This window comes from Notamacropus eugenii, chromosome 7, assembly GCF_028372415.1.
Source record: "Notamacropus eugenii isolate mMacEug1 chromosome 7, mMacEug1.pri_v2, whole genome shotgun sequence".
NCBI lineage: Eukaryota > Metazoa > Chordata > Mammalia > Diprotodontia > Macropodidae > Notamacropus > Notamacropus eugenii.
The window spans coordinates 121,787,312-121,858,924 of record NC_092878.1 but is presented as its reverse complement, the minus strand read 5'-3'; the positions used below and the strand labels follow the sequence as shown (position 1 = coordinate 121,858,924).

General features: G+C 40.5%; 2 protein-coding genes and 1 long non-coding RNA gene across 4 annotated transcripts; 2 read left to right on the top strand and 1 right to left on the bottom strand.

Moving 5' to 3' along the window:
• Nucleotides 1-24,536: 24,536 nt before the first annotated feature.
• On the top strand, nucleotides 24,537-29,498 carry RPL34 (ribosomal protein L34). Of its 2 annotated transcripts, none has more exons than XM_072623881.1 (5): nucleotides 24,537-24,608; nucleotides 25,683-25,756; nucleotides 25,842-25,941; nucleotides 26,367-26,470; nucleotides 29,376-29,498. In XM_072623881.1, the coding sequence occupies exons 2-5, from the start codon at nucleotides 25,692-25,694 to the stop codon at nucleotides 29,458-29,460; spliced, it is 354 nt and encodes a 117-aa protein (XP_072479982.1). In that variant the 5' UTR covers nucleotides 24,537-24,608; nucleotides 25,683-25,691; the 3' UTR covers nucleotides 29,461-29,498. The 2 variants fall into 2 exon arrangements, with proteins under 2 accessions (XP_072479982.1, XP_072479983.1); XM_072623882.1 differs by lacking the exon at nucleotides 24,537-24,608 and adding an exon at nucleotides 25,074-25,474.
• Nucleotides 29,499-37,417: 7,919 nt separating this feature from the next.
• Nucleotides 37,418-47,564, bottom strand: LOC140513906 (uncharacterized). The gene is made up of 5 exons (XR_011970412.1): nucleotides 47,487-47,564; nucleotides 42,825-42,927; nucleotides 39,169-39,320; nucleotides 38,753-38,836; nucleotides 37,418-38,632 (listed from the first exon to the last, which is right to left on the bottom strand). It is a non-coding gene; the product is annotated as an uncharacterized lncRNA (long non-coding RNA).
• A 374-nt stretch (nucleotides 47,565-47,938) lies between these two features.
• Nucleotides 47,939-69,732, top strand: OSTC (oligosaccharyltransferase complex non-catalytic subunit). Its single transcript, XM_072623879.1, has 4 exons — nucleotides 47,939-48,228; nucleotides 63,680-63,773; nucleotides 65,437-65,634; nucleotides 69,108-69,732. Exons 1-4 carry the CDS (start codon nucleotides 48,090-48,092, stop codon nucleotides 69,124-69,126), a joined length of 450 nt encoding a protein of 149 aa, XP_072479980.1. The 5' UTR covers nucleotides 47,939-48,089; the 3' UTR covers nucleotides 69,127-69,732.
• The last annotated feature ends 1,881 nt before the right edge of the window (nucleotides 69,733-71,613 follow it).

Here is a 71,613-nt window from a genome sequence, read left to right as displayed (position 1 = left end):
GTTGTGCTTGACCTCACTTATTTGTTGCAAAGGTTTTGGTTTTTTCTTTGTCCAGTTGGAGGGAGGCAGAGAAGGATAGGTAGGAGGGAGGAAAAAATTAATGCCTGAAAATAAATTTTTAAAAATACTTGCTATATTTATTTGAGATTTTTGTGGTTCAGTTGTTTTGATGGGGTACAAGCCCAAGCCAAGACCTTTTCCCTTTGGATCTGGAGGGCTTTTGTCACATTTGTCTGAAGGACCCTGTAAAGTCTGGCCTTGGGTGGGTGGGTGGGGGGTTCCTTGGATTCCCCTTCCATTTCTCCCAGGCCAGATACTCCCTATCTTCTATTTAGCATTCTTTTGATATTTCTCCCTTTGATCCTTTTACCAGCCACTCCCATCAGGATCCTCCCTGGGTTTGATCTATCGAGACCATCCCTAGAACCCCGAGACTACATGGCGACACCTGGATGCTTCACTCAGTCTTTTTCTGTATTTAAGTTCCATCTCACCTCCATGAAGGCGCTCAGATTCAATCCAGCTCAGACTCTGTCTAGTTGGGATTCTACCTGGCCCACTAGTGAATACAAGCATTACAAATGCTTAGGCTCCTTAAGAGTCAATCCAAGGTGGCGAATTGCCAATAAACTTTGTTTTTCTTTGACTTTACGAAGGTTTGTGTCTAATTCATTCGACCCAGTGTGTCAGTATTTTGGGGTTCCCAGCACCCCTAAACCTCATCATTTTGGTTCCCTGAGTGGGAAGAACTGCTAATCTCAAGTTCTTCTGCCAAGACTGGAAGGGATGTAAGCCTCCCCCTCTCCCTACCCCCTTCTCCCTCTCCAAGGACCTTGGAAGGGGTTTTAAATCTGACCTCAGGTCCCAGTATCAGGAAGTGTGTGACCAACTTTCTGAATTCCCTGGGTGCTAGGGAATTAGGGAAACATCAGTGACTTTTTTTTCTCTCAGGGTGTCGCTCCAGTGGCTGTGTTTGAGGCAGTGGACCTGGGCACACCCTCCAAAGCATAGATCAGCAAGTGTGTGCCCAGCTCTCAGAATTCCCTGAGGGCTAGGAAATTAGGGAAAAATCAGTTACGTTTTTTCCTCTTATTTTTTTCAAGGTTTACTCCCATGTCCTCCTTTATGGGGGGGGGACTTCCAACTCCACACCTGTAATGAGTCAATCCTCTTCAGTCCCCAAAAATTCATCTTTGGGTTGTCTCTTACAAAATTGGAAAAAATTTAACTTCTCTAAAGAACTTAAAAAGAAAAAATTGGTGTTCTTTCACAGCACAGTTTGGCCTCAGTATCACCTGGAAGACCAAGAAGTATGGCCCATTTTGGGGACCTTACAATGTAATACTCTTTTACAGTTAGAATTATATTGTCACCAAAAGGAAAAATGGATAGAAATACCTTACATAAGGGCCTTTGTCAAGCTCTCTGAGAATCCCATTCTTAGAAAAGATTGTAAGAAGCTTGAGCTATAGTCGCCCCACAAAAGGGCAATGGGGTGAATTGGATGTTCTGGATGATCCCCTTCCTTGTATATACCCAAATTTGTTTTCCTGTAACTTCCTCCCATTAGTACTAGTCCGTTGAATCACTGGAGTAGAAACCATCTGGTCCACCCAGCTCATTTTACAGATGATGAAACTGAGGTCCAGGAAAGGTAAATGACTTACCTATGGTCACAAAGGTATTAAATAGTAGAAGTGGAATTCAAAACAAGATGTCTGGCTTCAAATCTAAGATTCTTTTCATTGTACCATGCCTCTTCTGCCCCTTGCGGCATAGAATAAATCTAATCTCTCTTTCACATATTTGAAAATTTTACCTATTTGAAAATGTTCATCATGTTTCCCCAGTCTCTCTTTTTAAAAAAAGAATTTATTTATTCATTTTTAGTTTTCAACATTCATTTTTATAAAATTTTGAGTTCTAAAATTTTTTCCCTCTTCCTCCTCTACCCCTCAAGATGGCATGTAATCTGATATAGGCTATACATGTACAATCATGTTTCATAAATATACATAAATCATAAATGTGTATTTACAAACTTATTTCCATGTTAGTCATGTTGTAAAAGAAAAACCAGAACAAAAAGAAAAAAACCACAAGAGAGAAAAAAAGAGAAAGGGAGAAAATAGTATGCTTCAATCTTCATTTAGATTCCATAGTTCTTTCTCTGGATGCAGATCTCATTTTTCATCGTGAGTGTTTTGGAGTTGTCTTAGATCCTTGCCTTGCTAAGAAGAGCTACATCTATCAAAGTTGGTCTTTGCACAATGTTGTTATTATGTACAATCTTGTGTTCTATCTTTCAGAACAATATCACCAGGTTTCCTTTAATAAATCCTCATGGAGCATGGTTTCAATGTCCCACTCTAGCCTTATCATCCCAGCTGCCCTCCTCTGGAGATCTAACAAACATTTTGGAAAGGAGGACCAAAGCAAAGTAGTAACGAACATTCTCAAAATTATGGAAAGAAAATCTTAGTATTGTTGCCCACAGGAGTTTTTAACTACTGCTTCCTAGATGTGTGGGGTTTTTTAAGTTAATTAATTTAGTTTCAGTTTTCAACATTCACTTCCACAAGATTTTGAATTTCAAATTTTCTCCCCAACTCTCCCCTCCACCCACCCCAAGACATTTTGTATTCTGATTACCCCTTCCCCCAATCTGTTCTCCCTTCTATCACACCTCTGCCTTCTCTCATCCCCTTCCCCTCTGTTTTCCTGTAGGGCTAGATAGATTTCTATATCTCATTGCCTCTATGTCATTTCCCAGTTGCATGTTAAAACAATTTTTAACATTCGTTTTTAAAACTTTGAGTTCTATATTCTCTCCTTTCTTCCCTCCCCACCCATCCCCACCAAGAAGGCAAACAGTTTGGTATAGGTTATACATGTATAGTCATCAACTTCCATAGCAGTCATGATGTGAAAGACTAACTATATTTCCCTCCATTCTATCCTGCCCTCCCATTTATTCTATTCTCTCTTTTGCTTCCTAGATATGAAGAGAATGGCTATGCAGTGTTGTATTATTGGCAGAGTTGGTACAAGAGAGTACTATAGGAAAAACATTCTTCCACCTTTCTGCTTCAAGAGAGGAGATAAGATTCCAGACCCTTTAAGAGGAGAAATTCGGAGAGAGAAAAGACTTTGGGAAATGGAAGACATATAGAGAAACCAATGCCTCAGTAGGTAAGGAGTGTCCACATAGGTTATATCTATGTATATGAGTTGTCTAAAACTTCCTTGAAAGGAGGATTTGGTAGCTATCTTGGGAATATTGCCCACCTGTCTCCAAGGGAGAGTTTAATTCCTGCCTAGAGGGGACCAGGAAATTGGGACCATAAGGATGGCTGTTTTCTCCTTAAGTGGATATCAGAACAGAATTATTTTTATCTGTCTCCCTAAATATTTGTAGTCTGGGGAAATCATTTTTCCTCCTTAGGCTCTTGGCTTTGGAGAATAAAGTGAGGTGGGTGACTTTGCATAGCCCTACCTTAAATCCAATTCATTTGCAAGTCATTGCATTTTCTTCCTGATGTCATTGTCCTCTTCAAGAATGAAGGACAAACCACACACACAACCCTTAAAGGGGAAGAGATGCCTTAAACTTATATAGGCAGTCTTCATTCCCTTCTAACAAATGCTAGTAACAAAAAAGACCATTAAAAATAACGGATAGTAAATAAACATTTATCTCAATAGCAAACAAACAGCATCAGAGAAGTTATACAGATTAGACTATACCAGACCATGCATAGAGTGAATAAACTTTCCCACTAGAAGCTATAAATCTTAGCTCAAGTGAGAGAGGTTCCCGTTTCACTTAAGGAGAAATTCCCCAAAGTCTCTAGGGAGGCAAGCTGGAGATCAGGGAAATGATGATGCACTAGCTCACCTACATGTTTTCAGCTTCCCAAAGTCTTTTTTTTCTCTCTTCAGGAAGACTAGAAGAGGATTTGAAACCAAAAGTCAATCCTCTTAAAGCAGGAAGGAAGACCTCTACTCTACCAAGTTCTCAGGCTAATTCCTTCCCTCAGAGGCATGCAGTTGGTAATCATTCTCTATGCTGGTCTGGCATAATGCCTAAGTACAAGTAAGCAAAATAATTCTGGGCATTAGAGGTTACACTCACAATAAGTAAAATACATTTCTGTCTGATTGCATTCATTTGAAGGTCTATGAGGTATCTGGCAATGTCCTAATACAGACTTTATGGAACACAGACAGTTTTCCTCAGGAAAGCAAGAGATATAAGCATGATTCTAGGTCTCTGGAGAGATAGTTGAGTTTTCAGGTAAATGGATGGTATTTACTAGGTATGTTGGACCCTTAAGAAAAGGTTGTCTTTGAGTAGAAATGAGATAACTTGGGAAGAGTGGAGTGGGAAATCACTCCAAAGCACATATACGAAAATATTTATAGTAGCACTTTTTGTTGTAGCAAAGAACTGAAAAGAAAGTTCATGCCCATTAATTAGGGAATGTCTGAATAGATTGTGGTATGCGAATAAAAAGGAATATTGTTCTTTAGCAAAGGATGCATATGGCAGATTTAGAGAAACATTGGAAGACTTGTATGAATTGTTGCAGAATGAAACGAATAAAATGTGGAGAACAATTTACATAATGACCTCAGTAATATAAAAGAAAAGCTTCAGAACTGATCAAAGCAATGACATCAGAGGATTGGTGATGAAGTATGCTACTCACTTCTTGGCAGAAGAGATAAATTAGAGGAGCAGAATGACGCACAGTTGTAGACATAGGTAATGTGTCAATTTGTTTTGCACGACTATATTTATTCCTTATAAGGAAAAACTTTGAGAGTAGTTGATAGAAATGAAAAATACAAAAATACCAATAAAACATTTTAGTGTACATTGAAAAGAAGAAAAGCATAACAGACAAAACAAATTTAAAATTTTGTGCTTTTTCCAATTTAATGCATCTATTTCAAAAAAAAATGTTGTAAATTTCATTCCGTATGTTGTGATTTAGTGTTCATCACATCCAATACCATCAATTCCTTTTTTGAAGAAAGCATTCATGGCATACAAGTGTGAAGTTTTTATATCATGAACAGACAACAAAAACCACTATCAACCTGGGAAAGCAACTAAATGGTGTATGGATCGAGGACAGTTCCCAAGGTCAGGAAAACCTGAGTTCAAATCCAGTCTCCTATACTTCCTAGCTGTGTGACCCTGGGTAAGTCTTTTAACCTTGTTTGGCCCAGTTTCTTCATTTGTAAAATGAGCTGGAGAAGGGCATGGCAAACCACTCTATAATCTTTGCCAAAGAAAACTCCAAATAGGATCATGGTGAGTTAGACACAAGTAAAATCAATGAATAGCATTCAACAAAAAACAGGAAGTTACCAGCTGTCTGCACACAGTCAGACCATCAACTTGTCAGAACTAAGATCAGAATTTACAATAAAGAAGAAGAAAGATTAGTAATGAGAAAATAATATGGCATACAATTAAGAAACTTTAACCCTGAATTATTTAAATGATCTATTGATAATAAAAATGGGAAACAGACAAAGAAAATTGCATTGACTCCAACTATGACAATTTCATCAAAACTTAAACTGATATAACAATGAGACCAAAAGAAGTCTTTCATCAGCATACACTTTAATTACTTGCCAAACAGAGACAGAAAGCTGCCAAAGGCAACACCAGGGCAAAATATAAACTCATATGTAAAATCTTATAAGAAGAATGATAGATAATTATGAGGAAGATCACATCACAAATCAGAAAAAGGCAGTGGATGGTAAAACTAATCTAAAGAAAACTTGGCAAGGCAACCGTCTAAGCAAAGTCATCTGAAAGGCATGAGAGATGAAAATGGAAGGGCAACTACAAACAGAAGAAAAATAGGAAAATATTTACAAAAACATTAAGACAAATGTTTTTCCAACAAGGATAGTGGAAACAATAACCTTGAATGCTAATGCCATAGATCCTAAGTGCTTTACAGAAAAAGTAGGAATGGTACAAAAGGGAACAAAAACAGGAAAAACATCATATTAGATCAGGTATTTACAGAGGAGATCTAGGTTCAAGGAGATAAAATTGTGAGGATATGGAGAGACGGATTTGTAAGGACCCTAAAAGTTTGGGAAAAATCTTGGATCTCATTGATGCAAAAGGAAAACAACACACTGAGAGAATGTGAACAAATACCAACCTGTATGCCTACTATCCTATCTATAGAAAATCTTTATGGGGTCATCTATACATAAATTGAGAATTTCCTTAATGAAGGTATGAGTATGGAACAAGCAGGCTTTCAGAAATAAATATTCAACAATGGGCCAAATCTTTACTATCTCACAAATGACTGAAAGATGTAGAGAACATAGGATGTCACTTTGCTTATTGATTACAAATTTGCTTGTGGATTATAAAAATAACTTGACTTGGGAGAATAAAATTCCACTTCATAGGATTTTTTATAATAAAATATATGTCAAATATGTATATCAAGTAGGTATATATCAAATATATATATATCAATATATATATATCAAAGTAATATATCCAAATCACTCTGGAAGATGTAATAACAAAAATAAACTAACTACTTCCTCCCTCTCTTGATTTCTCCCCCTGATAACCATAGACCAATTCACATGGCTTCAACCATCCTAGTAAATTCCAGGGGAACTCACTGTTTAACTGTCTCATCTCTGATCAAGTTGAGGAAGCCAATCAGCACAGGAAATGGAAAGATGGTAGCCAGAGAATTTCAGATTCAAAGGAGTAGGAAAGCGCTTCCTTTTTAGAAACCACAGGAGATAATTGGTGCCTTCCCCCATGGCTATGGTAATGAGAAGGGAAAGCATCTTTGAGGGGACACATCTAATCCAAACTTGATTCATTTCTACATCACAGTAGAATACCTGTCACATCAAAACCTCTGAAATCTATAATTCTCATAGTATTTCTGGATGCAAGCACCAGAGAGGAAAACAATGGTACCAATGCAGCCCCACATCTCTCTCAATTTGGAGACTGTAGTTAAATAAAGCAGCTAGGTGGGACAGGGGATAGAGCAGAGAGCCTGGATTCAGGAAGACTCATCTTCCTGCATTCAAATCCTGAGTCAGACACTTACTAGGTGCACTACCTTGGGCAAGTCACTTAACCCTGTTTGCCTCTGTTTTCTCATCTACAAAATGAGCTGGAGAAGGAAATGGCAAACCATTCCAGTATCTTTGCCAAGAAAACCCTAGATGGGGTCACAAAAAGTTGGGCATGACTGAAAAGACTGAGTGACAACAACAAAGTTAAATACTTTCTTTGGAAAGAAAAGCCCTCACAGTTGACAGGGACCAGGAAATATTTCATTCAAAAGATGATGTTTGAACTATGTCTAAAAGGAACCAAGGGATTCTGTGAGACAGAGCTAAGAAAGGAATGCAGCCAGTGCAAACACTAAGAAATGGGAAAAGGAGTGCTGTTGTGTATGAAGAACGGATTACAGAGGGAAGGAATGTCAATGAGGCTAGAAAGAAAGATTGGGGCCAAGTTATATTTAGGTCTTTAAAAGCAAAGCGGAAGAGCTCATATTCGATCATCCAAGAAACAGATAGCCAGTGGAGCTGGATGAATAAAGGAGCAGCATGCAGGAGGCATCTGAGTAGGGAGTAATGTGAAGTATTATTGCCACAATCTGGTCAAGGTGTGATGAGGGCCTGAAGTAAATTAATAAATTATGAGTGGAGAGGAGGAATCAGAGAAGAGAAATATTGTGAAAGTAGAAGCAGCAAAATTTGACAACTGATTAGATTGAATATATGAAATGTGTACAGAAGTGAGCATTGCTAAATGAACACAAACCCTGAAAATAAAAGTTAGTTGTGAGGATTTTGGAAGGTGAACTTAACATGGAACTTAATATTAATCACTCCATCAGGCCTGAATAACCTGCAATCAGGGCAGCCGGCTTATGGTCCTTAGGCATGTCAAAGGATTTGGGGCAACCCTTGAGAAATGTAGAGGAAAACACCCTTTGCATGTAGAGGAATTCCTTTAGCGGGCTGCAGGTTGTGCAGGCCTGTGATACATGCTTCTTAATCTCTGGATGAATTTGGTCTTTAACTTCTGGAGTAGAGGTCAAGATGTTAAACATAGATTACAATAAATAATTTAACTGTTTTTTAACCTTTCTACATAAAAATTTGTTTTCAAAAAGATTTTTTTCTCTTAAAAAATTTAATATTTTATTTTTTCCTATTTATATGTGAAAACAATTTTAAAGCTGTTTTTTAAAATTTGGAATTCCAAATTCTCCTCCTTTCTTTCCCTCTCTCATTGAGAAGACAATCCATTTGATATGTTATACACGTACAGTCTTGCACAACATACAGGAAATATTCTTTCATTGAAAACAATTCATATATCATCAGCAGAATAGTCTTTTAAGTATAATTGGAAAAATCTTTGCCTCACTCTTAATGGTATTTATTCTTTTCTCTGTATTCTCAGCGTTATGATCCTAGGCAGAACTGTCTAAATTCATTAGTTGAACAGATGAGATAATGTCTGGATGGTAAAATCACTATCTCCCCTTAAAACATGTCGTGGAAACTTTTCCAATAAATCAATCGATAAACATTAATGAAGTGCCTACTATGTGCCAGGCACAGTTTGAGGCACTAGAGATACAAATATGATATATGAAATAATCTATATTGACGAAGAACTCACATTTTAATTGCAGGTGTGGGAAGAGAGGTGAGACAAATAAATATATCATAAGTAAATAAATACAGAATGAAATGAAAAAATACAACTGTAACAGTATCTATAAAAATATATAATTTATATGTGTACATTATAAAGTATAACTAGATATATGTATTTCCAGATCTATATTACAATGCATAGCCATGGGGTTTCGGGTATCACAGCTGATTCTAATGCATTCTGAATGCTGTCTCTTGCCAGATGTTTGAGATGCTGTTGTCCATCTTTCATACTTGAAGAAGACCAGTGACATCACTACATTGGTATCAAGGTACAGTGGGTTTGACTGCGGCTGATCAGTTTAATATGAGATCAGAAGGCTCTACCACAGGTCGGGCACAAATAGTCCATTTGAACATTTGGGATGGAGATATCTCTAGATTTGTGCAACATGAGATAGTGTTCGAAATAGTGGGTCCAAGAGATCAGTGTTATGACTGTTACAAAAAGACGCAGGTGAAATGACTTCATATGCTTCTAGAACTTTCTGAGAAAAGACAAGGACTTAGTTCAGTTAACATAAGGAACAATGACCCTGTTAATGTTTATTCATGCAACTTATTCTGTGCATTTCAAGGGATCCAAGGCTGGATGTATTATTCTAGCCTCAACTCTTCCACAGACTCCTTATTCATGTTCTACAATCAACATGATTTCAGGATCTTAACCTCTCTTTGAGATGTTGCTCTAGGGGTACCTTCCTATAGATGGCATGCGTGTTGACTACACAGTATGATTCTTCATTGCCAAGCAGCCTAAAATATCTTCACAAATCTTTCATGACAATATTCTTCTTATTGTCTGGTCTGAAGTTTAGAGACTCACAGAATGTCAGAGCTAGAGTCTTAGAGTGATGTTAGAGCTGCAAGGATTCAGACAATCTTGTTTTACAACAAAGAAAACTGAGGTCCAGAGAGCGGAAAGCACTTCACCATTGGAATGGAGCACTGAAAGTCACTAAAAAGAAATTCTAGCTGTCATTATCTATGTGCCCTAAGTAACGCCACTTATTGCAACTTTGGTTCCCAGATCTATCAAAAGGCAACTTCATTATTTCTTTTTTTTTTCTTTTTTTTTGCTTCTGTGATTTTTTTTTTAATTTAACTTTTAACATTTATTTTCACACAATTTTGGGTTACAAATTTTCTCCCCTTTTATCCCCTCCCCCCCCCCAGACCCAAGCTTTCTAATTGCCCCTGTGACCTATTTGCTCTCTCCTCTATCCTCCCTCCCTACCCTTGTCTCCGTCTTCTCTTTTGTCCTGTAGGGCCAGATAGATTTCTTGACCCCTTAACCTGTATTTCTTGTTACCCAGTGGTAAGAACATTACATTTGGTCCTAACACTTTGAGTTCCAACTTCTTTAGCTCCCTCCCTCTCCACCCCTTCCCCTTGGAAGACAGGCAATTCAATATAGGCCATATCTGTTTAGTTTTGCAAATGATTTCCATACTAGTTGTGTTGTATAGGACTAACTATATTTCCCTCCATCCTATCCTGTCCCCCATTACTTCTATTTTCTTATGGTCCTTACCCTCCCCACGAGTGTCGACCTCGTATTACATTCTCCTCCCCTACCCTTCCCTCTATCCTCCCCCCCACCCTGCTTGTGCCCCTGTCCCCCACTCTCCTGTATTATGAGATAGGTTTTCCTATCAAAATGAGTGTGCATTATATTCTTTCCTTTAGTGGAATGTGATGAGAGTAGACCTCATGTTTTTCTCTTGCCTCCCCTCTTTATCCAACCACTAATAAGTCTTTTGCTTGCCTCTTTTATGAGAGATAATTTGCCCCATATAACTTCTCCCTTTCTCCTCCCAATATTTCTCTCTCACTGCTTGATTTCTTTTTTTTTTTTTAAGATATGATCCCATCCTCTTCAATTCACTCTGTGCACTCTGTCTCTATGTGTGTGTGCGTGTGTGTGTGTGTGTACTCCCACCCAGTACCCAGATACTGAAATGTTTCAAGAGTTACAAATATTGTCTTTCCATGTAGGAATGTAAACAGTTCATCTTTAGTAAGTCCCTTATGACTTCTCTTTGCTGTTCACCTTTTCATGGTTCTCTTCATTCTTGTGTTAGAAAGTCAAATTTTCTTTCCAGCTCTGGTCTTTTCATCAGGAAAATTTGAAAGTCCTCTATTTCATTGAAAGACCATTTTTTCTCCTGAAGTATTATACTCAGTTTTGCTGGGTAGGTGATTCTTGGCTTCAGTCCTAGTACCTTTGACTTCTGGAATATCCTATTCCATTCCCTTCTATCCCTCAATGTAGAGGGTGCCAGATCTTGTGCTATCCTGATTGTATTTCCACAATACTTGAATTGTTTCTTTCTAGCTGCTTGCAATATTTTCTCTTTCACCTGGGAATTCTGGAATTTGGCCACAATGCTCCTAGGAGTTTCTCTTTTTGGATCTCTTTCATGCGGTGTTCTGAGGATTCCTTGAATATTTATTTTGCCTTCTGGTTCTAGAATCTCAGGGCAGTTTTCCTTGATAATTTCATGGAAGATGATGTCTAGGCTCTTCTTTTGATCATGGTTTTCAGGTAGTCCCAGAATTTTTACATTGTCTCTCCTGATTCTATTTTCCAGGTCAGTTGTTTTTCCAATAAGATATTTCACATTATCTTCCATTTTTCGAATCTGCGCGGTATGTTCTGAGATATCTGTCTTTCTCATAAAGTCCTTAGCGTCCATCTGTACCATTCCAGTTTTGAAAGATCTATTTTCTTCAGTGAGCTTTTGAATCTCCTTTTCCATTTGGTTAATTCTGCTTTTGAAAGCATTCTTCTCCTCATTGACCCCTTGCACCTCCCTTGCCAACTGAGTTAGGCTAGTTCTCCAGGTGCCAATTTCTTCAAGATTTTTTTGGTTCTCCTTTAGCAGGGAGCTGATCTGCTTTTCATGCTTCTCCCTCATCCCTCTCATTTCCCTTCCCAGTCTTTCCTCCACCTCTCTAACTTGATTTTCAAAATTCCTCTTGAGCTCTTCCATGGCCCGAGCCCATTGGGTGGGCTGGGACACAGAATCCTCGATTTCTGTGTCTTTGCCTGATGGCAAGCATTGTTCCTCCCCATCAGAAAGGAAGGGAGGAACTGTCTTTTCTCCGAGAAAATACCCTTCAATAGTTTTATTTCTTTTGCCTTTTCTGGGCATTCTCCCCAACCAGTGACCTGAACTCTGAATGTTCTCCTCACACCCACCTCGCCTCCTGGTCCTCCCAGCCAGCGTTTGGGGACTGAGATTCAAATGCTGCTTCCCGCCTTAGGGTTTTTGTCGGGGGCAGGGCTGCTAATCAGTGTGAGAATTAAGTTCAGGTGGTCAGGGGCAGGGCCACCTCTCTGGCTCAGTTCCCTCTGGGGGTTTATGCACAGACCTTCCACAATGGATCCAGGCTCCCGCCCGTTTGGGGAGCCCCTGTCTGCAGCCGCCTCTCAGCTTCTATCTCCTGGGGGGGCCCAAGCCATGGGGGCACCCCACTCCCCTCTCAACCTGCCAAAGAGACTCTCTCACCTACCTCCGTCAGTCACCTGTTGGTGGGGGGGCTTGTGCCACCGCTGGAGATCCCGTCTCTGGAGCCTTCTCAGATCTGTGCCTCTCGGAGCTGCGGCCGCCCCTGCCGCAGGTCCGGGCTGGGCTTCGCGTCTGCAGCGCGACTGACCTTTTGCGAGAGGTTTGCAGGTCCCTCTGTGGGTGGGGGGACCCGCGTGGCCGCTGGAGATCCCGTCGCCGTAGCCCTCTCGGATCTTTTCCTCACGGTGTCGTGGCCACGGCAGGGCTGCCCTCTGCTCCCCGTCCCGGCGCCCAGTCCACGGCGCGAAGGACCCCCCGCGAGAGGTTTGCAGGTCTCTCCGGAACAGAAATCTCCCTCGCTCCAATATTCCGTGGTCTCTGGGTGCAGAATTCGCCCTGGGTTGGTCCCCTCTAGCCGTTCTGTGGTTTGTGGGTTCGGAGCTATGTGTATGTGCGTCTTTCTACTTCGCCATCTTGGCTCCGCCCCTCCAACTTCATTATTTCTACTATTTCTTTCACCACCACCCCAAATCTTCATATATGCACATATTACTTGAGATGGAAGGAAATGCTTTGAGGATGTCCTCAAATTGTTGGATCAGGTCATTATCACTTAGGAAAACCACAAGACTCTTAGACCTGAGAAACATGGAGGTAAGGAGGTGAGGAAAGGGTGGGAGAAATGGGTGAACAGACAATGGGATATTATGGGAGAAAGTAGGTCTTGAATTATCAGATTGATGAGGCAGAAAGCAGAGGACACACCAATAATAAAAGAGACCCCAGGGATATTTGAGAAGGACCCAAATGGCAAAAGATAGACCACCACATACCACTGCCCTACTGCACAAGCCTCAGGCTGGCCTTAGAGATGGGAAGTCTTGGGAGGTTAAACAGCCCAGGCTGCAACAATGAATTCCAATGCCATGGGCTCACCAGTAGCTGAGGCATGAGAACCAGGATGAAGGGACAAACTAGGAGGAGTGTCTGTTGGGATGAAATAGTAGAAGGACCTCTTCCTCATTTCTTTTCCCCATATTCTATCTCTCAACTACCTCATCCTCCCTCTTTCATTACCGCCCCATCTCTTCCTTCCTCAATCCTGCTTCCTTGACATTTTCCATATTTGTTATTACTCCCTCTCATATCATATCAAAGATTGTGGAAGAGTTCATTAAAGCAGGGTGCCACTAAGGAATTTTCTAGATACTTTTCTTGTCAGGATAAACTGACTAGTCCTGTTCCTATGTACCCCCTCTTCCATTACATTTTTTGCTTTATACCCAATTCCCAAACCCAGTTCCCAGTCTCTTTTTTGTTCAGTGTCCTTTCTGACTAATATAAAAATTTTGATCTTTAAAATTTTCAGAAGTAGAATTGGTAGAGTAAGGCTAGGGATTGTAGGGAAAGGTACAAGACTAAGGAAGGGAAAGAGTCTAGTCACACAGGGCCATGAACTTGTGGCCCTCTAGGTCCTTGAGTATGGCCTTTTGACCAAGTCTAAGTTTTACAAAATCCTTTTATTAAGGGGATTTGTTCTGTGAAGTTTAGATTCAGTCAAAGGGCCACATTTGAGGCCCTAGAGGACCACATGGGGCCTCGAAAACACAGATTCCCCACCCCTGGTAGTGGAAGTGGTCTTAGTCCCATCCAAAATTAGTTTTTCCTTTTTCGCTTTCTCTGGTGACAAATGATCTTTTGTTTGGTGGAAGACTGAGCATTATATGTTTTTGTAGGTTTGTTTTTATAGCACCTACAATTCTCAGTGCATCACTTCCCACACCCTCCTTCCAGAGAGTTATCCCTTATAACAAAGAATATAAAAAGGTAAAAAATATTTCAGCAAAACCAACCAACATTTCAAGAAAGTGTCATTATAAACAGTCTTCCACACTAATCCATTACCCCAAGCTGGGAAACATAGTTGTTCAGAATTTTTTTTATTGGGCCCAGTTTGATCATTATACTTCCACAACATTCAGTTGTAATATTTTGTAATTGGTGGTGGTGGTGATCTTTCAATCTACATAGCCATAGTCCTTGTTATGTTAGCTAGATGGTTCAATGGATAGAGTGCTGAGTCTAGAGTCAGGAAAACCCAAGTTCAAACCCAGCCTCCTACACTAGCTATGCGACTTAAGTCATTTAACCTTTGTTTGCCTTAATCTACTGGAGAAGGAAATGGCAAAGCACTCCAAAGTCCTTGCCAAGAAAACCCCATGGACAGTATTGGTGTGCTATGGTCCACAGGTCACAAAGAACTGGACACAACTGCATAATAACAGTTATATTGGGAGTACAACTAGGTGGTGCGGTGGATAGAACATTGAGACTGGAATCCAGAAGACCTGAGTTCAAATCCAACTTCAGACACTTATTATCAGTCACTTAACCTTGTTTGTCTCAGTTTCCTCATCTGTAAAATGAGCTGGAGAATGAAATGGCAAACCACTCCAGTACCTTTGCCAAGAAAATCACTGATGGGGTCACAAAGAGTCAGTCATGACTGAAACAACCGAACAATAGCAAAAGTCATTAATTATACTGTTTTCTTGATTCTAATTACTGCTTGTTGTAACAGTTTACAGACATCTTCCCATGTTTTTCTGTATTCCTTATAGTCTTTATCTGTTATAGCACCATTCATGTACCATGGTACACAGTTACCCAATTAATAGGCATCTAATCTGGGGAAGCTAGATGGTTCAATGGATAGAGTGCTAGATCAGAAGTCCAGAAGACCTAAGTTCAAATGTGGCCTCAGACACTTACTAGTTGGGTGGACCCTGGGTAAATGACTTAAGCCCTGATGATATAAATAATAGCCACTACGTCCTAGGGTTGCTCTGGGGATCCAATAAGATCATAATTGTAAAGTGCTTAGCACAGCGTCAAGCACATACTATTATATAAACGTTAGTTATCATCACCATCGTTATCTACTTTGTTTCTAAATCTTGGCTACCACAAAAGAGGACTCCTATAAATGTATTTGTACACATGCTTTTCTGGACCAGTTCTCCACATGGCACTTTGCTTGTATCTCTCATATGAACTTATCATATGTGTATATATATGTATGTATATATATATCATATATATCAATGTATCATATATTATTTTTATTATATCTCATTGTGCACATAGCAATGATAAGTAGACTTCAGCCTTGCTTTCTTAGTCTACATGTACACTAGCAGTCCCAGAGTGTAACTGTTGGGGTACCCCTCAGGGACAATGGGACTTTTCAATGCCATTGGCTTGATATTCCCAACTCACCAGTGATTATTTCTCTGACACTGTTTGCCAGTTAAAACCACTTAGTGTTTACAAAGGGATATTTACTGAAAAGATAGCAAGAACCAAAGTTCCAGGGATACTTCTTCCTCTACAGGGAGGATGGGCTCAAACTTAACATGGTAACTATAAACATTCTTCCCACCAACAGGTTCACTTCCAGGTGTGGCCCAGCCAATGGATGAATCACTCCCTGGCTATTGTGTCTTAGCTTCCAAGTTGATCTACTTCGGGGCTGGTCAAGCAGGTGGCTCCACAGGGTTGTGTTGCATTTGTCCTTTGTTCTGGAAGAGGACCATGATATCAAGATGATGACATGACTTGCTGTTGACTTTAGTTTGAGTGAGGGAGGGCTGCGCAAGGTCACCAACCTCAGTTTCTTCTCCTGAGCCATCTGCGTCCAGTGGCCTGCTATTCATCAGGAAGGCTGGAGATGGCCCAGGATGCAATGGGAGACCCTGGCCCTTTCAGCCTAAGGTCTTATCATGTTCTCACTTTGAGATATATCCATTCAATGAATAGGCTTCTTTAAGTTACTCATTTAATAAAAAAAGTCAAACTAGGAGGGGAAGACCCTCAGGTTTCCTGGGTAAAAGAGAAACAATTACTACTTAGTAATTACAATCACTCTATGCTAGGTGGGTGAGCACTTGTTGTCCAGTCTATGAGCTCCAGAAGGAGTTGGGTTTAAGGCTTGATCTTTGAGCAAGAAATGTAGCCAGTAAACCCAGAGGAAAAAAAGCAGGCATGGAGTGTACATTCCCCTGGGTAGAACCTCAGATGAGAGGGAAGGAGGAGGAGAAGGAGGAGGAGAAGGAAGAGGAGAAGGAGAGGAGCGGAGCTACTACTCACTCACAGGTTGTGTTTGTCCTTCATTCTCAAAGATGATCATGACATAAAGATGATGACATGACTTGCAGTTGACTTTGATTTGAGTGAGAGAGGGCTGTGCAAGGTCACCAGCCTCACTTTCTTCTCCTGAGACATCTGGGTCCAGTGGCCTGATATTCATCAGGATGGCCCAGGATGCAACGTGAACACAGGGCTGTGAGAGCCAGGGTGCCTGGCAAGTTCTACTGATTCTTTCAGTCATTCCATCTCCAATCCTCCTTCACCTTAAGAACAGGAAAAAATAAAATAATGAAAGCAGAAGCAACAGCAAAGCCATTCATACATGGTTTCATGTTAGCCTGGGTAGAAAGAATGGACCACTGGTGCTATGTCTCTCTCTTTACCAAGAAGCTTACAAGCAAGGGTATACCGGAACCAGCCTGAACTATCTCCAATTGTTTTCAGCGTGAGCATTTATACCTCGGAGATCAGCAAATGTCACAAATCAGAGCTTCTTTTATAGTTTTATTTATTATCTAGACTTGAGAAAGTGACTAAGAAAATGTTAATAATGCAGATTAAACTTAAAAGAATGTCGTGCTCACTTCCTCCCACCCCCAGAAAGCCAGTTATTAAACATTTACCAACATACCTCTGCTAATAACAGTCCTTGCCTTGACTACCACCAGGAAAGAATGAGAATTCATTTTGGCCAGCTAGAACTTTTTATACACACACTCATTTTGGGCTTGACAGTCAACTAGAAGGCTTTTCTTTCTTGAAAGAAAAATCTAAAGCATGCAGAAAGGAAAAAATGACAGAAAATCTGTGTATGCTCTGAATCAGAGTCAAGGCCCCACCATTCCATGCCATCATACATTCCCAGAAGGGGATTTCACAAGCATTCATGTGGGTTGATCTTAGGTAGAGTAGTACCCTGTGTATACTCCCAAGCCTAAGTCTGGTTACATATATAGTGCTCTTGTTCAGTCTTGTCTAGCTTTTGCTGAACAGTCATCTTGGCAGAAACTGGAGTGGTTTGCCATTTCCTTTTCCAACTCATTTTACAGATGGGGAAACTGAGGTAAACAGGGTTAAGTGACTTGTTCTAAGTCACACAGCTAGTAAGTGTCTGAGGCTGGATTTGAACTCAGGAAGATGAGTCTTCCTGACTCCAGGCCTGGCACTCTATCCACTATGCTACCTACCTCCTCCATACATACCATATTCCTCTTCTATATTGCAAAATCCATGAGGGCAGAATACACCTTACCCAAACTTTGAAACTCTCCAACTGTCCACATTAAGCACTTAATGTTTATTGAGGAGAACTCTGCTTTTCACTGCTTTCAGATGAAAGCCATCAACCAACCAAATGTTTCCTCCTCTGTGTACTATCCTTAACAGTAACACATATCACAGTTAATATTAGAGCCATTGGACAGAAGTCAGAAAATATTTTAGAAGCATTGGAAGGGAAAAAGAAGAGATAAAGTTAAAAAGGAAACAAAAGTATTTCAAGGATCTTCTTGTACTTCAGGGTTTTCCTTTCAGAGATTAATTAGGCTCCAATAGGTACATGTACATTGAAGGTGTGCACATGTGACTCTACCTGCTTTTAATCAGCAACTTCAAGAAAATCCAGTATTCTCAGAAAGGGGAAAAATAAACAGCTGAGCACTGTGAGTCATTTCCACTTCAAATATACTTTGAGTTGATTATTCCTCAATTAATCAAATAGCTGGTGTATCCCTAAAGTAGTATAAAGTGACACACTGTGTGAAATCAATTTTCCTATCCAAAATCATTAAGTCCAGCAGCCTGTGACTACATCCCTGCTAATTCTGGTACCCATCCTTTCATCCTCCATTAACTCTGGAGTGCCTAACAGGCTGTCAAGAATAATTTCCCAGGATGTAAATAATTCAGAAATTAAAAATTAATAAATAATAACAGAGAGCTACTGGGAAATAGAGTGGGTCAATTAGTAAGCTCTGTATTCTGTTTCTTCACAGCGGGCGGGTAGGGGTGGGTAGCCACATTCGTTACTTGAATCTTTCCTCCTTTTCCTAGGTCTGATTTACGGCTCTTCATTACAGGATCCAGTCAGACACAATTACCTCCATCACTATCTCAGTTCCTAACTTCAAAGAAACCAGGGTTTTCTTGTCTGCTTTTTTTTCCCCTTGCAGCAGCCTCAGCTTGACGTCCCTGGAATTCCTTCCACGCAGACTAATTAATAAGACTTCGACTTATCATATTCACTTTCCTTCTTTGATGTGCTACCTTAGTCAATCATCCCATTTAATTAGAATTTCAATGATAACTTTACTTATCTTGTGGCTAGATGTAAATTAAAATAATAGGATTTTAATTCTCTTTCTTATGGGGTTATGACATTTTGAAAGAAAAGTTTCAGCCCCAACATGATATCATGAGATTTCTGTATGGGGAAGCATTCTATAAAAAATATTCTCCCCCTTGCTACAAAGTGCTTTCGCTGTTAAATAGACATTATTCAAAGAATTGGGGATTGAGAGGGTGCCCGTCAGTTGGGGAATGGCTGAGCAAGTTATGGTGTATGCCTGTGATTGAATACTATTGTGCTAGAAGAAATGACAAGCTGCATGCTTTTAGAAAAACCTGGGAAGACTTAAATGGACTCAGACGAGTGAAGTGAACAGAACCAGGGGAACATTGTACACAGTAGCAGCAACATTGTAACAATGATCAACCGTGAATGACGTCAGCAGTACAATAGTTCCAAAGGAACCATGATGAAAAGTGCTATCCACCTCCAGAGAGAGAACTAATGACCTCTGAATGGCAATTGAAGTATAAATTTTAAACTTTCTTTATTTCTCTTTTGTTTTGCTTGTGTTTTCTCTTGTAACATGGCTAATATGAAGATATGTTTTTCATGACTTCATATGTCTAATTGATATCAAATTGTTTACCTTCTGAAGGAAGCAGAAGGGGCGTGAGGGAAGGAGAACGAATCATCAGAGCTTTTGGTTTTCCAAAGTTTTTGGTTTTAACAGAGATGTTATTGCACACACATCATTCTATTAGTTGTTGGAAATTAATTATTCTTCTAGTTCTTTTGATTTGTCCTCATCTCTCTTATCATGGGATTTGCTGATCAGTAGTTTTTCAGTTGTGTTTGATTCTGTAACCCCATTTGGGGTTTTCTTGACAAAGATACTGGAGTGGTTTGTTATGTCCTTCTCCAGTTATTTTACAGATGGGGAAACTGAGGCAAACAGACTGAAGTGACTTACCCAGGGCCACACAGGTAGCAAGGGTCTGAGGCCAGATTTGAACTCAGGGAGATGAGTCTTCCTGACCCTATTCACTGTACCACCTAGCTGCTTTATTTAACTACAGTCTCCATATTGAGAGAGATGTGGGGCTGCATTGTTTTCCTCTCTGGTGCTTGCATCCAGAAAGACTATGAGAACTATAGATTTCAGAGTCATTGATGTGACAGGTAGGTAAGCAGGTGGGTGGGAAGGAAAAGCCCAACAGATTTAGAATGGGAAGGAAGCTTAGACACAACTAAGTCCAGCTTCCTCATTTTACAGATGAGGAAACTGAGGTACAGGGAAGTTATGTGGTTAAGGTTGCCCAGCTAATTAGTTTCCTGAAGTGGAATTTGAACTCAGGGTTTCCTGATGCCAGATCCAGCACCTTATCCACAACTCTGTGCTGTTTCAAATAGAAGATGGAATGAAATGAACTGAATGGTGGGAGAGGGGACTGAGGAGATAGGTGTCCTATAATTGATACAGGAATCATCTTCCCCTCTACAAAGCAAATATGATATTAGAAGTAAAGGTAGGGGAGGAAAGAAAGATCATCTTGTGTGTGTCACTCCCCACTCCTGCCTCTCCTACACTCTACACTATAATGTGTCACTAGCCAATGCATTTGTCCCTTACCTTCTGCTGATCTGTGTGTCCTGTTGCCCAAATGGGGGCTCCCTCTCAAGCACCCCCTCTAGAATGCCCCTTACACCTATCTCAGACAGCATAAACCCAAATCTCCTTCTATTCCTTAATTACAACATAATTTGACATTTAATATTTCAGTGGAACATCAGAGCATTCTAGTAAACATCGGAATTTTCTCATGGAATCCACATTCCCATAACTCAGAATATTCGTGCTCTATAGAATACAGTTTTGGAAGATACAATCTATTGATCTTTAGAAATAGCAAACATTAGGGTCCATAATCCCTCCTTGGGCTTGTTGATACATCGCACAGCCCTTCCTCACTCAAAACAAAGTCAAGTGCAAGTCATGTCATTATTTCTCATAGTCATCTTCGGCAATAAAGGACAAACTCACACATCGCAAGCTAACAATTTTTTTTGCTCATTTCCAAGGCTTCCTTTTCAAATCCTCTGATGAGAGTTAATAATGTACAGTAATCATGTTTCAATAAATAAAACATTAATTTTATTTCTAGAATTTCCATCTCCATAGTATGAAACTTTGAATGAAATCATCAGACATTAGCCTTGCCAAAAGTGAGATCTAACATAGATTCTGTTTAGTGAATGGGCTATTATTTATTCCATATCTGGAGATATTGGCCTGCTAGATCCTTGTATAGTGATTTGTACTTCTCTTATGCACATATCATAATACATTTTGCATTATTGTAATTTGTGTGTTTATTGATCTAGATTATAAACTCCACTAGGATAGGTGTCTTGTACTCCGAGCATCTAGCATTATACTGTGCCCATAGAAGGTGCTTTTGAATTGAACAAGTCTGAATTTTGTTTTTATTCATAAGGTCCCCATTGACTTGTGAGTGAATTCAAAAGTAGGCATGCAGAGATATAGTACAATGCTATCAGCTATCAAACTATTTCTAAAACACAGATACGATAAACGCTGTCACATAAATCAAAAATCTTTTAACAGCTCCCTTATCACCTCCAAGATAATATACAAAATCCTCAGTGTGGCATTTAATGCCTTCCATAATCTACCTTCCATCTATCTTTTTTGTCTTGAGCCATCTCCAGTTGTCTTGATCTATATCTGGCCACTGGACCCAGATGATTCTAGAAGAAAAAGTGAGGCTGGTGACTTTGCACAGCCCTGCCTCACTTAAATCCATTTCACTTGCAAGTCATGACTTCACCATCCTGATACCATGGTCCTATTCAAGAATGAAGGATAAGGAACAACCTTTCTTGTCTTATTTCGTGTTACTTATCCTCATACACCTTCCACTCCAGTCAAGCTTGTCTGCTCACCATTCTCCATATGTGACACTCCTTCTCCCTCTTTGTTCAAATGATCCCCCATGTCTGAGGTGTCCTCCATTCTCACCTCTGCCAAGTAGAATTATATACCGTTGTTAAGTCATGTTTTCAGTCGTGTTCTACTCTGTGACCCCATTTTGGGATTTTCTTGGCAAAGATACTAGAGTGGTTTGCCATTTCCTTCTCTTACTCTTTTTATAGATAGGGAAATGGAGGCAAAGAGGGTTAAGTGACTTGCCCAGGGTCTCCTAACTAGTAAGTGTGGAAGGCCAGATCTGAACTCAGGAAGATGAGTCTTCCTGACTCCAAGCCTGGCACTCTATCCACTATGCCACTGAGGTGCCCCCATGGAATCATTAGCTTCCTTCACAACACAACTTTGATCACACCTCCCAGAAAAGGGAGGCCTTTTCTGTGTCTTGAATTACTAGTACTCTTCCTGTCTCAAAAATGCTTTGTAATTTTTGACTTATGCCTAGGTTGTAGCCCTACAACAGAACATAAGATCCTGGAATGCGGGATCCGTTACTGTTTTACATCCCTAGCTCTGTGCCTAGTACATGGTTGAGATTGTAAAAATGCTTGTTGAACTGAATCATCATTTAAAAAATTGTCATTGAACACCAGGCACAGGTCTGGGTGTCAGGGCCATCTGATGTTCATCAACTCTACATGGCCAAGATAGATTTGAAAACAATATTGCTCTCAGGAGTAACGAAGCAAACCCTGTTGCTTGCATGATCTTTGGAACCCAAAGTGGCCCCAGTTACCTCTCTGGGTTTCCTACACACACTCCCTTGGCCAAGTAGTTGAATGACTCCTGGTTTGATCTGTCTTAGTCCATGACCCTGTGTTCTTCTCTCCCCTCCATACTAGCTGATACCCGGAGAAAGATGACAATTCACACTTCACCTGTGTCCACTAGTTTAGACAGATAGCCCAAATGGGCTGTGCCTTTGACTCTCAGCCCTCTACTCTTCCTTGAGCACAGTCTGGAATATAACACTTAGCTATAACACTGAGAAGAAGCAAATATTTGTAATTAATTCTCAGGTTATATGTGTATTATCTTTGTTTCAATAAGATGGAAGTGAGGATGATAAGAAAGTTTTTCTTATTCTTTGCTATTTTTTCATAGTATATCACTAGGCTTAGGGTCAGAAAGCCTTGAGTTCATCCAGTCTGTGACCCTGGGGAAGTCATTTAACCTGATTGCCTCAGTTTCCTGAACTGTAAAATAGGGATAATAAAGCACCTAACTCCTCAGGTTGCTGTGAGGATCAAATGAGATAATAATATCTGTAAAGCATTTAACACAGGGTCTGGCACATTGATGCTGCTGTTTCATTGTTCAGTCATGTCTGACTCTTGGTCCATACTGTCCATGGAGTTTTCTTGGGTGGACACTGGAGGGATTTGCCATTTCCTTCTCCCAAGGACTAAGGAAAACAGAATTAAGTGACTTGCCCAAGGTCACACAGCTAGGAAGCGTCTGAGGCCAGATTTGAACTCATGAATATGAGTCTTCCTGATTCCAGACCACTTAGATGCCTATAATCTGTGTACATTTTGTTTTCCTTCAGTAGAACAGAAGCTGCTTAAGGAAAAAAGGTTATAATCTGCACTTAATATCATAACAAAAAATAACAAGCCTATCAAATATTACATGCCAAGTGAGTACGATGAATTATAAGGCGAAAAACAGGGAACCAGCTTAGCAGTCTGGAGACTTGGGCTCGAATCTTGGTTCTGACATTAACTGTGAAATCTTGGGTAAATCGTTCAGTCTCCAACTCCTCAGTTTCCTCATTGGTAAAAGGACTCAGTTTCTAAGTTCTTCTAGGTCAAAATGTCTACGATTCACATGCTGGAGGAGTGCAGTTCTATCTGTTGCCCGTGGTATTCCTTCCACTCCATACTTTCTTCCTCCAAACTTCTCAGTGATGGTTGCAAGTTGGGACCAAATTCATTTTCACAGAACTTTAGAGCTGAAATGGACCCTGAGGATGACACATTTCAGGGGTTCTTAACCTGGAGTCCACAATTTTTTTAAACAAATGCTTGATCACTGTATACAAATAGAACTGATTTCCTCTGCAGCCCTGCATGCTTTAGTTTATGCATTTAAACACATTATTCTGAGAAGGGTCTACAGGCTTCAGCAGGGTGAGAGGCTGAGTGAGAGAGCTGGGCACCAGCGCCTGCCCTGGATCACCTGCCCCTTCCGTTCGGCGGGAGGGGCAATAACACAGCATTCCAAGTCAGGAAGACTCGAGTTCAAATCCCTCCTCCAGCGGCGTAACCCCGGACAAGGCTCTTGTTTGCCTCAGTTTCCTCAATCTGCAAAACGGGGGTAATAAAATAGCACCTGCCTCCCAGGGTTACTGTCCATATAAAATGGGATGCTTTTAAAGCATTTTATAAATGCTTGTCATCATCATCATCGTCACCCAGAGGTGGAAGGAACCCCAGAAGCCATCTAGTCCAGCCCCAACCCCCCGTTTTGCAGACGAGGAAACCGAAGCCCAGAGAGGTTAGGCAACTAGTGCACAATCTCGCAGCAAGCAAGCTTCAGAGGCAGGATCTGAACCCAGCTCCAAGCGCACGCTTGATGGTGACGGTGAGCAGATGAAGGCCGGGCTCTTGGAGGAGTGCTTTTAATACTCTAGGGATCTGCTAGAACCCCGGCTCGGTTTCTCTTGAGTTTTAAATTTACGGATCTCTCCCGAACGCATTCAGTTCATCAGCAGCCGTACGGAAGTCGTCCAACATGGCTGCGCCCAGGCGTACTAGCCCCGCCCCTATGCATGACGAAACTTCCGTTCTCGGGACCAACCAGGAAGATCCTGGGAAGTCACTACTTGAACTCTGAACTCGGACGCACTTCCTCTTCCCTCTTCCGGTGGCAGACCTGACAGGTATGGTGGCGCTTCTGTTCTCGGTTTTGGGGTCGCTCTTCACAATCCGCCGCCATCCGGCGGGCGGATGAGGTCGGGGTCACCCGGGATGGGTCGCTCTCGGGAGTCGCGAGGCCGACGAGCGCGGCTCGCGGCTCGGGTCGCGGGTGGCTTTCTCCTTTCGGCGTCCGGAGCTCCCGGCGGGAGGGTGACGACGGCTCGGCCGGTGCCGGGGCCGGAACCTTGGGCTCTCGGGACGTGGTGGAGGGGGAGGGGATCCCCGGCGCGTCCTCTCCGCGGTGCTCATTACCGGGAGCTCGTCTGAGGGGCCCGGCCCGGGGCGCGGGAGGCGGGAGGGGGCATTCATGGGGAAAAAGCGCCCCCAAACTTGCCTTCCCTTGGGCTGCTTCTGAAAACCCCGAGCGCCTGATGGGGTTAAAGTTCACCTTCGCCCTTCTGCAGACCTCACGTTTAGCTTCTAGCAACGCCGCGGTGGCGTCCTAGGAGGAGAGCGTGCGAGGGGGGATGGGCTTCTCTGGCCTCCCTTCGCTCTGGCTTAGTGAGCGCCCGCAGGCGGGCAGGGGCCACTCAGGTCTGGCGAGGGGTGTGGGCTTCTCTCCGGGCAGCTCTCCTTTTCTGCTTGCGGTGGCCTTCAATTTCTATCGTAACCATGAAAAGGAAACACCGTTCTGTTTTATCTTTGATCTATCCCGTGGAAAAGTGCAGGGTCTGTCTCGGGCTCAGAGTGTGCTGCCAAAGGACGGACCCCCTGGGTCCCTTCTGACCCTGGGCTGGGATCTTGGAAGAGCCAGTACAGTTCCCTCATAAGCAGCGGCTTATCTGTTGAAAAATTGGTATTTCGTTGGATAATGTGATCAAGTTGAAAAGTAATTGATTTTTAAAAATTGAAATGTTAAAAATAAATAGAAAATGGAAGTGTGTTTTGCGCGGTTTCATGATAAAGTGGAAGGGTGTGTTGACTGCCCTCGCAGTGGGTAGGGGAGGGAGAAGATTTGGAACTCAGAATTTTTTTAACGATAAAAAGTATTGATGTCATAATCTAAGAATTTGACTAATGCTCCTATTTTCATTTAGAAATTAAAAATGGTTCAGCGTCTGACATATCGCCGTAGGCTGTCCTACAACACAGCATCCAACAAAACTCGGCTGTAAGTATTGGTTTTTAAATTTGTTATAAATAGGATCACAACTTCTTGAGATTTCTTGACTCATCCTTTGCTCTTTTGGATGCAGGTCACGAACCCCGGGTAACAGAATTGTTTACCTTTATACTAAGAAAGTTGGAAAAGCACCAAAATCAGCCTGTGGTGTGTGCCCAGGAAGACTTCGAGGTGTAAGTTCCTACTTTTATTTATTTTTTTCTAATTAGCTTGTCCTTTTGGTGTTTGTAATTTTGTGGACTCCCCTAATTAACCAGGGTCTGCACCCTGAATAGAATTTAGCATCTTTTATTCAGTTTTCTAACACAATGTAAGTTCCTTGAGGGTAGAGACTTTTGTTTGCTGCTTCCCATCCCCAGCACTGAGCACAATACCTGCCTTGTGATAGGTGTTGGGGGTCAGGGGATTGGTAAGTACTTTCTTATTTAAAAGTAAATTTCTCCAGTGCCTTTTGGCATCCAAGGGTTGTAAAGCAGTGGGAAGGAAATTCTATTAAGAAGTGAGCAAGGTGAGACCAACGCTAATTCAGGTAGTGGCATAATTGTAGAAATGTAAACGTCATTTATTAATATAAAGTCTGTGCTGTATTTTTGTACAGGTTCGTGCAGTGAGACCTAAAGTTCTTATGAGGCTATCAAAGACAAAAAAGCATGTCAGCAGGGCTTATGGTGGCTCCATGTGTGCTAAATGTGTCCGTGACAGGTGAATAACTTTTAAAAGCATCTTTTGCAGAGAACAAACCAACCAGTGATTATATAGAATGTTAATAGGACTCAAAACTGATTTTAAATGGGGGTTATGTGTTTATTTGCATCTTTGCTTGATTTTAGGGTAAAGCAGGCCAACCTTTATGATAAGCTTTGGAGGGCTGGTAAACAATGTTGTATGTATTATGGAAAGCTCCTTGGTTTTATGGATGTAAGCACTGGGGCACAAACAGCTAAATGATCAATGTAACAGCCTTTTAAAAATTCTTATCTTTCTTGATCTCTCCAGCTTTTGACACTAAGGGCCCTCAAGTCCATGTCCATGGTTGTCCTCTCATGGATGTGTGGGCATTTCTCCTGGGGTTCTCTCCTAGGTCTACTTCCTTTTATGTCCTCTTGGTTACCTTTTGGGCTCTTTAGGCAGGTGACTGCCAGAATCAATTTTTCCATCCCTGAACTCTGGTCCTTTACCACCAACTGCTTTTGAGTATGTAGAATGGGAACCAACCTCCCTAGGAAGAATTTCAGTTTTTCTGCCTCCAAGCTAACACCCATCTGAACAAAGGACTTCCTGTTACTTCCTGAAGCAGAGGACCGAGCCTGTTACTCTGGTGCTCTAGAATCTTGTCTTTTTTCCTCCTTGATAAACTGACTTCACAGCTTGGCATTTAAATCCCTTCATAGCCTGGCTTCACCCTTCTCTGCCCTGCTGGACAACAGATATTCCCAGCAGGTGGCATTTTAGCTTCTTTCAAGCTCAGGTGCCATTTCCTTCTTCTGATCCATCTTATTTTCATTATTCTTTCTCTTCATAAAACCTACTTATTTGTTTATGTCCTGTGATATTGTGGAGGTCTTGGGATTTCTGTTCTGGTCCTTTCTTTAAGTTCCTGACTCAAGACTTCTGTCTCTCTAAGCCATCATTTGGCAGTCACACCAAAATCTTTGAGTCATTTCCATGGGTTTGTAACTCAGCTTAAGAGAAGTCTGTGCGTCCCATCTGCCTCCTACAGGGGTGAAATTAAACCCCAGGGAGCTAAGTGGTAATTAGATAGAGCTGGGCCTGGAGTCAAGTTCAAATGTGGCCTCAGATACTTATTAGCTGAGTGCCCCTGGGTAAGTCACTTAACTCCTATTTGCCTCAGTTCCTCATCTGTAGAATGGGAACGTACTAGAGAAGGATATGGTAAAGGCCTTGGAACAGTTTGCCAAGAAAACTCCATGGACAAAGTCTAACGCAACTGAACAACTAAGCAACACCAGCAAACTTAAGACTCAGTTAAAACTAAGTGAGGTTTAGTGATTGGCTCACACTTTAGTAGAGATTGGGTTTAGACCTGATTCTTTTTACTCCCCAACTAATGCTCGTAGCCAGGATGGAGTGTGATTGGAAGGGCCTGTGGCCTCTGTGCTGGGTTGCCAACATAACCTAGCACCGCTTTTGCTCTTTGGAAGATAAGCAGGTGATCTCGGACTAGGGCCAGTGGGCCACCGTAGAAGTGCCTTTTCATCAGCGTCATGCACACTTGACCTTCTCCCAGGTTTCTGCAGGTTTAAAATTAATTTTATCAGTTACTCGTTGGAAGCAGTAGCCCATAATTGCTCCCCCCCTTTTTTTTTAACCCTGAAGTGAGATTAGCTTCCCTGTCTTTCCTTGTCACTTGATTACAACTGTTGGTAGGAAAATTTTCTTTTGAGTTGGCATCTTATGGTTCTCTTTTGGATTATTTGAAAATAATTGGATTTACTGTGGGATTTAAATATTCTTTGCTTTAGATCTTCATTACTTACATAAGTCTGGGAACTCTTGAAACCCTGAAATGCAATATTAAAACAGTGGACTCTTAGTGTGGCATGATGGGAAAAGCACTGGATTTGAAGTCAATTTGAGTTTAAATTTTTATCCTCTCTGGGCATCAGTTTTTCATCTACCTTTATATGATAGAGTATTGGTAGAAAGTGATATGGTCATCCAGGGACTACAGAGGCATCCATAGGAAATAGCTTTTAAAAGCATCATTTTACTTGTGATAGTTACCTAGCAAGCCTTTGGTGGCAGGGAAGTGACTTTCCAGGGGAGGGTGGGTGTGTTGTGTATCCCTTTTGCAGTCTGGTGAAACCTGTACTGGGACCCTCAGTGATGATTTTAAATGCATAAGATTTCAAAAGAAATCAAGTAGACTGCTTAAAATAACTAGACAGCATAAGGTTGGAATGTTGCTGCAGTGCAGGAAATGATGAGTTGGTGGAAAGACTTGGATTTAAGAAGGAAGATGTTATCCACCTTCAAAGAAACAGCACAGGCAAGTGTAGTACGTTCTTACACAGATGCATACCAATGTGTATGTGGAGGTATATCTATATGCATATCTGCTTAATTGTGTGTAGCCTTGGGAGAGGAGGAGGGGAGTAAGAAAAAAACATACAAGGAGGAAAACATGGACAGCTCTGAACTCAGTGTGTAGTGTTTGTTATTTAGGCTTTCCTGAAATGGAAATTTATTGCTTTATATTTTGAATCCTCTCAATGTTCTGTGCACATGGCAGTGGTTTTTTTATTCTGTATTTAAGTTTGTTTCTTTATTTTGTATTTAAACATTTTTAAATTACACAAAAAAATTAGTTACTGACAAATTATCAAAGTTCTTTAAAAGTTTATGGACCTCACTTTAAGAACTTCTACCCTTGGGGAAAATGTCAACCTTGAGTCTAATGAGTCTGGTTTAGTTTAAAAGTATTAAAATTATTTTAGAGTTTCCCCCCCTGCCCTATGTTGTAGCACTTAGCACAAGGCCTGATATAGAATAGGTGCTTAATAAAGGTTTGATTGCTTTAATTGGTAGGTTTATGAATTGAGATTTAATTTTAGAAATATTTTTACATTAAGTATTTGTCTTCTAGGATCAAGCGTGCTTTCCTGATTGAGGAGCAGAAAATCGTTGTGAAGGTGTTGAAGGCACAAGCACAGAGTCAAAAAAGTAAATAAAAAGGATGTTTTTTTGAATAAAAGAAAATTAAAATGTATGTTGACTGTTCTGGGCTCTTTTGTATCGCTATTGCTCATCCTTCCTTAAGGTTCTGTAGTGGGGAATGTTTCAGATTTGGACCTGAGGAATCTCTGTGGCTCTCCCATTTCTTATCTATGGGACCTTTGGGAAAATTACTTAACTGTTCCATTCTCATTTGTTAAAATGAGAGGCTTGATTTAGGTGTCTAAGGTACAGTGTACATGTTTATATTTTTAGCAGTGGAAACTTTCAGTTACGTGATTCCTAAAAGATAAATCTAAAACATAGTTATGTTTAAGTTGGTGAGTAGCTTCTGGTGCCCAAAATTTTAAGAAGAGGTGGGGTTGTTGATGGAGTTAGTGTGCGCACAGGACTCACCATAACTTCTGAGGCTAAAACCTTAGGAGAAGTCAACAAACATTTATGAAGAACCTGCCATGTGCTAAGCATTCTGCTTACCAATGACATGCAAAGAAAGACAACTGGATTATTATTAGGAAGAGGGACTCAGAAACCCCTCCAGTGAGCCCTCCTTAAAACTAAGTAATGCAAAAAAGCAGAGGGGATGCTTTTCAGTAAGTGGGGCAGGGGGGAGGGCAGGAGCTCTACTCCAAGGAAGGCTTCTGTAATTGAAATCATCCCCTGCATAAACCCTTATGTTCCCATGGTTCCCATCCCCAGTTTGTTCAAATACATGCATTTGCTTTTCACTCATGTCATCACAAGCCACCCCCTATCTTGATTTTAAAAGTCAGTCAATGGCAAATTGGGAAAGAGCCTGGGTAGGTTCTAGTTTCCTGTCAGTTGGTTATTGTCCAGTAAGTGGGGTCATGAGTGATGAGAGCTCAGTGTTATTTATTAATTTTGGACATGTTTGTCCAAACTGGAATTCCTTCTGTCCATACAAGGTCCCTAAGGATTGGGACCTTGGTAAATGAGGAAACTACCCAGGCAACTTGGCCATTCAGCTAATGAGAGAATGTGCTTGATTATATATATTGGATACAAGAAATTTTTTTTCAATGGGCTAGGAGGTAAAAGAGAATTGTTCATTTAAATAATGGAAAGTGTACTTTTATATTGTTTTACTTGTCTTCATTTGAATGTAAATATAAAAATAAAACCAAAAACACTCTGGATCACATGGTACGCTACCCTTCTTAGTAACTAGGTAATTTGCCCCCTATTGAATGAAACCTTTGATTTTCTACAGCCAGAAGGGATCTCCCAAATTCCCTGCTGGTACTGCAAAGCACTTAAAAAAATCTAATTCTAACCTCACAACAATCCTTGGAGGTAGGTGTTAGCCCCATTTTATGGATGAGGAAACTGAGTCAGACAGGTTACGTGACTTGCCTAGGGTCACGCAGCTGGTGTCTGAGGTTATATTTGAATTCAGCTCTAACACCAGGTGCAGAAGTATGCTACCTAGGTTGTTTTTTTTCTAAATAATTTCATTGGGATCAGGGTTGCATTGGAAAGGAGAGAAAACATAGTTTGACAGTAATTTTTTTAATAAGTACTTTGCAAACCTTACAGTACTAAATAAACATAACTACAGTTTAAATTCGCAGGGCAGTTCCATTTTAGAACTGAAATGATTTCATCATCCTCCCTGCACTGACTACTACGATAACTTCTGAAGTAACCTGTTTGCCTGCTTCCAGCCTCTCATTGCCAATCTCTCCTGCACATCACTACCTTCAAGGTCAGGTCATATTCTTCAAGGTCTCCTTATTGCCACCAGGATAAAATACACCATCTTCAGCTTGACATTTAAAGCTGTGCACAAAATGACACCTGTTTACTTTTCTAGATTTACTTCACACTATTTCCTAGAATTAATGGATGAATGAAGCTTTTATTAGTCACTCACATGCAGAGTTGTTAAGGAGCAACAGATCATAATATCCTCCCCATTGATCTAATAGTATCACTGATATTGAACCATGACAGTGCCAAGGACATTGGTGAAAGGAATGTTCTTTTTCTGGGTCGTTTCTTTCTGGGGCTATAGCCCCTTTAAGAGCGATTACTAGACTGCATCTCCATGGATTTTGCTTCCCAGGATGATGCCTGGGGACACTAAGCTCAAAGCACGGCTAGTCTCAAGGCTTTTGGGTTCAGGGTTCTGGACTCTCCCCATAAAGGTCTGAGGGGAGGTGGTGGTGGTAGTTTGATTTGTTTGGCACATGCTTCCTTCTGTTTTTCCCTCAGGGTGTCCCTCTGCTTCGGCTAAAAGGGTTTGCCTGCCCTGTGCGTGCCAGTCATTTGGCATCTAGTGGGGATGACCGGCTCCCTTTCCACAGAAATTGCTTCCCCAGATGGAAGGGCTGGACTGGAAGCAGGACTGGCAATTTGGGGTCCTATCTGTTGGTAACTGGTCAGCAGTTGTGCTGATAGCAGTGAGGAAGATAGATTCCTTCCCAACAGGGATTTTGATTTCTTCCCTTAAAGATGGTGGAAGGGGTTGGGGCTGGAAGCAAGTCTGGGCACTACTTTTCCCAAGGGTCTTAGGTTTAGGGTCCTAGACTGTTTCCATCAGGATCTGAGGGAGGATGGTGGCTAAGATGGTTGTGGTGGCTTGACTTCCTGGTACATGAGGCCTCCTATCTCTCCCTCAGGGTACTAGTCTGCCATATGTGCCCTATGAGTGGAGCTTAGTTGGCATTTCCAACCAGACTCACTGGTGTATGTCTGTTCCCAGAACTCAACAGTGTTCATGTGGCTAGGGCACAAGAATTGGAATAAGGAAGTTCTGGTTCTGAATCCCACCAATGATACTTTCCAGCTGTGCAGCCCTGGTTAAGTCACTTGATCTCTTTAACCTTAGTTCCTCCATCTGTGAAATGAAGGTGATGGTAATGCATGCAGTACCTGCCTCACAGTGTTGTGAGGTTCAGGTGAGATAATGAAGGTAAAGTGCTTTGCAAACCTTATAGTACTTTCCCAACACCAGCAACTATGATTTCCTTCCTTCAGGGCTCAGCTCAGTTATCATCTTTTAAGGGAAGCTTTTCCTAATCCCCTAGTGGTAAGGAACCCGTCCCTCCTCACATTATTATATCCATTTGTCTGTTCCAGTGTTCTGTTTCTAGCAGGATGTAAGCTCCTAAAAGAACTGGTTTGTTTGTTTTTTTAATCACTTATTTTTATATGCCCACTGTCAAGCCTGGCACATAGGAGGGGCAAGAGAAATGCTTGTTGAATTAAAGTGGAAAACCCCAGGTCCCAGCATTATGATCCATTTGGATCATACTATTGTATATGAGATTTTGTTAACCCACTCAGCTAAAGGATACTGTTTTTCATTTTTACCCTGTAGGTATGGCTTCCGTGTGTTACAATATTTTAGATGCAATTATTTTGTTCATTCACATATAATCTTTAGAATTAGCTCTCTGGCTTGAAACCAGAGAGGGTCTACAAATTCCATAGCTGTGGAAGTGACAAGGTTCACTTAGGCATAACTAATGGGAGGTGATGCACAAACCAAGATGTAGGATCACAAATGTCAACTCCCCATTTCATCCATCTGCAAAAAAGGGGAGGGACAGTCCTAAAGGAGTGTGCAAGTAGCTTAAATTTAAATCATGAATACTGAATAAAATCTCATTGAAATGCACCTATGGGTAAGATTAATGTAGCACACACCTGGCCTAGTTTCTCTATCTTATTTATTATTCTTTTTATTTCTGGTATATTCTCTGGAGCCTACAGAGCATTAATAAAAAAATAAAATGCTGAGTACAAATATGAATTTACTGCTATCAGAGTAGTTACTCTACTTTGTAATATTAATACACCATTTCATTTAATTAAAGCCAATAATCCACTGAAGGCTTCTGGGAGTCACTCTTTTTTTACAGCCTGGTGTAACAGAAAAAAACCCATACTTGGAACCAGAGAACCTGGTTCTAGTGCCAGCCCTGTTATTTCCTAGCTTTGTAACTTTGTGCAGGTCCCATGACAGCTAGGTGGTCCTGGACTGGAATTGCAAAGATCTGAATTCAAATCCTGACTCTAATGCTTAACTAGCTGTGTGACCCTGAACTTAGACTCAGTTTCCTCATCTATAACATGGGAATACCACACTACTACTACTACTACTACTACTACTACTACTCTACTACTCTATTACTACTACTTCTACTACAACTACTGACAGCTAACATACAGCGCTTGCCGTGTATTAGCCACTGTGCTAAGTGCTTTACAAACATCTCATTTGATACTCACAACAACCCTGAGAGGCAATAATCATAACAGTGATAACTAATATGAAGCTATGTATCAGGTACTGTGCTAAGTGCTTTATAATTATTATCTCCCTCTTCACAATAACCCCATGAGGTAGTCCTATCTTTCCCGTTTTACAGATGAAGAAACTGAGGCCTGAGAAGTAAAGGCATTTGCTCTGAGGTCAGATTTGAATTCAAGTCTTTGTGACTCCAGGTCCAAAGCTCTCTCCAACGTGTCCCATAGATACTTTATTTCACTCATATTGAACATCACTCTGGAGAAGTAGGAGCCAGTAGCCAAAAAGCTACACCTGCCCAGGCAAAGTCAAGGGCAAAGCCAAGCAATTCTCTGAGGCATATATCAATACTATAAGTAATGAGGGCAGCTTGGTGGCACAGTGGGTAGAACTCTGAGCCTGGTCAGGAAGATTCATCTTCCTGAGTTCAAATCCAGCCCCAGACACTATCTGTGTGACCCTGGGCAGGTCATTTAACCTGTTTACCTCAGTTTTCTCATCTATAAAATGAGATGGAAAAGGAAATGGCAACCACTCCAGTATCTTTGCCAAAAGAATCCCAAATGGGGTCACAAAAAGTCCAACATGATTGAAATAACTCAGCAAGTAACAAAACAATAGGCACTCTAATGTGAACATACCCCCTATGCACACTATTTTTTCCTGACCTTTGGCCCATATAAAATCCAAGGGAGGCTTATAACTATGCTCCTCCCTTTATTTGGGGCCATCTCCAGTCATCCCAATCTATATGTGGCCACTGGACCCCACATGGCTCTGGAGGAGAAAGTGAGGCCTCACTTAGATCCAATTCACTTGCAAGTCATGACATCATCTTCCCAAGAATGAAGGAAAAAAAACAACAATTTTTATTTAGTTTCTAGATTGGAGAAGAGACAGATAAGTTTAATCAATGCTTGATTAATAAAAACATTAAAAGTTTTAATGTGTTAAAATATAAATTTAAACCCTCTTACCCAACAATTAATATAATTAATTCATGTAATTAATTTTAGTAAACTATAATTTTTTTCTGAACAGATCTCATTTTAATAGTACACCTTACTTTAGGGAAAGTATATTTGGCCCACTACTGGAATTAGCTGCCTGAATCGTCTACATAATTGTTTAACCCCAAACATCCATGATATGGGGGACAAGAATTTTGTACTTCTGTCATAGATTACACTAAAGAGCTGAGAAAAGTGGAACTCCTTTTATACATATAGATACAGAGGGAAGACAGCTCCTCTCTCAAAATATTTTGTTTTGAAGAGATTCCTCATTGAGTCTGGTGTCTAGCTTTTCCTCAGTGATGTAAAATATTATATTATATATTTCTGGTGCATCTGAATGTTGAGTTGCAGTTTGGTTGCATCAATTAATTATATTATTATATATTATAAATTATAATTAGTGTTATCTTTGAGGTGGTATGCTGTAGAGCAACGAGATTATTTCAGTTTCCTACTACTTACAAACTTATGCAATCTTCCTTCTTCAGCAAGTGACCACCAGTGCTTGGATTTGGTCAGAAAACCTGGGGGGTTCAAGTCCTAACTTTATTTATTACCTATGAGTTCCAGAAAACCACTTAACATTTTGAGGGCTTCAGTTTCTTTACATGCAAATGTAAGAATTGTACCTAACTCTTTCTAGCTCTGAATCCTTACTCCAGAATTAAAATCCTTTCTAAATTAGAGCTAATTTACAAACCCAATATAAAAATGTTTGTTTTGTCAAATTAATCTTCTTAAAATGTAGGTCTGACCACATCACACACATACTCTTCCCCACACCCCCGTCCCCATTCAATAAACTCCACTGGCCCCTTTTCACCTTCAGCGTAAAATGCAAAATCCTCTGACATTCAAAGTCCTCCATAACCTGGTTCCCGCCTAGCTTTCCAATCTTCTTACACCTTAGTTCCCAACATGTACTCTTGGATCCAGTGACCCCAGCCTCCCAGTTGTTCCTTTACACAACACGCCCCATCTTTAGATTCCAGGCGTTTCACTGGTTGTTTGCATGCCTGGAAAACTTGCTCCCTCCTCATCTCCGGCACCTAGTTTCCTTCAAGTCCCAGCTAAAAGCCCATCTTGTCTCCTGATCCCCCTTAATGCTATCCTCTCCAGTTAATCATGGTTATATCTTGTCTGTACATAATTGTTTTTCACATCATCTTCTCTGTTACATTGTGTGTGAGCTCTTTGAGAGCAAAGATTGTCTTTTGCTTTTCTTTGCATCTTCAAGGATTAGTACAGTCCCTGGCACATAGTAGGTGTTTAATAAATATTTATCAACTAATTAGTTATGTGATCCTAGTTTAATTAATTAATCAAACTTCTCTGTATTAATTTGGATTATATGACCTTTAAGCTTCCTCCCCACACTAAAATTATATGATTCTGCTCTTTGTAATCTGTATGTGAATAGATTCAGGACCAATCTGTGCCCCTAACTTTCTGAGCCATTGTCCATCCTCTGGCTTTCAGTGCTTTCTGTTCTTCTAAAAATCTCTCAGAAAAAGATCTCCAATCTTCCAAAGCCAAACTTAGAAAAAAGTCACCTCAGTTCTCTGCTTCTATATCCTCACCTTCCAATTAACTTCTCAGTCCCTTGAAACCTGGCTTTTGACTTCACTTTTTGACTCAAAGAGTTCTCTCCATGGTTACCAGCAATCCCTTAATTGCTAAAAACAACCAGATGACCTTTTCTTAGTCCTCATCCTTCTTGACCCCTTCAGCTTTTGACACTGACTCGTGCCCACTTAGACTCACTGTCCTCCCTCAACTCTGGTGACACTGACCTTCTCCTATTCTCCTCCCCCAACATGCATGACTGCTCTTCCTTACTCCACCCTATTGCAAAGTGTTCCCCAAGGCTGAGTCCTGGGCCACTTTCTCCTTCTTCATCCTTTCTCTAGGTGGTTCCGTTGGTTCAGCTCAATAATCCCTATGGTGGTTACTCTTAAATCTATACAACCAGCCCTAATTTTCCCCTTGAGTGCCAGTTCTGGGCTAGAAATCATCATGTAGATGCAGGCATCTCAAAGTAAACATTCCCACAATGGAATTCATTATCTTCCCTTCTAAGCCCATTCTTACTCCAAAGTTCTATTCGTTTCTCTTCTCTGAGTGTGAAGTTTGTTGTTGACTTGGAGGGAAAGTGGAGCCAACACACCGTTGGCAACAGTGGAGCAGAAAAGGAGTGGGCAGCTTTCAGAGATTTGGCATACAGCACTGTATTTGCTCATCTGGGTCAGAACACTTGCAAACACTAAGACTGGTTTGATGAAAATGATGGGGAAATTCAGAAGCTCCTAAATGAAAAACAAGAACTCCACAGAATTTACCAGCAGGATAGTTCATCTATTTTTTTTTTTTTTTGCTGCAAAGATATACCTTTATTTTTTTTTTATTTTTTTTTTTATTTTGTAATGTTTAACAATCACTGCCATACAATTGCGATTTTATCCGTCCCCACCTACTCCCCACTACCCCCCTCCCTCCCCACGACTGCATACAATTCTGTATAGATTCTACATATACTTTCCTATTGAGTATATTTTCACTATAGTCATGCTATGTAGTCAGACTAAGATAAATGAAAGAAATCGTATAACAAATCAGAACATGATACACAAACACATACACATACACAAACATTAGTTCATCTATTTTTAAGAAGGCAACATTTAATTCCATCAAAAGTAAAGTACAAGCAAAACTTAGAGAGATGCAGGATTCCTGGCTCAGTAAGAAGGCAGATGAAATTCAGTTTTATGCTGATAGTAACAATCCAAAGCACTTTTATGATTCCCTGAAAGTTATTTGTGGACCAAAAACCTATGGTGCATCACAACTACTCAGTGTTGATGGAACCACATTGACTAGTGATAAGGACATGATCCTAGAGAGATGGGCTGAACACTTCTTTAGTGTTCTCAACAGACCATCATCAATCAATGCTGAGGCTACTGACCGTTTACCTCAGGTTGAAGTCCTTAGCTGAACTTCCAAATGAAGAAGAGGTTTTGAGGGCCATTAGGGTCCTTTCATGTGGAAAAGCACCTGGTGCAGATTCTATTCCAGTTGAGATTTACAAGGTAGGGGGTCCATTGTTCATACAAAAGTTAACTGAAATTTTCCAGGTTATAAGGCAAGAGGAGGTTATCCCCCAGGAGTTCAAGGATGCCTCCATTGTCCATCTCTATAAAGGTAAAGGGAATAGATCGTCCTGAGACAATCACAGAGGGGTCTCTGTCTTAGCCATTGCTGGCAAGATTCTTGCTAAAGTCCTTTTTAATAGGCTGATCCTTCACTTGAAAGACAGTCATATACTTGAGAGCCAATGTGCCTTCAGACCTTTCTGAAGGAACAGTTGATATGTTGTTTGATGCCCAACAATTCCAGGAGAAGTGCCAGGAGCAGAACAGAGGTCTATACCCAACGTGTGTAGATCTGACCAAGGTCTTTAACATTGTTAGTCATGAGGGCTTATGGAAAATTATGTCAAAATTTGGTTGCCAGGAGAAGTTCATCAATATTGTATGTAAATTTCATGATAGCATCTTTGTCCAGGTTCTGCATAGCGGACAATGCTCTCATGCCTTCCCAGTCACCAGTGGAGTGAAACAGGGCTATGTGCTTGCTCCTAAGCTTTTTAGCATGATGTTTTCAGCCTTGTTGTCAAATGCTTTCAATGAGGATGAACACGGTTTCAAAGTCAACTACTGTACTGATGGTAAGTTCTTCAATTTGAAAAGACCAAAGTGGAGGGAGCGTTGGTACATAATTTGGTTTGCAGATGATTGTGCCCTCCATGCAGCCACTGAAGCTGAGATGCAACAAAGTATAGATCAATTCTCCGCTGCCTGTGCTAATTTTGGCCTAATAATTAACAGCAAGAAAACACAAGTTCTTTATCAGCCACCACCACACCATCCATATGTGCAACCATCAGTTACAACAAATGGAGAAGTTTTGAATGCAGTAGATAAGTTCACTTACCTTGGTAGTGTACTTTCCAAGGATGTACACATTGACAATGAAGTTGATGCATGCATTGCCAGAACTAGCTCAGTGTTTGGAGGCCTCCAAAGAAAAGTTTGAGAGAGAAGAGGTATTAGACTGACTACCAAACTGAAGGTGTACAGAGCCATTGTACTGACCTCATTGTATGCCTGTGAAATATGGACAGTCTACCAGTGCCGTGCTAGGAAACTGAATGGCTTCCATTTGAACTGTCTTAGGAAGATTCTGAAGATCACTTGGCAGGATAAGGTACCAGACACTAAGGTCATTACTCGAACTAAACTGCCAAACATTCAAACTATGCTTCAGAGAGCGCAACTCCAACAGGCTGGCCATGTTGTTCAAATGCAAAATATACTCTTGCCAAAAAGACTATATCACGGAGAACTCACATGGGCAGGCGATCACATGGTGGTCAGAAGGAGCCATACAAGGACACCCTCAAGGTCTCTCTGAAGAACTTTGGATTTGATTGTGTGACATGGGAGGCACTGGCACAGGACTGCTCAGCATGGTGTGCCCACATCAGAAAAGGTGCTGTGCTCTATGAACAAAGCAGAATTGAAACAGCACAAAGGAAATGTAGGATGCACAAATTTGGAATAACCACCCCAAATGTTCACATGAACTATCTATGCTCAACCTGTGGTAGAGCATTCTGAGCTCGTGTTGGTCTGATCAGCCACAGTCGTACACACTGAAACTTCACTTTATCATGGTGATGTCATTTTGGTCCTCTTTGAGAACAAAGGACAACAACCCTCATTTTTATTAGTGTCACCACCATCCTTCTGTTCTCCAGGGTTTGCAATGGCAATCACAGGATCATAGAATCATAGACTTAGAGCTGGAAGGTACTTGAGAGGTCATCTAGTCCAACCTCTATCATTTTACTAAGGAAATCCTCCACCCTGTTCTTTCTCACTTCCCATATCGAATTTTTTTGTTGTTGTTCAGTTGTTTTCAGTTATGTCTAACTCTTCATCACATTTGGGATTTTCTTGGCAGGCATACTAGAGTGGTTTGCCATTTCCTTCTCCACCTTATTTTATAGATGAGGAAACCAAAGCAAATAGGGTGAAGTGACTTGCTCAGGGTCACATAGCTAATAAGTGTCTGAGGCCAGGTTTGAACTCAGGAAGATGAGTCCTTCTGACTCCAGGCTTGGTACTCTATCCACTGCACCACCTACCCTTCCCACCTCCAATTGCTAGCTTTTGTTGATTACACCTCCACTGTGTCTCTCACATTTGACTATCACCTTCTCTCCAATCACATAGCCATCCCCCTATTTCAAATGCCCATAACTTCTTTCTGGACTACTAGAATAGTCTTTTAACTGGACTCCCTAGTTCCAGCCTCTCCCTTCTTCAATCTGTCTTCTACACAGCTGCCAAATTAATCTTCTAAGTCAGGGTTCTCACCATGTCCCTTCTCCAGTCTAGCATCTCCAAAGCCCTCTATTACTTCCAGGATAAAAATATAAATGCTTCTATTTGGCATTAAAGCCTTTTACAATCTGCCTCTGGCCTACCTTTCTTGTCTTATTTTTTTCACAGTGGTCCCCTCCACTCACTCCATGTTTAAGACAATCTGTTCACCAGTCCCAGAACTTGGTATTTTACCTCCTCGTTCTTAGAATGCACTCCTCCTCCCTTTCTGCCTCCTGGTACCCTTAGCTTCCTTCAAAGCTAAGCCCAAATGCTACCTCCTAGGGGAAGCCTTTTGTAAACCCTCTTCTTGTTAGTGATCTTTCCTTTTTCATATTATTTTATATTTATTTCTCTGTTTTCATGTATCTTCAACAGAATGTAAGTGGGGATTGTTTTTAATCTTTGTTTTGTATCCCCATTGCTTAGCATAGTACCTTACACACTACAGGTCCTTAATGAATATTTGTTGAATTGAATATTCATTTAGACCTTAACAGAGAGGCATGGTGCATAGGAAGGCAGTTTTTCAAGCCGCACCTTTGACACTATATATCAGCTGTGTGATCCTGGGCTAGTCACTTCACTTTTTAGTGTCCTCTGAATTCTGTAGGAGCAGTGGATAGACTGCCAGGCCTGGAGTCAGGAAAACTCATCTTCCTGAGTTCAAATCTGGCCTGAGACACTTACTAGATATGTGACCCTGGGCAAGTCACTTGACCCTGTTTGTCTCAGTTTCCTGATCTGTAAAATGAGCTGGAGAAGGAAACAGCAAACCATTCTAGGATCTATGCCAAGAAAACCCCAAATATGGTCACAAAGAGTCCAAAATAACTGAAAAACAACTGATTCTACAACAGTACTTCTCTAAGATTTTAAGCTTCAAAGAAGGTGCTGACCAGCGTTGGTAGAAGGGGCTCACCATACCAAGGAAATCATAGATCCAGTCCCTATCATTTATACCTCAGTATGATTTACTTCTTTACTTCTCTCATGGACTCTCGTATGTTAAATCTGATCATTCTATGTGCAATTTTATTTCTCCCTTATTAAAAAAGGAATTTTGGGTTGGGTATCCAAAGTGTCCCTTTAGGGACACTTAGGGACTTCCAATCCCATGCCCTGTGGCTAAAAAATGTTCCATTTGTAAAAGTAGCAGAAATCAATGAGTAAGCAAAATACATTTCCCAGTGGGGTGTGGGTTTCTGTCCCCATGTTTTAAATATAAATGGTATTTTAAAGATACATGGTGGTATCATCATGGTCCTCCTCGAGAAAGAACCACCACCATACTAAATACAAATGTAAACGCTAAATATAACATTTGGAAAATGGACCTTTTCCCTTACTTGGAGAATCTGAGTCTCTGATGTCCTCTAAGAAAGTTACCCTTTTGTGGCTTCCTCAAAGCAGTTTGGGGGCTTCCTGGCCGAACAGAGAAGCAAAATGCATCAAGATGGTGCATCCCATTTTGAATGATTAAAGAAAAGTGATAATGCTGAAAATGGCCCCTAAAAAAAGGCAACTGAAATTTTATCCTCCTATATTATTCTTTACACAGTATGATTTTTTTTCATCTCTTTCAAATAAAGGGAATTTTTTTTTTAAGTTGCCAAATATGCCAAGCTGTATTTGATTAGTTCTGGGCAGAAGCATGTTTGGGCATTTGAAAACCACAACTGGAACCATCTATTCTGATGGGCTTTAATGCACTGGGTATTTCCTTTCAACCAAACTTGAGAAAAGTACTTTGATATAATATACATATGGAAATATTTTACAACATTCTTAAAAAGTTAGATATTTTTATTCAGCTTATATAAAACACACTTTTCAATGTGTGCAAATGTGGATAAATCAATCCCTTAAAGGATCCATTGTCATTCCTAAATCAGAAAAATTTAGAAAATTTTTTTCATTTTAAAAATCAATCTAAGTTCTTATGACAGAGCCATGTTGACAGTTCACTGTTTTTTATTTAGTCGAATGGCAAACAGTAACAACCGCACCTCCCCAAAAGCCCTTACCTCTTAGTATCTATAGAAACAAAGGAATCTTTGGATTTTTTTTCCCTAAAACGTATCAGTTGTGATGAAACCTATGTTTTGCATAGACCCCTAAATTGTAACTTGTATGCTGGGACAGATTCTTTTGGAGTCTTAAAGATTGTCCCTGCATGTTATTCCTACTCTTTTGGGAGACCTCTCTCTTTCTCTCTCCCTCTCCCTCTCTCCCTCTCCCTCTCCCTCTCTCTCTCTCTGTTTTTTAGTGCTTTTAGAGATCAGACTTAAGAATTGGGAAGGTCAAAGGCTCATCAATCTAGATAGAACTTGAAGGGACCTCAAAGTTATCTAGCTCAAGCTCCTCATTTTACAGATGTAGAAACTGAGACCCAAGGAGATTATGTAATTTACCTTAGGTCACCTAGCTAATCAGTATCAAAGCCAGCCAGCAATATCCCAAATCTCCTTTATCCTTGTATATGTCAGTAAGTCTTCTTGATTTACAAGACAATCAGTTAACATAAAACCCAAACTACTTTGTTTTATTCAACCAAAACACTGTTCCCATGTTTCTGTGAACAGAAATACACATTGGAGGTTTAAAAATATGCTTACATGTTGTGTGGCGGGACCTCAGCTTTGGTGATGCTTGATTGCTAAGGAGTCCTTCACAACCTGGAGGTGGGATTCCTTTAAGTAAACTTACACTTCCATCACCCTGTCAACAAGAGTTCAGTGATTTTAAAATTATAGTGACATGGAGTACTGGGATTATTTTTGAAAGCAAACTCCTGCCCCACTGTGGCTACCACAAGCAACTACATGTTGGCAGCTAACATCAAGGTCGGTTTGTTGTTAAATCGTTTCAGTTGTGCCTGACTTTTTGTGATACCATTTGGGACTTTCTTGGCAAAGATACTGGAGGGATTTGCCATTTCCTTCTCCAGCTCATTTTATAGATGAGGAAACCAAGGCAAACACAGTCAAGTGACTTGCCCACGGTCACACAGCTAGTAAGTATCTGAGACCAGATTTGAACTCAGGAAGATGAATCTTTCAGACTTCTAGCCTGGCACTCTATCCATTGCACCGCTTATCTTTTTGTTTTAAAAAATTGGAATCATTTTTATGATAGCCTCAGAAATCTACAGACTTGCAAATGAGTTTAGTAGCCAGACCACAACAATCACCACCTTTACTTACTTTTATTGGTTGTCAGGTACGGATAAAATAACATGTTTGAGGGGGCATGGGGGGCTTTGTCATTCAGTTGTGCCTGACTTTTCATGATCCCATTTGGGGTTTTCTTGGCAGATATATTGGAGTGGCTTGCCATTTCTTTCTTCAGTTCATTTACAGATGGGGAAACTGAGACAAACAGGGTTAAATACTTGTTGACTGACTACATGATGGTAATCCTAGAGGTAAATAGTGCAAACAGAATTAATTCCATTTTAGAAATGGGCAAGCTGAGGCCTAAAGTAGTTAAGGCCATTGTTCCTGCTATGGCACCATACTTTATATTTGGTGCTTCTATCTCGCTAATACATCAGAAATATGCAGAGTTCATCTACAAGTCTTCCATAATATAACCATAAAATGAAAAGAAACTGAGATAGAAGAATGAAGCTAGTAAGGCAAGTTTCAATGTATTAAAATTAATAAATTCACCAGACTAACCCTGTTTCTTGTGGAATCACTGGATCACAGAGTTCAGAATGCAAAAGACCTTCTAACAATTACAACCACCCCTAAATGGAATGGTTTGCCTCATTAGTTACTGAGTTCTCTGTAACTGGAGGTGATCTTACAGGAACTATTTCCTTGTTCAGAGGAAGGATTCACACTTCAGGTATGGTTAGCCTCCATATTGTCTAATTCTCTTCAACATACAAGGGGCTCAATATTTCAGCTTCTATTTGGAATTCCTTAAAGGATGCATCTTTAAAGAACTGCTAATAATATTTAAGTTCATTTATTCTGTTTCAAGAATAATTGCTGACAAACCATGGTGGACGTATTTTTAAATGAAAAAAGAATAGCCTTAATTTACCCCTATTACCAGTAGCAAACAAGACCTGTCAGTAGTACAATGACAAATTCTTCATCCCTCTGTTGTAACTAAAAGGATTTGAATATTCCTTATTTTATTATAGTAGAAAATTAATTTTCAAATGTAATAATGAGAGAAGCTCCAGGTTCTGTTGTGAAGCCTGAACAATGGAGCAGATTACTTTTCACTACATGATAGGAGGACATTTCTAGAATTCCCAACTCATCCCCACTTCCCTACCCAAAGTACTTTTTCTGAGAAATCACCCAGAATTTGTTTCTCTCTTTGTCAAGGCAGTCTTTATCATCTCAAGGTCTTCTCTTAGGACTTCATCCTGCCTCTTGGCTTCTCTAACCCCTCTGTTGTCACAGTTTCCTTTTCTGCCTTTTTTCATCTGCTCAGACTGTTAAATGCCTTGTTGGCCAGCCCCACTGGTTCCCCAAACTATGTTTCAAGAAGTCCTGAAAGTGACCATCTCTCCACAATGTCTCCAGTTCCCACAGTTAAACGGACCGTGGAGCTGGGACAAGTGGCTAGAGATAACATCAGAAACTACCCGGCTTCCCTTCTTCTCAACCCTACCACATAGAGCAGGAAAGACTTGACATGCAACAATGTCCCACATCTCTCAGGAAACTCTCCAAGGAATTATAGAAGTAAAGATGTACCCAGTTCAGACTTCAGCAAGACTGAAGGTCTTGGTACAGGCATTAAAATGTGAAGGGGAAAGGAAGATGCCAAGGAAACACTTTATACCTTAAAAAAAGTCTGAGGCTTGAATAGCTCAATGAACTTTCTTCAGACATCTTTATAAAGAAACAAACAGAAGGAAGACCAGACAATCAGGATAATTTTGAAAGGTATGTGTAATCTTAAAAAGAAAAATAAGCTGTACATAATAAAGATCTGTAGCTCCATGCATAGTCTCTTGGGGTTTTTTCCCTTTCCTACTAGATATACAAAAACAAAAACCAATTTTAAAAAACGAACTTGTCTCGGGACATAGACCCTTTTAGTACGAGGTGGTACAGTGGACAAAGTACTAGGCCTGGAGTCAAGAAGCATAAAGTATGAATCTAGCTTCAGACTGACTAGCTGTGTGACTGGAAAAGTAAACTAACCTGTCTGCCTCAGTTTCTCAACTGTAAAATATGGATAATAATAGTACCTATCTCAGAGGCTATTGTGAGAATCCAATATGTAAAGTTCCTGGCACACAGGAGGTGCTTAATAAATGTTCCCTTCTGTCTCCAACCATTCACCTACATAAGACCCCACAGTAGTCTGGGAAGTGCACGTTGGCTAAACACCATAAGTAAGGACATTCCTTCAACTAAGGAAACCACTTCTGAACCAAGGTGAATTGTCAAATAGGAAAGACTGGACCTCTCCCACACATCCTGCCTGGCCTGGAAGTAACACACCTCAGAGCTCAGACCCCAAGATCATCAACAAAGAGAGGTTTATGTCAATCCAAGGCCAAGACTGCCCTAGCTGGAAAAGTATAGGTGGCATATGGGCTAAAAAAGAGCATTGTAACACTATCTGAAGGGAACACAGTCACGACCAGCCAAGCTACAGGGAGGCTGAAGACTGCAGCTACCCACCAAAGAGGGAGCCCAAGGTATCATGAGTTACCTGCCCAATAGCAGTTTTAGCCAGAGGTTGGGCTTCTTTCCCAGTCCAATCCAATAGCAGAGCCTGGCAAGGAGCTTGACCCAGTCTCTCAGCAGATGGACTCACTCAGTTGAAGCACCATGCCCAACATGAAACCAGCCCAGCTGAGCAGAGGAGTGGCTCACTCATCACCAGTATTACACTTCACAATGAATTCTGTTAAGGACCTTCCTGAGAAAGAAAGGGTCCTGCATCCTATCAGCTGCGAGGTGCCTTGGCCATGTGTTCCCCATACATGCACTTCACTAACAAGTCACTCCAAGTCCACAGGCCTGGAATTATGGAACTGGGCAAGGGCTACTAGAAATAATCTCATACAAGGATTGGCTGAAACCAGGAGTGCTAAATTTGGAAAAGAGGAAATTTAGAGGGCACACAACAGCTGTCTTCGCACATCTGAAGGGTTGTCACCGAAAGAGGCCTAACACTTGCTGTGCTCATCTCCAGACATCAGTTCTAGGAGAAATGAGCAATAAGGGAGATTTTCATCGTGTCATAGATTTAGAGCTAGAAGGGATCTAAGCCTAAATCCCTCTTTTTAGAGATAAGGAAATTGGGGTTTAGAGAAATGAAGGTCTCTTGCCCAAAGTCACAGAAGTAGTCCAGAGTCAGAGCTGGACTTTAAACCCAGGACCTCTAATTCTTGACCCAGTGATCTTTCCATGATACCATGACCCCTAAGTTCTTTTTAAGGACGTAGACTTCCATTGAATGTACAAAACAATTATAGGGTAAGTTCTGAATGCTATAACCCTAAATCAACTCTATTAATATTATTAAGAATAAATTTAAAAGCAAGAGGTTGAATTCCTATTTATTGCCTCATGAAGTATCTCATTTTGTGGTTCATTCTTTGAGTCATATCCAACTCTTGTGACTCCCTTTGGAGTTCTCTTGGCAAAGATAACTGGAGAGATCTGGGAAACGGAGGCAAACAGGGTTAAGTGACTTGCCCAGGGTCACACAGCTAGTAAATGTCCAGGCTGAATTTGAAATCAGGTCATCTGGACTCCAGTCCCAAAGCTCTATCTACTGTACTATCTACTGTATCTACCCTAACTCTTGAGTTCAGTAAAAAAAGAAAAAAAAAAGATACAGCAAATGAGGACAAACCATGAGTAATAGTGCATAAACTTCATACAAATTGGAAATAATAATACTACGGCCCCGAGGAAAACAATTCTTGAGGTCATGACAGCACTTTTCTTTGCAGTTACTTTGATCGTCTCTATGAAGGGGATGGGTACTTTCTGCCCAAAGGGTAACGCGGCTGACATCATGGAAAAGAAAGGGCATCGGGGCTAAAACACGTCGAGACGGAAGAATCGCCATCAGCTGGGACGAGGCCGGGTGCTCCCTTTTTCCCAATAAAGCAGGTGGGGGAGGCGCCCCTCCCCCCTTCCCTTCCCCCACCAACTGCAAAAGCCAGTGCGCTATGCTACATTAGAACACGGGATCTACAGACCAAAAACCTGCGTTTGAAATACGGCTCTACTTATTACAGGAGTGGATCTTTCAGCCTGTAAAAAAACTGGGGGTTCAATCACCTCTAAAAGGGGCCCTGAGAGCGCCATCTTTCTCCGCAAGCAGAAGTAACGCGCAGAGACTAACACGCAACTTCCGGTCCGGGCCTGAGCTGCCAGGCAACCTAAAGCTCCCACCCACCCGGCCGCCCACTCATGGTCATCCAATCCCGGAGCTACACGACGTCAGAGCCCGCCCAGTTTTTCGGGCGACCAGTGGGGAGCGGCGAGGAGGGAGGGGCTCATTCGTGTCCTCCGCCGTAGCCACGTCGAGAGCTGTGCGGATCCTGGCCGGTTAAACCTTATCACTTAATTGTATCTTAAAAAAATCCCAAATTTCAGAACATCTCCAATATCTGAAAACATTTCAAAATAATTGAGTTCTACGTTTGAGGCTGGGTAAGGTTGCTTGCCACCGTTCTCGTCTTTTCTTCCTCAGGCTTTTTTCTTAGCTTTCAGGACCCTAGCGATCCCTCCCCCACCCCTCAGCACGCTCCCTACGAAGGGTTCTCCTTCCGGTGCCGCGGCGGCGGCGGTAGCGCTAGCGCCAGCGCCGCGCAGTGAAGGGCTTGGGGGCCGTCGGACGTCGTCGCCCCTGCCGCCGCCGCCGCCGCCGCCGCCGCCGCCATGGAGACGTTGTACCGGGTGCCCTTCGTGGTCCTCGAGTGTCCCAACCTGAAGCTGAAGAAGCCGCCATGGGCCCACATGCCGTCAGCCATGACGGTGTACGCCCTGGTGGTGGTGTCTTATTTCCTCATCACTGGAGGTAACGCCGGCGGGTTCGGGCTCGGGGGTTCCCAGCGGGCTTCCGGGGTTCCGTGGACCCCCCAGCTTCGTACAGTGTCTGTGTGTGTTTGTATCTATATAGACATCATCATATTAATCCATCAATAAACCTTACTAAGCTCCAGGGGCACAAAAGGAGGCCAGAGACTGCCCCTGCCCTTCAAGAACTAAACGGGGCAAACAGATCCATACAAAGAAGCTAATCCAATTCAGCGAACATTGATTAAGCGCCTACTGCGTACCTGGGCCGGTCCCTGCCCTTAAGGAGCTTAAATCGAACCGGGGCGGACCACAGGCAAACAGTTCTATAAATAATCATTCAATTCAGTTAACGTTGCTTGAATGATCCAGAGTGGAGGCTAGTCCAAGAGGTCTGTGTCATTGGGAAGTCTGTGAGCCCTTTCTTAAATATCGTTTATAAACGCAAAACATGATATATTTGGGGTTACAGAGGAGTAACTGTTCTCAAATATTGTCTATAAATGCGTATCATAAAATATTTGGGGATACAGAGGAGTAACCCTTTCTCAGATAACGTTTATAAGTGCTTATCATAAAATACTTGAGGTTACAGAGGAGTCCAGTTATATTGAAGGAAAAGTTCAGTTCCCCCCCCCCCCCCCTTCTTGTTACTTCAGGTTAGAGGTACCCTGGAAGCAGAACCAGAGTTATAGAATTTCCTTTGTTCGTGGACAAAGTAATGTAAGCTTGGATATCAAAAGGTGGCAAAGAACCAGCCTGGCTTAGTTTGGAGAAATTGTTTGCCAAAAAGTAGGATACTGGTAAGGAAATTTTGTTCAGCCCCGTCGTTGGAAGAATAAATTGTGCGGGAGGTTTGTCTCGGCCTTATTCACACTAGTGAAATCAGAAATCTTGGAAGCTGTTGTAGTAAGACATTGAAAAGGGTGGGTCCTCTATCCGAGTGATGAGCTGGCAATCCAGTGATAAGCCCCTCTTGGATTGCCTTCAGCCCTTTAAAGCCTTAAAATCTGCTCAAGCTTGTCCGCCTGCTTTCTAATTTCATTTTGGATAAACTCAGCTTTTTTAATGGAGAAAATGTAACTTAAATACTTAACTTTTATATTTGAATATAGAATATTGTAGCTGGAAGGGACTTTAGAAGTCATCCAATTCAGTTGAACCTTTATTGGTGAGGAAATGTCTTAGGTTATATAGACGGAGAGTATCCAAGACTAGGAAGGTTGATAGGGTCATTCTGCTCTGCTCTGGTCACCCCAGCTCTAGAGTATTTATTGTATTCAGTTTGGGGTGCTGTGTTTTAGAAAGTTCTTGAATAAACCGGAGAAAGTTTTTAAAGGGGCATCCAGGATAATAAAGGGCCTCATGCCTTGAGGATCAGTAGCTTTCCCAAATGGAAGGGGGTATTTAGTATTCACCCCAAACTCTTCAGATTTGCAAGCAAAGGCTGGATGACCACTTTGGTGGTATTTCAGGTATAACTTAGGATAGATGTCTCCCTATTTTCCCTCCCCCTTTGAGATTCTCTCCCTGAGATCAAGAACCTAGATTAAGGGTAGAGCTGAGATTAGAATTTGGATCTCCTGATTCCCAGTTCACTAATGCTCTTTAGTAGATCACATCTCTTGACTAGAGAGCCAGCATTTTATACAAGTTTTAAATGTTGATGACAGTGAAGTGGAAATAATATACTCACTCCTATATAAATGAATTGTGAGAAAAATTCTAGAATACTAGCAGTAGTCAGAAGTGTTCTTTTTGCTTATTTAGCCTGTCATATTACAAGTGTAATTCAGTAAATGAAATTTTAAAAATTATTTTTCCTATCTTTATAAATAGTAGTTTACAGAATTACAAATTATTAGTGGGGGGACCTTATTTTCATTCAGTACATTCTCACTTTCCTGTGAGGAAACGGAGGACTAGAGTTCTGTAGCTGCGTCCTAAATCTGCTGGTTTCTTTGCATAATCTGCATCCTCATAAACCAGTTTTCTTTGTGTAATGGAAGTTTTGCTTTTAACTTTACCTTAAATAGATCCTGTGTATCTACATTAGGTTCATAGTTCTCTGCCTCTGCTCCCCCCGGAAACTTCAGACCTCAGAATTTTATTGGAGAGTTTATAGACCCTGTAGGCACCTGTGGACTTTTTAATGTACAACTCCCAAGTGTTTTCTGTAGAGGGTACATCTGTGTTCTTTTATACTTCACTCTCTGACCACGACCACTATCTTCGTATTTTAAACATGATCATCACCCAAGGATCTGTCCTTACTCTGTTTTCTCCACGCTGTCACATCAATCATTTTTATGTAGTTTATGGCTTTAGTTATCACCTCTCTGCACATGACTTTGAGATCTGTATTTTCAGACCTGATTGATGCTTCTAGACTTTAGGAGCATCACCTTTCCAGCTGTCCATTGAACACACGGGTGCCATGTGCGTATTCAAATGGAACTTCAAGCATGCCTCAAACCAAGATCATTTCCCTCCTCCCCTTACTCCAGAACTCTGTCCATCCTCTTAAATCTTACATTCCCATATGTCTGATAGATGTTTTGTTCTTTCAAGTCCTCCAGTTTCAATGTGAATCGTGTTTGATTCTTTTCTCTATTTCTATCCCTAGGGCTGTCAGTTCTTCCTTTGAAGTCTATCCAACATCAGTCTCTTCTCTACCATCTTAGTGCAGGAGTTTCATTGCCTCTTGTATAGATAGACCTTTAGTCCAGATTCTTAACTGCTCTCCCTGCCTTTAGACTTTCCTTCCTTTAGGGCAGTGGTTCTCATGTGTCACAGTAGCCCTGATTTTTTGCTACATGTGTGAATTAAATAAACTTACACTTGTAATTGTGTGGATACGTGTAAGTCAGCTGTCCTGTGGTGTGCTGTGATTCTTCAGGAAAAAGGATAATACTGTGAAAGAAGCAAAAGAAAGTTTGAGAACTACTGCTGTAGTTGATGTTCTGTTAATTCTTAGGTAAATTGTTTGGGTAGCGTCACTCCCCTAATAAAAAACCTTAATAACTCTCCATGGCTTAGCAGTTAAGTGCCCACTGTGTGCCAGGATTGTGCCTCAGTGCTTGAAAGGCAGAAGACAGGCTCCCCCCCCTTGAGCTCACAGTCAGATGGGGGAAACAAAGAAAACAACAGTCAACTCTGTACAGATTGGCTGTAAATCGAATAAATATGAAACGATTGACTGAGGAAAGGCACTAAAAAGGGACTGAGAAAGATTTCCTCCAGAAGGTGGAATTTTGGCTGGAATTCAGAGGAAGCCAGTAAGTGGAGATCAAAAGGGAAAGCATCCCAGGGATGGGAGACAGCTAGAGAAAAGTTTAGTTTGAGGAACAGCAAGGAGGTCAGGGTCACTGCATCAAAGGGTACATGGCAGGGAGGGGTGGGGCATGCGGGGCGGGCCAGCACTTCTGATGTAAGGGCTTGCTAATCGTCTAACCATCCCCCACCTCTCACCTGTGGCTCCAGGAAGCTGTAGCAATGGCCACACTGTGGTAAAAACTGTCTTGGCAGACAGGCTAAAACCAGATTGATGGTAACTGACAGGCTTCAAACCTGTGAGTGACTTAGCAGGATGTCTACCACAAACGTGAAGCTTTTTCTCAGCAGAATGGACAGTTGAAAATAGTTTGTTCCATTGATCTTGAAGGCGGCTGAAGCAGGTGCTATGGAGAGCTTGGTCAGAGGCTAAGGTTATCTACTGATTCTTGTTCTTCCTTTTGTCCTGCCACTGGACTTCAGTGACTCAGGAAGAGAGAGTGAGATTGACGACTTTGTGTAGCTCTGCCTCACTTCAATTCATAAGCAAGTCAAGACATCACCTTGTGATGTCATTGGTCCTCTTTGAAAGTGAAGGACAAGCAGCACCATGGTGGGGGCTAAGGTCTAAGAAGAATGGGAAGGTGTGTGTGGGAGAGGTAGGTTATTGGGCTCTGAATTCCACATGAAGTTTATGTTTGATTGTGGAGGTGATGGAGAGTGATGGTTGGACCTGCATTTGGGAAAATCACTTTGGTAGCTGCATAGAGGTTGGACTAGAATAGGGAAAGGCTGGAATCATGTCAGGCAGACCAACCAACAGAGTATTATAGTATTCCAAGTGTGGGGAAATGAGGGTCTGTACCAGAATGGTGGAGTATCAGAACAGAGAAGGGGGGTATATTTGAGATTTCTGCAAAGGCGAAATCAACTGGCTTTGGCAACAGATTGGATATGGGGGGAAGATAAAGTGAGGAATCTAATGGTGACTCGTCAGTTTTGAGCCTGGGTGACTGGGAGGATGCTGATACCCTAGACAGTAATAGGGAAGTTTGGAGGGTGAGAAGGTCAGGGGAGGTGAGGAGGGTGAGTTCAGTTTTGACTGTGTTGAATTTAACATTTCTGTTAGACATATAAAGTTGGACATGACACTGGAGGTTAGGACTATAGAGATAGGTTTGAGAATCATCAGCATAGAGATAGTTGAATCTATAGGAGTTGATGAGGTTACTAAATAGTATAGAGAAGAAAAGATGACCCAGGACAGAATTCTGTGGGATATCCATGGTTTTTGGAGCAGACCTGGATGAAATTCCATCAAAGGAGCTTGAGAAGAAGCAATCACACAGGTCGAAGGAGAGTCAGGAGAGCAGTATCGTAGAAGTCTAGAAAGGGGAGGGAGTGACAGTGTCAAAGGCTGCAGAAGGTTCAAAGGATGAGAACTGGGAAAAAGGCCATTTGATTTAGCAGTTAATAGATCTTTGATAGCTTTGAAGAGAGTAGTTTTAAGTTGAATTGAGAGTGGGAACAGAGGAGGTAGATGCACTTATTTTTGAGAGCCCTTGTCAGAAATTAAGCTACAAAAGGCTGGAGAGCTGTGGAGCAGAAGCTAGCAGGGTTGAGTACATCAAGTGAGGGTTTCTTTTGAGGATGATGGAGACCTAGGTATGTTTGCAGGCAGTAGGGAACCAGCCAGTGGAAAGGGAGATGTTGAAGGTAAGTGAGAGTGGGCATGATAGAGAAGCCAGTTTGTCAGAAAAGATGGGGTGGAATGGGAGAGTGGGATCAGCTTTGGCAATAAGGGCCACCTCTTCATTCAAAATGGGTGAAGCAAAAGATAGTGGTGAAGGTATCTGGATCATGTAAGAAGAGGGAGCTCTTGGACAATGGCCTTTATTTTTCAATAAAATATGGAGCAAAGTTATCTATTGAGAGGGAGTGTGGAAAGAGGGAGGCAAGGAATTAAGGAGGGTTGAAAAGATTTGAAGAGCTGTTGTGGTGAGATACTAAGTTAATTAGGGAGGTGCAGAAGGTATAGATTGCTTTGAAACATTGAGGGCCCAGTTGAGGTTGCACAACATTAATTTTTATTTGTGAGTGGACCTCATCAGTGTGATTTTTCTCTACTTTTGTTCAGTAGCATGTATGTAGAAGCAGAGGCCAGAGATGGTAGGGATGATCCAAGGCTGAGGCTTGGCAGGGTGAAATTGAGGTGTGAGGGGACAAAGGACTCAAGAGACAGTATAGAGTTGAACTAGTTCAACAAGGGTCAAGATAGTGAAAGGAGTAGTGTAGCTAGTGTGGAAGAGATGACCTGAGAGGGAGCTGAGGGGACAGGCTTGTTTGGAGCTTGTGGTGTAGATGAAAAACAGGATTTAGGGTTTCAAGGCAGAGGAAGAGTTGGAATCATAATAGATTGTGATCAAATTGGGGAGTTTCAGGATTCATTTAGGTGACGCTTGTGGGAAATGCCAAGTTCACACCATCTTTGTGTGGCTGAGGTGGGGAGGAGGAGCACTCCACCCTGGCCCTCAACAATTCCCCCTTTCTTTTGTTGTAACCTGAGATAAGGTACTTGGGTTTGAAAAGCTTACCCCAGAGAGAGAAGGCACCCATGAATAGGTGGCCATACAGAGAAACAAAGGGATAGAGAGGTAATATAGATATGAGCCAATGGAACAGGGATGCAAAGGGATTTGTATTAGCAACATAATCCCAAATCGTGCTTGCAGCTTCCTGGGCGGTCAAGATTTCCCTTGGAGGCCTGATCTATAAATCATGTATGGTGGTATTATAATGGACAGGAGTAACACAAATAGAAATGAACCTATGATCACATCTTATGAACAATCTTGTTTCAAAAACATCAACTTTGTTTCCCACCACCACAACAGTTTCCCTTAAAAGTATCCATTAAATTGTATTTACGGATAAACCAATTGACACAAAGGAAGCCGATGCTGCCACAAAGCTTATAATGCCTAAAATAATGCAACTTATACATCTTTTCTGTCTTACTTTCAACATTAGCTGATTAAAAGTTTGATCAGATACCAGCCTTCACTTTTGACAGGCATTAAAGCAGACCTAGGACACATAATTACAGATATAATGCTAGTGTTAGCTGTATGAAAACCAATGTATTCAGTGATAGCACAATTAAAGAATGTTATTTCCCAATCATTCTATCTGTATCAATTTGTTTCCCAAAAACCTTAGACCCATGTGCTACCATAATTACCTCCTCTATCTTCCCTCCCCATATCACTGGTAAGCCAAGCCGCGGATTATGTACAAAAAGTCCATCTATCTTCTCTCAATCAGTTCCTTCTGCTGCAGTGGTCAGCTGGAGGGTGCCCAGAAGCAGAACGAGTGTCTTCATTGTCCTGTCAGTCTGACTGCGGGTTCATTGTGGTCTTGGCTTTTTTTTTCTTTCCTCTTTTCCTCCATCCTTATCTTCTCCAATGTATGGCAGAGGTCAGAGGTTTCTTTCTGGTATCCAGATCGTTTCTTCACCATTTCCTGTGGAAACACAAGCATACCCTCGCCCCCATGTTAACCCAGGGCCTGTCTTTGTGTTGTTCCATTTCACCTTCACTTTTTTCCAATCAGTGAGGTGTGTTTTGCCTTTTTGAAATTTTTGAGCAGGCATAAGCCCCTCTCTATCTGGTGTCAGGTACACAGCACTATATCAACTCTTCTCCTTATTCTTTTGCCTTCTTCTCCCTCTTTCTTTTGTTTTTGGAGGAGAGTTTTTATGTCATGATTGAGACGTTCTACAATGGCCTGACCAGTAGGATTATATGGGATGCCAGTTCTATGCTGTATTCTGCATGACAGACAGAACTTAGTAAAGGCTTGACTAGTTTAAGCTGGACCATTATCTGTGTGTAGAGTTGCAAAACACCTGAACAGATGACCAATAACAAATTTTATTGATTCCCCAGTCAGTGGGTGGCAATAGTATGACCTGAATATGTGTCTAGTCACATGAAGGCATTTATCCCTTCCAAATTTTGGGACATGTGTGACATCCATTTGCCATATTTCAAGAGGATTGCATCCTCTAAGATTGATGGATGTATTTGATGGAGCTGGCAAAAACGGAATGCAATGTAGACAAGATGTTACTACAATGCTTCTTGCTTGCTCTCTAGTTATGTGAAATTGCCTGCAAAGCATGGAAGCTTACTGATGAAACTGGTTGTAGGAATGCTGTGCTTCTAAAACTGTCAGTGTGAGCAAGCTGTCTACTTGTCTATTTCCCTCTAAAATAGGCCCTGGCAGTTGTGTATGGGATGGGACCCAAGATCTTTTGGGGTAAGGGATGAAGGGAATTTCAGCTTCTGAAATTGCTTCCTGCTGAGATTGGATGTAGAGCTGTTCCTGCCTCAATGGGTCCTATTCAAAGAATACATAGCTTGAGCAGTTATCTGGAAGTTGATGGCTTGCACTCTGGAAAAGACAAACCTGGCATGGAGGTTAGATAAAGACCAAACAGGCACAAAAGGAATATAAATAAAGGACCATTTCCCTGCCGTAACAGGCAAAGGAAGGCCAGGCTAGGCCAGGCCAAGGGCAACAGATTTGAATATGAAAGACCAGAATTAAGTGGGAAGATTCAGGAAGACCAGGCTACAGATTTGAGTATGAAAAGCCAGGTTAAGTGGCAAGATTACCATAGACAAGATATCTCACAAGTTATCGCTCTTTACTAGCATAACTCTATTGTCTTAAACAAAAGAGATTGAACCTACAACTGAATAGATGTACATCATTGTTTCACAGGCTAGTTTCTCCTTTTCTGATTACATTTACTCTGGAAGAAAAACTTTTATTAACTTTTGCTTAGGTCATGGAATGACTACAAATTCAGATTAAAAGAGCAAGATCTTTTCTGCTTTATAGATCATTACATATTAACTTATCAATACATTGTCTTGAAAATGAAAATTTAGTAGGCTTTACAAGAGATTGTTTTAAAATATTTCTTCTAAAAGTGTTTTGTTTCAAAACAGTTTAAAATTTGTCCTGATGTTAACAGTCACTATACTTTTATAAAGAAAATAGTTGAAAACCTTTAAAATGATAGTTCTCTTTTTACTTTGAAACAAAAATAAACCTTTAAAATTAAAATCCATTAAAGCTTAGTTGGTATGAAAATGTCCTTAAGTGATATGATTGCCCAAAGTATTAGAACAAACCAAATTCTTAATTATCATAGAATGCCTAAATAACAAAATGCTTTAGTCAGAAAGGTGCAATATATACTTCTCACATTGATTACAGAAAAACCTACTGCTTATAAAATTCTTTTGAACAATGGGGACAGCTGAAGTAGTTTACTTAAACTGCTAAACATGTTCTATTCAGGAAATAATATTAGACTTCCCAGTAAGATTACACAAAAGGGTCTCATATGTTTTGTTGGTCATTTACTATTGATCATAGAAATTTGCTTTATAGAAAGAGAAAACAGGGACATGCGACATAGCAAATGACAGGATAAAGCATCCTTGACTCTGTTTGAATTCAGATAAGAGCAAAATTCTCCAATTATATAGTATCTGTTTCATAGCCAGACCCAGAAATAGTCAGGTGGGAAATGTTGCCTTTGAGTAGCTTGTGGTATTTCTCTCAGATACTCATTGCAAACAACCACACCTAAATTCAAACTCAAAACAAAAATATTTATGGTCTCAAATGTCTTTCGCCTTAAACAGCAAAATTCACTCATCAGCTCAGAGCCAGATAGTCATTTCTATTCTCGTGGAGTTGCAGTAAGCAATAAAGATTTATCTGGACTTATACGCATAAGGGAATTCCATTAAGATCCTTTCTTTTCAAATTTAAAACTTGTCCAGATGTAAAAGCCAATTGCCAAAATTCCTCTCCATATATTACAACTTCTGAGCAAGTCCTGTTCATTGTTTATAATTTGCATAAGCCAATCAGGTTTCTTTCTTAGGGTTGATGACTGCACCTACAGGAATGGTTTCCGGGGGCCTCAGCAATTGTACAAAATTAAGGAGATTGGTACCACACCCATGCCTGCCAACCCCCAAGCATACAGGAGGACTGTTCTGAATGGGCAGTTCTAAATAAAATTGTCATTCAATTCCTTTCTTTCTACATACAGTAATCAATTAGCAATTTTAGGTTTAGCATTAAAACAGTAACTCCAAATAACAATCTTTACAACTTTTAAAATTGTTTTAATAGAAACTTCTTTAACAGGGAAAGGTGAAAATACCTGGTTTTCTAAATGACAGTTACAAAAACCAAAACATTACAAGACAAAGTTAGCAGGACTGAGAAAACTTAAAACAACATGACTGGCTTTTCACAATTTTCCCGACATCTTTTAGTTTCAACAAAATTCAGATGAGAAACTGGTTTCTCTAACACTGTTTCTGGATTGCAGGAGTTACTCAATTTTTACAATACAAGACTATTAACACTTTAGAAGCACAACAGTAACACACATAGTGAACCTTAGGTGTCATTAATTACATTTCCAAACCATCATATATAAATATTAATAGAAGACTGGGCTTACTAAATGTAGGGGCTGGTTGGCTTGTCATCTCATACTGCTGTGACCCAACCCCTACCCTCGGGGAGGCTAAATTAAATTCCCTACTGTTCTTTAACATTCTCTTCCCTTGATCAAATCTGGGATGATAAAAGTTACAATTCACTGTAGTCCTAGTTGGATGATGAGTTGAGGCTGCAGGGCAAAAAAATCTTAATGGTTCTAACCTTTACTCAAGTAAATTTTACAGTGTCCACTCCATAAGAACTTCTTTGAAAGAGAGGGCTTTTGAATCTATCAGCTGAAGTGAGGGAGACTTCTAAACAATTATCCAGTGGCGCCAAGTCCCCTCCATTCTATTGGAGAGTTCAAAAGCTTTATCTCTGCTGAGGTGTCTCTTTTTCAGATCTCTGCATTTTTCCAGTTTGCCTTAGTGCCAAATAATGTAACAAATTCTGACCTATCTTAAACATCCAGTTAGGAGTGAAATGTTTCAGTTAAAATATGACCAGAATAACTACTTTTTGGTTATTTCCCATTATACAAAAACTTGTCTTTTAAGTGAGGCATGAGATAATTAAAATGCTAGTCAGCCTGCCTCTCTGATATGAGGGAAAAAACTTCCCTGATTTCTTCTTGTCTTTCTCTCTGCCTTCACAACCTGGCCAGGGTTAGATGGTAGAAAGAGAGAATTTTACCAACAACTTTCCAACAATTTCCAAAACTTATATGCTTTCCTTAAAACTGCACATGCGTTATTTCCTTGTATACCTTATCTGAAACTGCCTTTAGCAGTCATATAAACTAGATAATATAAGATTAGCTTCTCTCTTTCTTTTTCCCATTCTCCTCCCTGATACTGCAGTCATTAGAGAGAAGGGTCTAGGGCGAAGGAAAGAGAAAACATGGTAAAGAGATTAACACACAAACACACTGGCACAGAACCTAGAGACAGAATACATATACACACAATAAGACAGAATTCAAAAAACCGAGAAAAGATTGCCAGAAATCCTCTGCATAAATTAGACCTATGGCTTGATTTCTTTTACTTTGTTCCAAGCATACTTTGTGAAATTCAAATTTCCACAGCAAGTAATCTCCTTCAAGAGTGGTTTTATCTCAGTTACACGGATCAGTGGGGCACAGGGCTGTCTGAGAAATGCTGCGTAGAAGAGACTGAATGTAAGGATCACTTGGTCCATAATTGATTGCCCCTTGTGTTGATTCCTTTAAAAATTTAAAATCCAAAGGGGTGAATTCTCTTGGAACTCCTCCTGGGTTAATGGGGTCTGGGGTTTCTGGAGCAGTAAAGAATGTAAGTGGTTCTGTGGGAGCCGAGGGTTCCAGGGTGCTGAGGCTTCCTCTGACCAGGAATCCACCTCTTCTTCCCCTTCCTCCTTCTCCGCAACCACCTCTCTATCTGAGTGTTTCTGCCCTTAAAAAATATCTGACCCATTGTTAACCTGTTATGAACAGAATCTGCCTTTTGATTCCATTAACACAGTAAGCTCTCCCCATAAGCCTGTAATTGCTGAGATTTTACTGTGCCTGCATGAACCTCAGACAAAGTGAAATGCCCCCACAGGGGTTCTTCGAGGCTTCCCCTTACCTTAGTTACCTTGTCACAACCCGGAGCTCCTTTCCAGGGGGCTGTTATCACCATCTCCTGTTTAGTAACAAGGGGGCGGGGATGGAGAGCCATTCCGGATGATAATGAGCACAGTCTCAAAGAACAGTTTCCCCCAAGGTCTATCCAGATCTTGTCAACCACACTCCACCCTGGCCCTCAACACGTTTCAAGTCCAGTCCCTGAAGCCATTGTCTAGGGGAGCAGCCCCTGAGGAGTGGGACCTGGCAGCTGCTTCTTCACATGCTGCCATTTCTACAGAACTCTTCAGCCATCACCAGAGTCCTTGGCACTATCCAGTGGCTCAGTATCAGAAGTTGATGATGGTTTTATCAGTAGAAATGATGTTACACAAGAGACATTGCCATGTGTTCTATCACTGCACTCCAAGGACAAGGAGACCTCTCCATGTGTCTTGGAACTGAAACCTCTATGTGTTATCTCCCCCCACTAGACTGCAAGAATGTCTCTCCCCTTGAGAGGAACTGCTCTCTTTTTTGTTTGTATTCCCAGTGCTTAGCATAGTCTTCTAACATAGTAAGCACCTAAGTCCTTTGTGTTCATTTATATACTCAGTTATGTTGTTCCCTTCTCTCAAGGCTGTGTTCAGGTACCATCTCCTCCAGTAAGCCTTTCTTAATTCCTCCAACTAGAAGAGATCCTTGACTCCTGTCGAAGCTCTTTGTACCTCTTCTGTTCTGTTACCACATTGTTGTTATTCAGGCATATCCAACTCTTTAAGATCCCAAGGACTTTTTTTCGTGGCAAAGATACTGGAGTATTCTGCCATTTTTTTCTCTGTTGTGTTTCCATTTTACAGATGAGGAACTGAGGCCACTAGGGTTAAGTGACTTGCCCGGAGTCACACAACTAAGTGTGTGAGGATGGATTTGAACTCAGATCTCACTGACACCAGGCCAGTACTCTATCCATTGAGCCACCTAGCTGCCTGCTACCATATTGTAATTTGTGTTATTTTTTTTTTTTGCCTGTAAGTGAATTATGATCTTGATAAATGGAGGAAAGTGCCAACTGGTTTCATAGGGTATAGAGTTGGAAAAAGATGTTAATCTCTCATTTTCCAGAGAAGGTTAACCAGACTAAGACTGTGTTGTTCAGGATCACACAGGTAGTAAGTAAAAGAGCAGAGATTTGAATCCATTCAGGCTGGTCCTCTGACTTTAAAATGCTAGGTCTGAAGTAAGGAAGACTCATCTTTGTGAGTTCAAATCTGGCCTCAGACTCTAGCTGTATGACCCTGGGCAAGTTACTTAACCCTGTTGCCTCAATTTCCTCCTCTGTAAAATGAGCCAGAGAAGGAAGTGGCAAACCACTCCAGTAGTTTCTTTGCCAAGAAAACCCCAAATGGGGTTACAAAGAATTGAACATGACTAAAATGACTGAACAGTCACCACTTGCTTTAAATCCACTGCTCTTTCCATTGGCACCAAATTTGATATTTGAGGATAAGACTACAGATCCATCAAAACATGTGTCTTCCCCTCCACCACCACTGTTTCTTCCCTCTTAGACTATAAACTTTGTTCTTATTCATCTTTTATCTCTGGTACCTTGCACATTGTAGAGACTTATAGATTTATTGAATATGACTAGATGAATGGGAGGATGTTAGAGCTTTTGCCAGAAACAGACAAGTTAGGAGGTACAACTGACTTGGGAAAATAATGAGTTTGTTCTTTAGGGCCGGGATCACTATCTGTCACTGAATAAATATTTGTCAAATGAATGAGTTTAATGTTCAGTTGAAATGTTAGTTATTTTTGAATCTTATTTAATTGTTTGGAAACCAAGTATAATTTTTTGTTTTAAATTGTATAAAGCCTAAATCAACCATAGTAAAACATTTTCTTAATCCCTGATAGACTTTATAATTCACTAGACAAAAGAATTTGCAAGGTAAGTTTGTAATAAATTCCTATTGTTTAATTTGGTCCATTTCGGTTTCCAGATTTTCTGGAAGGAGAAAAGTTCTGTTCTTCTCTCCTAAAAACCGAGAATCGAGAGTATAGTGTCATTAAAGGCCAAAGGGAGGCACAGAATTTGTACTGGGGAAAAGTTTTTTATGACATTAGTCAAGAAGAAAGGGAATCTGGACATGGGAATGTAGCAAAGAAATAATACAACTTGATGACAAGAAGGTCAAAGGGTCACTTAGGTTAGAGGCTACAAATTGCCATTCCTAAGGGGAGCCCAAAGCCAGATTTAAAGTTAAGTGAGTGGAGAAAAGCACATAAGTTTATTAGATAAAGGAAACTAATAGAGATCATGTGAGGATCACAAGAGTTCAGGGCTCTGTAACTGGATGTATTGGCAACGGTGAGGCTAAAACACTTGTTTCCTGGTATCCTCATGGGCTGTTGTGGTCTCGCCATCTGTGTGACCATCCTAAAAGTGAGCAGTTTGCTGAGACTGCCAACATTATCCTATTGAATATCAACAGAAAGATTAATGATAATACCTTTATACTGATTTTAAAGTCATAATGAGAAAATAATCAAGATTATATGATAGTGCTTCAAACCTCTTCGTTTTTTAAATGTGGTAATATTGTTTTGATATCTATCCCCTCCCTACAGTATCTTCAGTTAGCCAGTGACCCTCTTTGCCTGGTACTGTGTTAGGTGCTGAAAATGCGAGTACTAGGAATGAAACTGGCTCTACTCAGAAGGGTTAAGCAAAAAGATGTGTAATTAGGTGATTGGCACTTGGTAGCAGATGTAACTTTCCACTTTGCAGTGATCTCGTTTTTAATTGCCAAATCCATTAAACTTTTCTCAGTCCTCATCCTCCTTGACCTCTCTACAACCTCCGGCACTGTCACTCACCCTTGTCTCCTTGTTTCCCTCTGTCCAGGTTTTCCACCTGTCTGACTGTTTTCTTCTCTACTTTGATGCTTCTTTGTCCAGGTCACATCTACTAATGGAAGGTTCTCCTTTCTAAATAGTGATTCTCTTAACTATCTCATCAGCTCCCACGGATTCCCAGGGAGTGTTATCTGTCTGCTAATAATTCTGATCTACTCATCTGGCCAGAATCTCCAGACATCTTGCATTGGATGTCCCTGTGATGTCTGAGACATGACAAACTGTGTCTGTGATATTGTTGAGAGCACCGCCCAGTTTGTCCTGTTCAGTTCTTGTTTGCATTGTTTGTATGCCGTTTCCCACTGAATTGTGAGCTCCTTAAGAACAAGGACTGTTTCTTCATTTTCTTTGTATTCTGAGCACTTAGCGCATTTCTTCATAGAAATGTTTTAACTTTAGTACTCTGATGTAGCCATTTAATTTGACCTGAATTTGGCCTGAATTAATTTGATTCTGACCTAAATTAATTTGATGCAGCTGCATCTTGGTGTTATTTCAGCTCTGCCACCTTATATGTTAGTTCAGTCAAGTCTTCCTTTGTTTTTCTGTATATTCTGAAGAACATTCGTTCTTCATGTTGTAATAAAATGTTAGGACTCATATAACGTGTTCACATACTGTTTATATAACACAAGTAGTATAACTGTTTCCCAGTCATTGGGCACAAATTGGTTTCTAGATTTTTGAAAAAGGTAGGTCTTAAAATTAAAGACATTTAAATATTTCATTTGATTTTAAATTTAATGTATATAGAACCTCTCCAGGAATAACTCAAAAATTAAGGGAAAGATTTGTTTGAAATAGTTACGGAGTATATATATATATTTTTTTTTTCCAAATTCAGGCCATAAATTTGTATTTTCCTTTAAACAAATTTTGGGAGCCTTCTCTATTGATCACTTTGCAGCAATACTAAAAATTAAGACTATGTCATTCTTATCTTGAAATAATTTTCTAAAATTCTGAACATAAAGTTAAAGTCTTAAATAGACTTGTTTGATCTTTACAGATGGAGAAAAACAAATCGTAAACATTTTTTATTTTAATAAACTATTTTATATCTTCAGAAAAAAGCTAAAGCTATAATATTATTAATCCAGTCTAATTTTCACTGTTATTTTTCACATAGGAATAATTTATGATGTCATTGTGGAACCTCCTAGCGTTGGATCTATGACAGATGAACATGGACATCAGAGACCAGTTGCTTTCTTGGCATATAGGTAAAGTAACTGGGGATGGGGTGGGGTGGAGGTAGGGGGTTGAGAGACAGAGCAATGTTTGCTTATTTTAAAATGCAAACAAATTTCCTTAGGGAAAGCAGCATTATTTAAAGAATAGTTGCCTTCAATGCTAGCTTTTGGAGTGACTGAGTTTATTTTTTCTCTAGGGGAAGTATCTCAAAAGCATCTCCACATCCTCCTATAGCCTAGGTTTCTGCCCCAAAACTTTTGGGGAGTCCTGGGCTCTGTCTCTTAGGCCACCCTACCCCCCTTAGTCCCTGGAGTCACATCTCATTCTCTCTGTTCCCAAGGTCTCTGGCCTGATGGTGCCAAGCATTGCTCTGCTGGTGCCATTATAGGCCGGGCAGATTTCCATCATTTGGAGCTTGAATCTCTGACGAGAGAGCACAAATTTAGGAGGTTTTGAACTCTTTAAAGTCCAGACACATGCTGCCCTTGTTCTTCTGTTCACCTGCAGGGATCTTTGCAGTGCTGGCTCTGAGGCCTTAGCATATTTCTGCAGTTTGGAGCTTGGATCTCCATGGCCCCAGAAAGAGAGGTGTAGGGGCGTTGCATTTTTTGCAAGCTCATGAGTTGGGTGGCTAGTTAGTGTGGTGGGCAGTGGAAGGGGAAGTGCTGAGTGAGTTAGGTACTGGTTCATGGAGTTGTTATATTTGGGGTTCCATGGAGACAGCTGAAAATGTTGATGCATAATTTCTGTTTTGGAAAGGTTTGAGAAGTGAAGATTAGAGAAAATGTTCATTCTTCCATCTTGTATTTTTTTTTTGAATTTTTGGTGATTGTATTTTAATATAATTGGTTTTATTTGTAATTTCTTTTGTCTTTTATTTTACACATTTAAAAACAATTTCCAAGAAGTATCCTGTGACACAGAAAGTTAAGAACACCTGTCTTAGAGGAATTATGCTTTCCTCAGTCACTTGTTTAAGAAAGATCCATCTTCTTTAAGGAAAGGTAGCCATCCAAAATGAATGCATTATAGCATGTGTGATTAATAAATATGATTTCTTTAAGCTTGTAGAACATAAGATCAGCCTTGAAATGTTCTCAGCATGATGAGTTATGTTCAAGTAATGAGTGTTCTTCTAAATTTCAAATATTCCCTTAAAAGATTTCCCCTTTAAAAATGAAAATAGTTTACTTATCACACAAGAAAATATCTATTAAGTTTAAAATTCCTTTGCCATTGATAATATGTATTTGAACTTGTGTAAATGTTTTACACCTGAGTTAAGCAGAATGGCATTCTGTATGAAAGTGAATTTTGGGAGCAACACAGTTAAAAATGATTTTTTTTCCTCTAGATTGAATGATAAGGAAATGAAATAAGGCATTAAAAATAATTACTATTCTACATAATAGACTAGTTGTAAAATTCAGAATGAATGGTTAAGAAAAAGCAAGAACAACAACAAAACAAACCAACTAGAGTTTGGTTTCAAAGAGTAGAAAGAGCAATTTGACAAATCCAGCCAGTCCAGCAGCTGTGTCTGCTGTACATGTGGTGTCCCCTCTGCAGAGAAGGTGGGGGTAAGGGCTATGTTTAGGAATCCTAGTTTCAGACTAAAAGGAAAAGCTGATCTTGAGTCCAGGAAAGTTTCCTTTTTATGTTTTCTGCAGAAAATTATTCTTTCTTTTACAGAGTAAATGGACAATATATTATGGAAGGACTTGCATCCAGTTTCCTGTTTACAATGGGGGGTTTAGGTTTCATAATCCTAGACCGATCCAATGCACCAAATATTCCCAAGCTCAATAGGTTTCTTCTTCTCTTCATTGGTTTCGTCAGCGTCCTCTTGAGTTTCTTCATGGCGAGAGTGTTCATGAGAATGAAGCTGCCGTAAGTCATTAAACCTTCTGTTCGTATTACTGTTCGGTTGTCAAGCTGAATAATGTACAAACATGCCATAAGAAGTTTTTTGAGCTGGAAAGGACCTTAATGCTCATTCTTATCAAACTCCTTCTGTATTTGAGGAAATTGAAGCCAGGGAGGTGATTTGTGATGTAGCTAATCAGTGAATGGGCTTGTCCTAGAACCTGTACCTCCTCATTTAGCCCATTACTCCCAGACAGAATGAGAATCCCAGAGATGGATCCTGACATTAAAAATTCACGGGTCCAAAGATGTGCCCAAAGGTGTAATATATGCTCAAAGAGACCTATATATAGACAGGTATAATTGGCCCACTTGAACATATCTTTGTATGGTGCTGATGTAAGAATATATTTCTTAAGAAATATTAGTAAGGTAATTGACATTGTGTTTTTTTTCTATAGTTTTGGAAGTTATCTTTTTTTGTTTAGTTTTATTTTTATTTTCATTTCCAAATTCTCTCCCTCTCTCTACCCCTTTCCCACTACTGAGAAGTCAAGAATTACAATATCCATTATACATATGAAATCATGCAAAGCATATTTCTACATTATTCAAGTCACATCTCCCCCTTCACCATCACCACCACCACCCCCTCAAAAAAAGGAAAGAAAAAGAGGGGGGAAAAATGATTCATTCTGTGTTTGTCCTTTATTCTATTTGGAGGTAGATAGCATTTCTCATCATGAATTTTGGAGGTATTTTGAAAGAGTTGCCTTTATAATTTTGACACTGATTCCATGGACCTCACATGGAAATCTGTCATATATTTTTTATATATTTTCTAAACTTTTTGTAGTTTTAGCTTCCAAACCTAGCATTCTACTAAAGTCACCAATGTCCTTTTAAATGCCAGATTGGATGGCCATTTACCAGTTATCTTCCTTCTTGATCTTGTGGATAATACTCCCTTACTGGCCCTCATAGAATAGGATCTTAGACCTAGAGCTGGGTGGGACCCCAGAGTCCGTCTGGTTCAACCTTCTCATGTTACAGATAAGAAAACTGGCCCAGTAAGTGGTTTGATCAAGGTCAACCCACGAGTAAGCAGTAGAGATAAAGCTTTCAACATGACTCTTGTCACTCTTCCTTTGCTGAAACATGCAGCTCCTCTTCCAACTCTTTCCTGGTGATTTCATCAGCTCTCCTCTTCTCTCCCGTACCCTCTCCTCCCCTCCTCTCCTGTCCTTCATATCTAGCCTTGGTTCCTATTTTTTTATGGAAACATTGAAAAATAGAGTAGGCGTTGTAAAGTATATGCAAATTACATGAGTCTTTGAATTTGGCAAGACAGTTTTTTTTATAACTGATACATTTTAGCGTGTACTCTCTATTTGGGGTTTTTCCTGTTTTCCATTTCCTTGCCTTGTGCTCCCTCTCCCCCAGTCCAGTTTGTGGTATGGCAATACTTCAAGATGGGAGAAGATGACTTTAACATTTTGCTGAAATGGGGCTATATCTCTTATTCATATAAACACAAAACCATAAGATGTACAAATATGATCACGTCCTATCAGTTAAATGAAAACAAATTTGTATTGCTTCAGGCTTCACTTCACTAAGATAGGGCAAGTGGTTTTTCTGCAACATTACATTACTAGGAATTATTATTTACACTCATTATGTGCAAACATAGCTAATACTTAGTTTAGTATTCTGAATTTAGATATGTTCTTTAAATAGCATTCACATCTTTTGTTAACCTCAAGGTCATAGGAACAGATTCTGACTTCTAGACTTGGTTTTCAAAATTTTTAATCTTTATATAAAGAATCCACTTATAGGCCTTATATACACAGTCAGCTAAAATATCACTTTCACATACCCCTCAACCCTGCCACCCACATGTGTAATTCAGTAGGAAAAAATACTTATTTCAAATTAGTTTATTTTTGAGGTCTAGCCAGGAGGACAGAATTTTTTGTATTCATTAATCTCAGATCAAAAAGTCATCTAGAGAGCCCACAAAGAAAGCACCGAATCTTCCCATTGTGAAAATGGGTTTGCCCTTTAGAAGCAAACTATGTCTCGTATTTGAGAATTGTATTTAACTGCTTATATTTAGGGTGTGGAATTTTTAATGATTTGATATAATGGATGTGATTAAATATAAAAATATTATTGCACATGATTATTGCACAGTCATTTTGGGGAAGCTATAACCACCTGTCAATATATGATCACTTTGTCTAAAACAATTTTTTTATCATAATTTAAATTTTAGAAATATTTTAATGTTTAAAGACAAATGTCAGAGCTTGAGTTTAACTTCAGCTATCGTTATCAGAAGGGCTTCTTTTGGCGTATCATAGTACCTGACTTAACAGTGAATGGCAAGGCTAGATGCTGCCAGTTGTCCTCCCCCTCCCTGGAGGATATCACATGTGGACATCCTATATCCCTTCACAGAGGCAGGTCTTATTCTCCCTCATAGGCCTTTCACTGTCATATTGTTTTCCACATTATTTGAAGAGCTGACTCAGCTCATTTTTAGGTTCTAGAAACCCCAATTGTAATTATAGTAGTAGTGTGTGTGTGTTTTCTACATGGAATTGTATTCTGACTTTTACATTTATAAGGAATTTTCTTTTTTTTTTCCTTTTTGAGTTTTTGTTTTGTTTTTAAATGAATTTTTTTCAAGTAAATATCTGCCTTCTTTCCCTTTCACTTTTCCTGTTCCTCATTGAGAAAGCAGGAGAAACAAAATCCCTTGGGACAAGTATAACCAAGCAAAACAAGTTCCTGTATTGGTCATGTCCCAGAAAATGACATCTCATTTAGTGTTTTCAGTCTGTCACCTGTCAGGAGTTGGGTGGGTAGCATGTTTCATCATGAATCTTTGGGAGCTGGTTGGTCACGGTGTTGATCAGAGCTCCTTGGGTTTTCACAGTGCATTGTCTTTACACTACTGTTATTATCCTGCTCTCTTGTTATATTTGCTCTCCTGGTTGTGCTCACTTTGCTTTGCTGTACCTCATATGAGTCTTCTCAGGTTCCTCTGAAACCATCTCTTTGATACACGTTACTGCATAATGGCATTTCATCACATTCATGTACCATGACTTGTTCAGCCATTCCCCAATTGATGGGTAGCCCTTTAGTTTCCAATTTTGTGCTGCTGCAAGTGGAGCTACTAATCTTTTCTTCTTTCTTTAATTTCTTTGGGTGTAAGGAACTCTTTTTTCCTCTGCTTTTATCTTTGTCTTTTTGGATACTGATTTATTACCATAAAAATATTTGGTTAAACATTTTTTTCTAGTCATTAAAAATGTCACTATGGAAGCACCATAGTAATACTAGTACCTCCCTCACAGGATTGCTGTGAAGATGTATGAAAAGGGCTTTATAAACCTTCATGGTTCTTTGTCAATTAGAGATAGCTGGAGAGATTTTGAATGAAGTGGGTTTAATTCTTGCTCTTCACTCTTGCATTTCTACAGGGGCTATCTGCTGGGCTAGAGTTTCTGTGAGGCCGCAAGAGTAACTGGATCTGCTCCTTTTAATGGCATTTCAAAGGGTGTTCTGCCCTCCAGGACAGCACATGGAACATGGATTGACCGGGTCTCAGAAAGACCCAAGGAAAGGTCTGGTGTAAAAATGCAGACGGTTTTTGTCCATGTTTTGGAAAAACCCTCTTGGTCCCATTGATGTGATCAGCTTATAATAATAATGATGATAGTAAGAACACCGTTGTCTTTCTGTATTGCCCCACAACCGTTCATGTGAAATAATCATATCTGTCCTCTTTGCTTTCCCCCCCCTTTTTTGAGAGTAACTGTTTTCCTTGGTATGGTGAAAGTATTGAATAAAGTATTTCCTTATTTCCTACAAGCCCATTTGTCAATTTTACCTGTTCAGGAAAAGGCACTTCTGGTGAAGATGTGCACAAGTAAATTCAGGGAGCTGGAGCCTCCAGGCTGATCACTCTATCCAGGGGATCAGCTTTGCCTTGACCCTTTGTTATTTTAAGTGTAGCTTTCAAAGTCAGTGATTTTATGTGAGACTGTGTTCCCTAAACAATTGAGATGTGTGGAAGGAGCCAAAATAAATCATTTTTCTATTGAACTACTTGTGTGTGTGGTATCTGAAACTAATGTTTTAGCTGATTAAATGAGTGCATGACCTTATAGCCACAGCATCTTAAGATTTGTCTTTTTTTTCTTTTTTTTAAAGACTGAGTCTTTCCTTTCTTGCCTGGGCAGCAGATACTCTTAGACTCGTTTTCCAGGGCTGATTGTTAGGGACATTTTAACCTGCTGTTTTTCTGACCTGGACTGGTTCACCATTTCTTAGGCACCCTGGCGGCCCTCCATTCCCAAAGCTAACTACCCAAATTTAACCCTCCTGTAGTTCTAAACTTAAGTAGTCCACCAACTTCAGCTTCTCCCCAAAGTTGTGATTATAGGATTATGCCACCAGTCTCCCTGTCCGTTCATTTTCACATTTTGGACATGGACAAATGCTTCTCTGCTCCTCCCACCAGGTGTCTCTCAGATCTGTACTTCCTAGCCAGGCCTGCTGGCTTTTCTTGCCCCACCATGGGTTTCTCTTTCCTACCTTTACTCTGTGATTGAGCCTAGGATCTTTTAAATGAGTAGGCTTCTGCCTTTTAGTCTAGGTCACCAGAGCCAGAGTTAGAAGATAGTTTAGATTCAGTCAGAAGGCCACGCTTAAGGGTTAAGAAAGGCCATATGTGGCTGTAAAGGCTGAAGATTCCCACCCCTGGTGTAGAGAGGATGTAGTCCAAGGGCTGGCAAACTATGAACTATGGGTTGGATGGGACTTGTGCCTTCTCTCATATGACCCATGAGCTAAGAGCCAAGACCCTCATTTTGAAGAGGAAACAAGGTTCCTGAAGCTTGACGTGCCCAAGGTCCAGATAATGTATCACAGGTAGTGTGGGGAGAGCTCTGCATTTAAACTCAGAACATCTGAGTTTGAGTCTTTGTGGGGTTAGACTTCTCTCTAAGCTGAGTTTCCTAAATTAACGAAATACGGGGATTTCGTGATCTCTAATCTCCCTTTATTTGAACCCTACCTTCTCTGCAAATCCAAGCCTTTTCCCACTATGTGATGTACACTTAGAAACCTATGTAGAATGTAGGATGCCGTAGATTGAAAAGAATTCATACCAAATACCTAAAAAAACCCTATGTGATACTGCACAATTCCATACTAAATAATGAGCTAATAATTGTGAAGTGCTTAGCAAAGTCCCTAGCACATGCTACGTACACACTATGTAAATGTTAACTTTTATTAGCGGCAGCTATGTGGCACAGTGTGTAGAGCACCAGCCCTAGAGTCAGGAACATCTCCCTGAGTTCAAATCCAGCTCCAGACATTTATTAGCTGTGTTACCCTGGGTAAGTCACCTAACCCTGTCTGCCTTTGGTTTCCTTATCTGTAAAATGAACTGGAGAAGGAAATGGCAAATCATTCCAGTATCTCTTCCAAGGAAACCCCAAATGGGTTCACAAAGAGTCGGACATAATTGAGAAACTACTGAACATATATAGAAAACTACTGCCATATATAGAAAAGTATTCTTATAAGCATTGTACCTATTAAAAAAACTTTAAGACTATTATTAGGCTATAATCTTTGAAAGATAATAAGCATTTATTTTCAAATGTTATTTAGTCTGAACTTCATCTAATCTTTTAAAAATTTATTCTGAACTTAACCTAGATAAATTATTTTCATGATATAGAACAGAAAAATGATTGTACATGAAGCCGTGAATTCTTATATGTACAGTTTGCTTTTCCATTTAAATATATAAATTCAGATCTTTCTTTGTCTCTCTTTCCTTCTAGCCTGTATGACCCTCCTAACCCTATCACAGACTCTCCCTTGCAACCACATTAGGAAGAACAAAATGAAAAATCTCTTGTAACAGCACTGCACAATCAAGCAAAACTGCTTCCTACTTTGCTCATGTCT

What these genes read in the sequence shown, in the direction of transcription:
- RPL34 (XM_072623881.1), top strand. Translation starts at nt 25,692, where the DNA reads ATGGTTCAGCGTCTGACATATCGCCGTAGGCTGTCCTACAACACAGCA. An exon ending in GCATCCAACAAAACTCGGCT is followed by an intron (nt 25,757 to 25,841) that starts GTAAGTATTGGT and finishes TTTTGGATGCAG; the next exon opens with GTCACGAACCCCGGGTAACA. An exon ending in GCTAAATGTGTCCGTGACAG is followed by an intron (nt 26,471 to 29,375) that starts GTGAATAACTTT and finishes TTTGTCTTCTAG; the next exon opens with GATCAAGCGTGCTTTCCTGA.
- OSTC (XM_072623879.1), top strand. Translation starts at nt 48,090, where the DNA reads ATGGAGACGTTGTACCGGGTGCCCTTCGTGGTCCTCGAGTGTCCCAAC. An exon ending in TTATTTCCTCATCACTGGAG is followed by an intron (nt 48,229 to 63,679) that starts GTAACGCCGGCG and finishes TTTTTCACATAG; the next exon opens with GAATAATTTATGATGTCATT. An exon ending in GTTGCTTTCTTGGCATATAG is followed by an intron (nt 63,774 to 65,436) that starts GTAAAGTAACTG and finishes TTTCTTTTACAG; the next exon opens with AGTAAATGGACAATATATTA.